We start from the raw sequence: 72089 nt of genomic DNA, 5'->3' as shown, positions 1-72089 counted from the left end.
TACTAAGTAGCACTTCTGCTATTCAATCATAGAATCGATTGCGACTTATAACCTAGCTGTCGTTGATCAAAAGTCGCAACAAAGTTTCATTTCAAAAAAAATTCACCAGAGATAAAGGTATCATTGAAAGGTTTAAAGGCTACTGAAGTAATGAAGCATTTGTTCACAACTGTCCCTTTCTCCTCATTATGAACAAGTATTATGCTTTGTAATATGTGGATTTATGAAATCTCTCATTAGATTAAAATAAAATAATTGCCTCTTCTATTTCCTCCACGAGTAACAGCTTCCTCAAATGCCTCTAGCAAATCTTGACAATCGCTCACCAATATCATGTGACTTTCTCCACTACTCTTCCAGATTCTAGAATCTACATCTTATAGCATCGCATCATCTCATTTGCCACGTCTTAATCACCCTGTAAAATTCTTTTATATAAATCTTCACCTTTTGTCTCTACAATATATGTCCTACAAATATTTGGAGTTCTCTTTCTGAATGGGTAAAACAATGTATTCTGATTTCTGAATATTCTAATTATAACGTGTAGTTTATTATAAGTCAATACTTCGGGAAGAGTAGGTAAAGCTAATTGGAAAGCTCCTTCCAATAAGACCATTTGAGATTGCTCAGCCATAGGTTGTTTAGATGAAAGAACAATACTTTTCAAATGTGATAAGAAATCAAGTCTATTTACAAAAGAGAAATTTTTGAATAAACTCAGTAAAACATAAGGCAATTACCTAATTTAAAACAAAAGGGAGGTGGAGAAATCCTCATAAAAATAACTATGCTTAGGAGGGAGAGAAAAAAGAACCAATGCAGCAAAGACTAACCTCCCTTAAAGTATACTCTAACAACCACGACTTCATATAAAGAGGAGGGAGTGTTGAATGATCCTCGGGGCTAACATTGAGGATTTTAGATGTTTTGTATTGTGCCTGCAACTAACACCGAGGATTTTGGGAGAAGAACGAATTTGGGAAATAGGAGTTTCGAATCACGTTCAAAACAAGGTGAACACCAACAAACTTCACAGTCTCACAAATCCTAAAGAATGTGTTTCATATTCATTTGAAAGTAATGCGAATGCAAAATAGCATGATATAATATTAGTATGGATTGAGCAATTTGAATGTAATATAGGTCAATGATGAATGGCCATTTCATAGATGAATTCACCACTTTATAGAGTCCAGTTTGACTGATCGATGACTATACATTTTATATTTCTTAGATTTTCTATATTAGTGAAATATCATGGCATCTCTACTTCAATTATTTGCTATAACTAGTGGAGCATTCCGTTGATATGATATATGTATAAAATGTATCATCTATGTTTCAAACAACATTTTTTATTATTTTGTAAATAGAAGGAACATTTCACCATTTTGCATCATATTGAAGAAAATGTTTGTGTTGTGACAAAAAATCACTATTGTCACAAATGAAATAGCAGTAGCTTGGAGAAGCTAATGCTGGCTGAAAAATCAATTGATGAAGCAGTGATAGATGTATGCGAGAAAGGAACTAAATTAAAACTAGCACTCTGTCTGCTCCTTCAACCTTGTTATTTTAAAATCCTTTACCCTTATTATTTTAAAAAAGGGATCTACTCGTTCACCCTTGTTATTATGCAAATATCCGTGTTCTTCCGTGGTTTGGTTCGATACACAGAGACATGCCCTGTATTGTACAAGTATTACTAAATATACGTATGTGAGCTTCGATGAAGTTGCTATATTTTTTTTATAATGCCCCTTGTGTTGTACATGTTGTACAAGTATTACTAAATATATGTATGTAAGCTTTGGTGGAGTGTTCTTCCGTGGTTTGGTTCGATACAAAGAGACATGCTTCTGTATTGTACAAGTATTACCAAATATATGTATGTGAGGTATTACTAATACCTAAACGACTTAGTTAAGGGGTTAACATCCGGTCATGCGCCCACCTAGGACCCGCAAGGGGCCCTAGATGAAGGGCCCAAGAATCGGACAAGACAACCAAGAACACTGCCCAAAAGACGAAGCAGTCTACTGAGCGTGGGCCCATCGACGCCCTGTCGACTGGGGCCGCCATTCATACTTGGTGAAAGGTACAGCCCTCCCTTGAACCAGCCTTGTTCCATCGATGCCCAGCAGCACGGACCGTGGAATCATCGACACCCAGTAGCTTGGGTCGTCGATTGGCCACTTCGAAAAGCTGTGAAAAGTTGCTGCCAACTTGGGGTGTTTTATGTAAATTCACCCCAAGTCTTTTTTAACCCTAGGTCAATACTTTTAGTGTTTTTAAGTTATATTAAGTTTGTTTTAAACCCTAGACCTAGACAAGACCCCTTACTTCAAATACTCAAACTCTCTCTCAAAAGAAAACTCTCCCAAAGTCACCATTGAAGCTAAGACTCAAGGAAGGCAAGGAGGGATGGTTTGGACATGTATCTTTACCAAAATTAGTGGGTTTCCTTCTCTTTGAGGTATGGTATCCATCCTTGAACCCTCTTCCATTCAAGGAGCCTTTTCCAAAGGATTTTAAAAAGGGTTTTCAAACTAAAATTCCTTCTATCTTTGATTTTAAGTTTGGGTCTTCTTTTAAAAGTATTCTAATAGTTTAAATGCGTTTATTCTTGTATGAATTGATTATTTTGATGTTAAAAACCTAAAAACTCATGTATATGCATATTTCAAACTTTTAGGTTAAGAGATGGGTTAAATGAGCATGTTTGGGTAAGATATGAACTTTGGTTTTCTTATGTTTCCATATTGGTTTAGCTACTGCCCTAAGGGACTTATTATAATGAAATTTTGAGAAATTGATTATAATTTATAATGGCTTTGTTAAATGGTGAATTTTTCATATTGCATAGTTCTTATTGTAAATTGCTCTTGATTGGTATAGTCCACATTCGTGGTGGCGATGTTTATTTGATGAAATTGATATTACTTACTATGTTTTGTGAGTATGGCTTTGAAGGCCTCGTATATGAAATGAAGTGATATTGAAGATAAGTCTTGTCTTGTGTTTTGTGAAGTTGAATCGCATGTTTGGTTTAGATTATGCCTAGGTAAAGTATATGACTTGTGAAGCATGTAAAGTGTGTAAATTGATGAATGTAGGACTAAAGCATGTATATAAGATAATGTTAATGAAATGATATTTGTATGCAAGATGTGCTCACGAGTACTCACACACATTTAAATGAATGTATGAAGTTAAATTTAGCAAATAGAGGAGTTTTGAGGTGGACACTCTTCATGAGTTAAGACGAAGTATTTAGTAGCAACCTCGTTACATCCTAAGAGCTTTCAAAGATAGGTCGGAGGATGAATGCCCTTTGTGGGTTGAGATGTGGTGTTCACTAGCAATCCTTAACGTATAGTTTAAAGTGTTTAGAATCTGTGGGGGTTATGTCTAGCACCGAGAGGATATGAAGAATGGGTGATTACACTTGGTGAGTTGAGATGTTTTATTCCAATGTACCTCTTGAGATGAGTACTCCTCGTGAGTAGAGAATGATTACTTAGTAGAAATCTCCTTATCCCTTAACTATGTGCCCGCATAGGTGTAGCCATTGGAAAATCCATGTAAAAGCTAAAAAGAATGACCTTACTCTACGCAAGGTTCCGATAGGGGTTAATGTCGGGATTCCATGCCTAACTATCATGGTCAATGTCGGTTAAGCTAACCCTCCACAAAAGAATTGATTGAACTAAGTCTTCTGAAAGAACGTACTACTTAGGGTGGGTGGTGGTATGTGACGCTATCTACTCATTGCACTAGGTAGGACCTTCCGAACGGGAAGACTTGGTGTCAAACCTTCGAAAAGAATGTACTACTTAGGGTAGTTGGTGGTATGGGATGCTATCTACTCATTGCACTAAGTAGTCATTCCGAAAGGGAAGACTTTTGTGGTTTGTTGGGTGTCTTTTAATGTCTTGCCATTGATTGAGGGGCTTGTTTCTCCCGAATTGAGTAACCCGAAAAGAGTAGTCCTTAGGGTTGCTTTGGTATGTATTGAAGGAGGCATATGCATACTTCCTTCATGTCTTACCTTAGTTTGTCTTAGGATAATCCCGAGGTAAGGAAACTCTTACGGAAAATGAGTTCACTTTCTCTTTCGCTTGGTTATGGAAGTTCACTCATTTAGGATAGGATAATTCATTTTGAGTACCTTAAATGATTCATTGTTAAAGTTCAAATTTGTTCACTGTAATATGGGTTGGAGTTTACTGTAAAGTTTTGAAAGTTACTGTAAATGGTCCCTTTTGGTTTTAAAATATGGAATCTCTTATCTAGGTGTTAAGTAATGGTTCTTATGATATTTTGCTTCTATATTCTTGAATATTTTACTTAAATTGCACGAAAAATTATTTTACTAAACTGTCCCTTTTCGCATGTTTTTGCATATGTCATACTAAGTACATTATTTGTACTAACCCCATACTTTTCTATACCTTATAAGTATAGGTTGAAGACTTTTTGGAAGATTCGAAGGTGAAGCTTGGGAAATTAACTCTCTCAAGAATTGGTAAGTCCTCATATATCCGAGGACATAGTCAATTGTTTTCTAGCTTTATTATTAAGACTTAATATGTATTTAATTTCAATGTAAAGGGTCGTGTCCCTAAGATATTATAAGTCGTGTCTTACGTTTGGCTTGTGACGATAAGATTTGTTAAGTATTTATGAAAGATTTCCTTTTTATTAATTTATTCGTGAAAAGTTTTTACTCCGCACTACTTTTCATGTTATATGTAATGAATGCTAGTTGAAGGTCTTTACAAGACCCCAAAAGGTCAAGTATGCGCAGACACGAAACGAGGGTTCCTCCTAACTTTTAGGGATGCTTTCGGATCGTGACACTTAATAAGTAAGAGATTGTCCCATTCAAGTAAAACACTTGTAGTAATAACTTATACATTGTCTCATCCGTCTCTGTTCAACATAGATTAACAAATTTTGCCCTTTAAATTTGGATATTGATTGTGAGGACAATCTTGATTGCCAAAAGACTCTATTTATTTTTCAAAAAAGAAAAATTTATTTATGTGGCCATAGCTCTTAGAGTTGTGTGCATCAGAAGGTGATAAATAGACAGAAGGGAAAGAAGTAGAGTATATCACGATAGCTGAGCATATTATTGGTGAAAATGGGGAGGTGTACCAAATGAAGTAAAACTGGACCTAGTTAGCAAGATTAAGCCTAAGTTTATAGAATGACCTTATTGTGAAAACAAACAAAATTCGGACAATCCTTGAATTTGCAACTTGAGTTTTTCAAATCTGATAAGTCCATTATATTCAGTTTATTGTATAGAAAAAATAGACAAGTATCTTAGACTTATTTTTTGCTTGAAATATGTCCTATGCTTGATTTTGAGGAAAACAATCAACTAAAAATTGAAATTTCTCTTATGAAATTGAAATTCACCCTCTCAAAGACTTTTGCTTAAGAGTTGTCACATCAACACCAAACAGTAAATACAAACTATAATCGACAAATATATTATATGGTAGACCTAGAATAGAGCAAATAACGTAGATTTAAGACAAACCAATGTAGTACTCTTTAAAATTTCTCGAAAATCATTCAATGGGGGACTTGGAAATGATGAAGCAGCAGAGAATACATCAAAATTATTCACCTTTATACCCATAAATTGTTTTTGTAAGACCAGTGGAGCTTCAACTGAAGTAAAAGATATCAATGCCCAAGAAGACAAACGAGCTTCACTAGAGAGATTTCTTCACCAGAAGTTCTACCTCAAATAAAATGATCATGATGACTAAGATAAAAGTGTGCTTTGGTTGAAAGAGGGTTTTATGGGAAATGGTTTTTTTCTTTTTTATTTTCTAATCAGATGAAAAATTTTGGCGCTTTGCACAATTACCGGAGGGAAATATAATTTAGGGTATATATATATATATATATATATACACTAGAAGGGAGGCCCTTGCATTGCACGGGGCACAAAGCCCAACAATTTATATATTTTGAAATCTTAAATATTATTTAAGGGGAAATGGTCAATAATTTAGTATACAAAATGGCTAAAAAATGCCCTTTTTCTGAATAAATGTATTTTTTTTAAAAAAAAGACAATCTTCCTCCTAATTAAAATATTATTAAGTAATACTATTCTTATTTTCCTTCTTTTGAAATTACATAATACCATGTTGGCTAACCCTATTTTTGCAAGATGGAGGACATTTGTAATATGGACCACACTCGTGAACAAAAAGTTTTGCTTTAAAAATAGAGCTTCTTGGGTTGAATGGAAACTCGCCTCCGTTCTTAGAAGCACAAGACCACTGTTCAATATTCGAGCATATTCTTGTGCAACAGCAACCTTGAGGCCTAATGATATAATACAAATCAGGATACTTCATGTTAGTAATGTATGTGAAAGGTGGGGGGTCTCCATCATCCATTGCATCGATAGAGAGGATTGATATATTTTGCTTCCCTTTCGAGACATCATACTCCATAACAAACTTTGTGTGCATAGTACATTTTGGTGCCTTGAAATAATTTTCACAAATATGATTGACATTGAATAACTGAGTTAGTTATGGTTGGCCAAGATACCTCTAATGTTCGAACATGAACATATATTTTACAATTAGACCTCTTTGTCTTCAACACTTAGTTACAACGTCCAACCCAAAGTAAATGTAATCGGTCTTTTCACCATTAATTCTTTGACGGCCAGAAATGACCATTACTAAATATCCCAAATCCATTGAGTTCATCAAGGAAAGAGTATCCCTTTTAAGCTTCTGATTACCACTCTTGCATTAACAGATACTCAAGAATTATCTTCATAAATGAACTTTTGAGAAGATATAGTCTTATTCTCGTATACACCAAAATCAACAATTTAAGTTGAAACATCTTTTCTATTAATATGCGCATATTCAATGCCCCTAAAAATTTTGTGATGTAGTCCGACCATATCAAGTTCTACCTTGAACCAAAATTGATCACCAATTTCAACTCAAGGTACATGGACAAAGGACCACTGAGAATTTAACTAGTTTCCTTCTTTTCTCAAAATCATTGCAACCTCTATTTTGATGTGTCTACCTTGTTTTTTCTTTCTTTCTTTTCTCGCAAAAGCTTAGTATATTCATCACCAAAAATCTTAAGAGTCTCTCTAACTTATTTTCATTTCTTAATATGTTCATATTCAAAAATATAGGGAAATTTAGCTTCATTTATAATACGTCCACTGTTTGAAAACCATTCACATCTTGAATAAATTGATGAAATTTTGGAAATATTAAACTTATGATTAATCAAGACATAATGTCATTTAACATTGTTTCCATTGTTTTGACGGACGGATGGAGGACAGTTATTAGGAAAATTATTGCTAATATCAACTCTTATGCTCTAACATAGCGAGAGAGATATTATCAATCATGTGATGAAGTTTCTTCCTCCGTAACTTCTTTGAGAAACTTGTTTTTACCGGCACAACTGATTATCAATCATAAACATTACATGATTATTAATACTGACACGACAAGGCATTATGAATGATTGAATCAAACTGGAAAAAAATGTTATATCAAAGCAGAAAAAAACACATCATGAAACAAAAAGAAATACGACCTAACAAGCAAATAAGAAGACTAGTTAAACTCATATTAGGGTTAAAGGAGAGCAAAATTTTGAAATAATTTGAATTGGGGGTGGGGTTGGGGGGATTAGTGTCATAGAAAGAGTCGAAATAGAAAGATTTAACACTCTACATTAAACTTATGATCCTTATAATTAAACTTTTGTCGCAAAATAGTCTTTTAAGACAGGAACAATTTTCTCTAATTAAAAAAAGAAAATGGGTTGATGTGGTTTGAGTAATTTAAAACAAATCTTCAAAATTTCATTATTTCCCAGCATTTCTCATAAGTGTTTCTCAAAGGTCTTACTAAGGGAAATCCACTATAGTTACATATTGAGGAAAAAGCTTAAGGCGTCATTTTTTTAAAAAAACTAGTATGTATGTAAAAATAATTAATTTAGAAGGCAAAAAAAAATTAATTAATGTTTATAAAATAAAAATTCATGACTTTGTGTTTTGCTTAACTTGAGACGGGTCCAACAAAATTCATCTAAGCATATGAAACAAAGTAAGGAAAACCAAAGGATTAACATTAAGAAACATGAGAGAAATAAAACTAACACTATGTTTGGATCATTGTTATCTATTGTATTGTATTGTATTGTTATTATACCTACAATGTTTATTTCGATTGTTACTCAAAATGTATTGTATTGTATTGTTAAATTTCATTATTACGTATAGGGATGTGCATCGGTCGGTTCGGTTCAGTTTTACATATAATCGGTTCGGTTTATCGATTTTCGGTTTTAAAATATGCTAACCCAATAACAAACCAATAAGAATTTTTTTATCGGTTTATCGATTTTGATGTTATCGGTTCTGTTACGGTTAAGCCAATAAAAAAATGTCGATCAAATAATATATAATAGTACGTATGTTATAATTACATGTTACCAACTTACCGCCAAAACATAATAGAAAACTTTGAATGTTGATCAAATTACTAACATTCACAAACTTGCAAAAGCTATCGCCTACAATACGAACTAGAATTAAAACTAAAATAAAATATTTCAACGAGACAAGCTTGAACAGTTGCTTGATCCACCACATAATCAACAAAGTTCTCACCAATTTCCTAATCAAAAAATCACATAGCCTGAAAAGCTAATATTGAATCTATTTATTTATTAAATTATGTATATTTAATATTGAGGAAGGGTAAAGTAGTAAATAACTATCGTCTTATTGGGTTATCGGTTTACCCAATAACCCAATAGGAAAAATCAAAACCGACCCAATAACCCAATAATTATTTTTTCTAAACCCATTAAAAACCCAATAACATTTTATCGGTTCGGTTTATTGGTCGGTTCGGTTTTTGCACAGTCCTAGTTACGTAACAATGAAAACCCATAATTTATGGAACAACCAATTTGGTGTGTTCCTATTGTTACTTAATTTCTTTTTTCAATTATATATTTACATAATATTTCAAAATACTATTTTACACTTTATCTTAATTATTTGAATCTAGTCAAACCTCATACAATAGAATAATTAGGATATTTCAGTAAATTTATAAATTACAATACAATACGATACGATCAAACCAAACAATTAAAATGTTATTAAACAACAACAAATAATACAGTCTAGCCAAACATTGTGTCTCTACCATACAATATAATACAATATATTATGAAACAGTGGGTAACAATGATCCAAACAAAGTGTAAATAACTTCAAAACACCAAGAAAAGAAATAACTTACTTTTAAGTATGAATCCATATGTTGACTTCTTGAGATCCAAAAAATTCTATCAACCCAAATTATCTAAAAAATATTAGAGGAAGATGGAACAAGGGTGTACCAATAACACAATACAAAACTATTGTTTATACTAATACTAGAAGGATGATGCCCGTGCATTGCACGGGCCTAACGTGTCATTGAAATAAATAAATTATTAAGAATTGTGTGTACAACATTCGTATGATATTTTTACAATATGTGCAAAAATAATGCTAAGTAAAATTTAATTGAGATTATTGCCAATCCTTCTATTTTGCAAAAATGAAATTCAAGTAAAAATTTTCAAAACATTTGCATAAAAAGAAAAAAGTTGCAAATCATATCATCGTTGACCACTTCCTTGTGGTTTCGTGGAGCCATCAATGTAGACATTACGGAAAACGTGGTACCATATGTCCCTGTAATCACAACTGAAAAGGCATACCAAGTGGTCAATGGCCTTATGCACCTAGAAGGAAATATTTCGAACGAGGCCCAATCAAAATTTCACAGTAAGCTACATAAATCTATTTGTCCTATATATGGTAAAATTTGATGAACTTGTAGTGTCTAATTAGTGTATTTTGACATTTCAAAACAACAACTACAACTATGGGCCATGTGGAAGAGCCATCGGAGTGGACCTTTTAAACAATCCTGATTTAGTAGCCACAGACCCAGTCATCTCATTCAAGACAACTATCTGGTTCTGGATGAACCCTCAATCACCAAAGCCTTCTTGCCACGATGTCATCATTGGAAGATGGAACCCATCTGCCGGTGATCGATCAGCCAATCATCTTCCTGGATTTGGTGTCATCACAAACATCATCAATGGTGGCCTAGAATGTGGTTGTGGTAATGACAACAGGGTACAAGATCGAATTGGGTTTTACAGGAGGTATTGCGGAATTCTTTGGGTTAGTACTGGTGACAATCTTGATTGCGGCAACCAAAGGTCTTTTGGCAGCTAATTCTATGTAATAACTTCATTATATGTTTTGTTGTATTCTCGCACAATGCAAGGATCAACGATAAAACGGAGTTATAATTATATGATTGTAGTTTGATTAGTACCATGGCTATATATATAGTTGTGTTCAATAATAAATAAAGATTTTTATCTTAAGATACATATATTTCAATAAAGTCCACAAGCATTAAGTTCCAACTTCAAAAACCAAATCAATGTGCACGTAGTTATAATTCATTTGGTAACCACTTGTGCAACTTCAAGAACCAAATCAGTGCTATATCATAACACAAAAGATTATATAAACCTTAGCCTCCAAGAAGGTTCCTCTCTAATGCTAGCTAGAAAATGACTCATTTTCAAGGTCAAACGAGCCCAGAGCAGGTAAACCCCCCATTATGTCGATTTTTGTGTGCTATAGTCCATAGGATTTTTTGTTATACGGAATTTTTTGCCAAAAATTTATAAGAATGTCCGTTAAGACCTTATCTATGGATCCAGATGGTCACCACGGCCAAAAAAGGATCATTTTCAAGGTAAAACGATCCTTAAAGCAGGTAAAACCCCTAATTTGATTATTTTCATGTGCTATAGTCCATATCATTTTTGATGATCCGGAATTCCGAGATCATTTTTGCCAAAAAATTGTATGGGCGTTTGTTAAGACCTTATCTATAGAGTAGATTGGTCACCACGGCTAAAATGGGCCATTTTAAATCTCAAATGACCCTAAAGCAAGTAAGAACCTCATTTTATCGATTTTTATGCACTATAGTCCACTATCTTTTTTAGTGATCCAAAATTTTGAGATTATTTTTGCCAAAAATTTACATGGATTTCTTCAAGACATTATCTATGGAGCTGGTTGGTCTCCACATCTAACACCGTCCATTTTCAAGGTCAAATGAACCCCAAAGCATTTAAATCCCCTAATTTGTTTATTTTCGTGTGCGATAAGTCCATGAGATTTTTAGTGATCCAAAATCCCAACGTCTTTTTTGATGAAAATTAACATGGACGTCTGTCAAGACCTTATCTATGGAGTCGGTTGGTCACCACGGTCAAAACGCTCCATTTTCAAGGTCAAACGAGCCCTAAAGCATGTAAACCCCCTATTTTGTAAATTTTCATGTGTTATAGTCGACAAGCTTTTTTGATGATCCAGATTTCCAAGATCATTTTTGCCAAAAATTTGCATGGACATTTTTAAGACCTTATCTATATATTCGGTTGGTCACCACTGCCAAAACAACTCATTTTCGAGGTCAAACGATTCCCAAAGCAAGTAAGCCCCCATTTTGCCAATTTTCCATTGCTATAGTCTACCATCTTTTTTTTGTGATCCAGAATTCGAATATCATTTCTACCAAATTGTAAAGAGATGTCTGTTAAGACCGTATATATGAAGTCAGTTGATCACAATGGCCAAAATAGCTCATTTTCAAGGTCAACGAGTCTAAAAGTAGGTTAGCCCCTCATTTTATCGATTTTCTTGTGTTATAGTTCATGAGAGTTTTGGTGATCCAAAATTCTGACGTTATTTTTGCCAAAAATTTACATGGATGTCCGTTAAGACCTTATCTATGGATTCAGTTGGTCACCGCGGCCAAAAGACAATTTCCAAGGTCAAATGAGCCCTAAAGCAAGTAAACCTGCAGCAGGATCTGTCATCTTGGTTGGAATTGCTTTAAATTTGGGAACCTACGGGTTTTTAAGATTTTCAATACCCATGTTTCCCGAAGCGGCACTTTGTTCCCCTATTTTGTTAATTTTCGTGTTCTATAGTCCACCATCTTTTTGGTGATTCGGAATTTCGAGATCATTTTTTTTAAAACATTGCATGGACGTCCATTAAGACCTTACTATAGAGTCGGTTCGTTACCACGATAAAAATGGCTCATTTTTAAGGAAAAACAAGCCCCTTAGCAGGTAAACCCCTCATTTTGTTGATTAACATATGCTATCATCAATGAGATTTTTGGTGATTCAGAATTTCGGTGTCATTTTCGCCAAAAAATAATTGAAATCCGTTAAGACCTTATGGATATAGGTGGTCACCACGGAGAAAACGACCCATTTTCAAGGTCAAACGACCCGAGAGCATGTAATCTCATTTTATTGATTTTTGTGTAGAGTCCATGGAATTTTTTGCGATCCGAAATTCAATGTCATTTTTGCTGAAAATTTACATGGACGTCTATTAAGACCTTATCTATGGAGACGGTTGGTCACCACGGCCCAAATGACTCATTTTAAATGTCAACGAGCCAAGAGTAGAAAAACACATATTTGACCAATTTTTGTGTGTTACAGACCGGAATTTTTGTGATCTTGAATTTTCAACAAAATGGACGAATTTTTTTGTGAATGTCCGTTAAGACATTGACAATGTATTCAGTTTGTCCCACGGGAAAACGGGCACATTTTCAAGTTCAAACGAGCCACAAAGCAGGTAAAAAAATGTAATTTTTCCAATTTTTGTGTGCTAGTCCATGAATTTTTGTAACAAGAATTCCCCAAACAAAATAAACAAAATTTTTTTGGACGTCATTAAGACATTGACAATGAATCAAGTTGTCCTAGGGAAAAACGGATGCATTTTCAAGTCCAAATGAGCCCAAAGCAAGTAAACACAGATTTTATCGATTTTCGTGTATTATAGTGCATTAAAATTTCGTGATCCAGAATTCTCAAAATAAATGACCAAAAATTTTTGGGGACGTCCTTAAGACATTGGCAATGTATCTGGTATATCCCGAGTGAAAAATGGGCAGATTTTCAAGTTCAAATAAGCTCCAACGCAGGTAAACGCAATTTTTTCCAATTTTCATGTGTTATAGTCAATAGCATTTTTATGGTCCGAAATTCGAGAAATAAAATGGCCAAAATTTTTCATAGACGCCTGTTAAGATATTGTCAATGTATCCAGTTCATTCTACATGGAAAACAGACTCATTTTTCAAGTTCAAACAAGCTCCAAAACAAGTGAATTTTAGAGTTCAAATGAGCCCCAAAGTAGATAAACATAGATCATTCCAATTTCGTGTGATATAGTCAATGAAATTTTTGTGATTCACAATTCTAAAAACAAAATGGTCAAAATTTTTAGTGAACATCCGTTAATACGTTGGAAATGTATCCAGTTCGTCCCGCGAGGAAAACGAGCGAATTTTCATGTTCAAACGAGTCTCAAAGCAGGTAAACACATATTTTCTTACTATACTCCATGCAATTTTTGTGATTTAGAATTCTTGAAATGAAATGGCTGAAATTTTTCATATATGTTTGTGAAGACGTTGACAATGTATATAGTTTGTCTCGCGGGGAAAACGAGTGCATTTTCAAGTTCAAACAAGTCTAATGTAGGTAGATGCATATTTAAATGATATGAATGTACTATGGTCCATGGAATTTTTGTGATTCGAAATTCCCGAAATGAAATGAAAAAAAATTATTGACGTCCATTAAGATGTTGGCAATGTATCCAATTCATCCTATAGGGAAAAAGCGAATTTTCAAGTTTAAACGAGCCCCAAAACAGGTAAACACAGATTTTCCTGACTTTGGTGTGTTATAATCCATGGAACTTTTGTGATCCGAAATTTTCGAAGGAAAACAACCAAAACTTTCCGTGAAAATACATTAAAACATTGGCAATGCATCTAGTTTATCCTACGGAGAAAGGGGGCGCATTTTCAAGATCAAACATACCTTTTCACTAAAAAAAAGTCATATAAGTCATTAATTAAAAAGCTCTCCTTTAATCCAAATACACAACCACTTCACAATATGCAAAAAAAATATGGATTGTTACATTTGCTTTTATTATTTCTAATTAATTATTTGATTTGGTGCATTAAAACTAACATGCATAATAATACACATGCATTAAAATACACAACTTGAAATACATGGATGTCCGTTAAAATCTTATCTATGGATTCGGTTGGTCACCATGGCCAAAACGACCCATTTTAAAGATCAAACGATCCCAAGAGCAGGTAAACACATATTTTTCTGAAATTCGTGTGCTATAATCATGAGATTTTTTTGTGATTTGGAATTCCAAAATCATTTTTAGCAAAAATTGTATGGACATCAGTTAAGAACTTATATATGGAGTCGGTTGATCACCACGGTCAAAATAGTCCAATTTCAAGGACAAACGAGCCCCAAAGCATGTAAATCCCCCAATTTAACAATTTTCGTATGCTACAATCTACCATCTTTTTATATTATCTAAAATCCCGATATAATTTTTGCAGAAAAATTACACAGATGCCCATTAAGATCTTATCAATGGAGTCGTTGGTCACCACGATCAAAACGGCTCATTTTCAAGGTCAAACGAGCCCAAAACACGCAAAACCCTCCATTTTGTTCAATTTGTGTAGTCCACCATCTTTTTTAGTGATCTCATATTCCCAGATAACTTTTACCAAAAATTTACACGGGCGTCTGTTAAGACATTTTCTATGGTGTCATTGTGTCAGCACGGCTACAATGACTCATTTACAAGGTCAAACGAGCCTAGAGCAGGTAAACCTCCATTTTGCTATTTTTTGTGCTATATAGTCCACCATATTGTTTGGTGATCTAGAGTTTCGAGATCCTTTTTGGAAAAATTTTACGCAGACGTTCATTAATAACTAATCTAATGAGGTTGATCACCATGACCAAAACGGCCCATTTCCAAGGTCAACTGAGCCCAACAGAAGGTAAACCCCTTATTTTATAAATTTTCGTGTGATATATAGTCCACCATCTTTTTTTTATTATCCAAATTTTTTGATATCATTTTTGCCAAAAATTTATATAGATATCCGTTAAGACCATATCTATGAATTCGTTTGGTCACCACGACCAAAACGGCCTATTTTTAAGGTAAATGGAGACCAAAAAGGTAAATCCCAATTTTGTCAATTTTTGTGTGCTATAGTCCATGAGATTTTTGGTGATTCGAAATTACAAGATTATTTCTGCAAAAAACTACACGAACATTCGTTAATACCTTATCTATGTAGGCAGTTATCATCATGGCCAAAACGATCCATTTTCAAGGTCAAACAAGCCCAGAGAAGGTAAACCCCCCATTTTGCAAATTTTCGTGTCTTATATAGTCCACATCTTTTTTGGTGATCTGAAATTATGAGATCATTTTTGCCAAAAATTTATGCGGATGTCCGTTAAGACCTTACCTATTGAGTCGGTTGGTCACCACGATCAAAACGGTCCAATTTAAAGCTCAAATGAGCCAAGAGTATGTAAGCCCCCCCCCCATTATACCGACTTTTGTATGCTATAGTCCATGGTATTTTTGTTGATCCAGAATTCCAAAATAATTTTTGCCAAAAATTTATACAAAGGGTCGTTAAGACCTCATCTATGGAATTTGTTGGTCACCATGGTAAAAACGATCAATTTTTAAGGTCAAACGAGCCCAGAGTAGGTAAACCCATATTTTTTCAATTTTCGTGTGCTATATATAGTCCACAATCTTTTTTGGTGATCCGGAATTCTAAGATTAGTTTTATCGAAAACTTACATGGATGTCCATTAAGACCTTATCAATAGAGACGGTTGGTCACCATGGCTAAAACGTTCTATTTTCAAGGTCAAACGAGCCCCACAAAAGGTAAACCCCCCATTTTGTTAATTTTCATGTGTTATATTCCACTATCATTTTTAGTGATAAAAAATTCTTACATCTTTTTTGCCAAAAGTTTGCATGGACGTTCATTATGACCTTATCGATGAAGCTGGTTGTTCACCACAGAGAAATGGCCCAATTTCAAGGTTAAACAAGCCTAGAGAAGGTAAACCTCCTATTTTGGTCGATTTTCGTTTGCTATAGTCCACCATTATTTTTTATGATCCCAAATTGTGGGATTATTTTCGCCAAAAACATGCATGGACATCAATTAAGACCTTATCTATACAGTCGGTGGGTCACGACAGCCAAAACGATCCATTTTCAAGGTCAAACGAGTCCAGAGCAGGTAAACCCCAAATATTACCGATTTTCGTGTGCTATAGTCTACCATCTTTTTTTATGATCTGGATTTTCGAAATCATTTTTATCAAAAATTTACACAGACGTACATTAAGGCCTTATCTATGGATTCGATTGGTCATCACGGCCTAACCGGCCTATTTCAAGGTCAAATCAGTTCCAGAGCAAGTAGACCCCATTTTACCAATTTTCATTTGATATAATCCACCATATTTTCTGGTGATGCATAATTTTGAGATTATTTCAGCCATAAAATTTCATAAACATTCTCTAAGACCTTATATATAGAATTGTTTGGTCACCACGGCTTAAGAGTCAAACGAATCCTAGAGCAGGTAAACAACCTATTTTGCCGATTTCGTGTCCTATAGTTCACCATCTTTTTTGGTGATCCAGAATTACGAGATAATTTTTACCAAACACTTACACGAACATCCATTAAGACCTTACCCGTGGAGTCGGTTGATCCCCATGGCCTAAACTTTTCATTTTCAAGGTCAAACGAACCTTATAGCAGGTAAATACCTCGTTTTTCCAATTTTCGTATGCTAAAGTCCACCGTCTTTTTTGTGATCAAGAATTATGAGATATTTTTTGACAAATTTATACAGATGTCCGTTAACACCTTATTTTCAAGGTCAAAAAAGCTTCAGGCCATGTAAACCCCATATTTTGCCGATTTTTGTGTGCTATAGCCTATAATATTTTTGGTGATTCACAATTCATAGATTATTTTGGTCAAAAGCTTACATGTACATCCGTTTAGACCTTATGTATGGATTGACCGCCGAATCAGAAAAACTGGGTGCTATCATAAAGCTTTGTATCGGCTAAGTTCACGAGTTGGAGGTAAGCGGACTCGAACCGCTGACATCCGCTGCCAGCTCCCATAGTGTGATGGGTGGTGTTTACAAGGACCGTGAACGAATTCACCGCCGTATGGCTGACCGGCGATTACTAGCGATTCTGGCTTCATGCAGGCGAGTTGCAGCCTGCAATCCAAATTGGGTTGGACACCACGACTAAAACAGCCCATATTCAAGGTCAAACGAGCCTAAATCAAGTAAGCACCCCATTTTGTCAATTTTCGTGTGCTATAGTCTAGTATCTTTTTAGTGATCCAGAATTTCGAGATTATTTTTGCTAAAAATTAACAGAGACGTCCATTAAGACCTTATCTATAGAACTGGTTGGTCACCACAGTCAAAACGGCTTATTTTCAAGGTAAAACGAGTACATAGCAGGTAAACCCCAATTTAGTCAATTTTCGTGTGCTATCGTTCAAGGGATTTTGGTGATCCAGAATTCTGAGATAATTTTTGCTAAAAAATTACACCGGCGTCCGTTAAAACCTTATTTATGCAATTGGTTAGTCAACATAGTCAAAACAACCCATTTTCAAAGTCAAACGAGCCCCAAAGCAGGCAAACCCTCAATTTAATCGATTTTCGTGTGCTATAGTCTACCATCTTTTAGTGATATGAAATTTCAAAATTATTTTTGCGAAAAACTCACAGGGACGTCCGTTAAGACCTTATCTATTGATTCGGTTGGTCATCACAGCCAAAACAACTTATTTTCAAGATCAAACGAGCCTAAGAGCAGGTAAATCCATAACTTTACCGATTTTTCACCATTTTTTTAGTGATCCAAAACTCTGAGATCATTTTTGCCAAAAATTTATACGGACATCCGTTAAGGCCTTATCAATGAAGTCGATTGGTCACCACGACCAAAACAATCTATTTTCAAGGTCAAACGAGTCCAGAGAAAGTAGACCCCCATTTTACCGATTTTCTTATGATATAGTCCACCATATTTTTCTTTGATCCAAAATTTTGAGATCAGTTTTGCCAAAAATTGAATGGATGTTCGTGAAGACCTTATTTATGGAGTGAGTTGGTCACCACGGCCAAAACGATCAATTTTCAAGGTCAAACGAGCCCTAAAGCTGGTAAACCCCATACATAGTCTATTTTCGTGTGCTATAAGTCTACCATCTTTTTTGGTGATCCAAAATTTCAAGATCATTTTTACCAAAAACATGCATGGACATCCGTTAATATGTTATTTATGGATCTAGTTTTTCACCACAGTCAAAATGACATATTATCAAGGTCAAATGAGCCCTAGAGCAGGTAACCCCCCTATTTTGTCGATTTTCGTGTGTCATAGTCTACCATTTGTTTTGGTGATCCAAAATTCTGACATCATTTTTGTCAAAATATTTCATGGACATCTGTTAGACCTTATCTATAGAGTCAGTCGGTCACCATGGTAAAAAGGTCCCATTTTCAAGGTCAAACGAGCCTAGAGTAGATAAACCTCCTATTTGCTGATTTTTGTGGGCTATAGTCCACCATCTTTTTTGGTTATCCGAAATTTTGAAATCATATTTGCCAAAAATTTGCATGGACGTCCAGTTAGACCTTATCTATGAAATCAGTTCGTCACCACGGCCAAAATATCCCATTTTTAGGTAAAACAAGCCCATAAGCAAGTAAACCCCCTATTTAGTTGATTATCGTGTGCTATATAGTCCAATATTTTTTTGGTATACCGGAATTCCAAAATAATTTTTGCCAAATATTTACACAGATGTCCATTAATACCTTAAATATGGATCTGTTTGGTTACCACAGCCAAAACGATCGATTTTAAAGGTCAAACCAGCCCACAGAAGGTAAACCCCCCATTTTACCGATTTGGTTGGTTATCACGGCCCAAACTGCCCATTTTAAAGGTTAAATGAGCCCCAAATTAGTAGGTAAAACCCCTATTTTGTAAATTTTTGTGTGCTATAGTCCACTATTTTTTTGGTGATCCGAAATTCTGTGATTGTTTTTGCCAAAATTTACAGGACGTCTGTTAAGGCGTTACCTATGGAGCTGGTTGGTAACCACGGCCGAAACAGCCCATTTTCAAGGCCAAACGAGCCTAGAGTAGGTAAACTACCTATTTTATTGATTTTCGTGTGCTTTAGTCCACCATCATTTTTGGTGATCTGAAATTCCAAGATCATTTTTGCTAAAAATTTATATGGACGTACATTAATACCTTATTTATGGAGCCGATTGGTCACCATGACCAAAATGGCTCATTATCAAAAAGGTCAAACGAGCCCTAGAATAGGTAAACCCTCCATTTTTTTGCGATTTTCGTGTGCTATTATTCCACCATTTTTTTGTGATCCATAATTCCAAGATCATTTTTGCCAAAATTTTACACAAAGGTTTGTTAAGACCTTATCTATAGATCTGGTTGATCACCTCTGCCATAACAATCCATTTTCAAGGTCAAACGAGCTCAAAGCAAGTAAACCCCCCATTTTGTCGATTTCCGTATTCTATGGTCAACCATCTTTTGTTAGTGATCCGAATTCCGAAATTATTTTTGCCAAAAATTTACACAGATGTTAGTTAATACCTAATTTATTGAGTCGACCTTTCACCACGGCCAAAAGACCCATTTTCAAGGTCTAACGAGCCCTAGAGCAGGTAAACCCCCAATTTTGCCAATTTTCATATGCTATAATCCACCATTATTTTTGATGATCAAAACTTCTGAGATCATTTTTGCCAAAAACTTACACGGACATCCGTTAAAACCTTATCTATGGAGTCGGTTGGTCCTAGAGTCAAAACGTCTCATTTTCAAGGTCAAACAGGCCCAAGAGCAGGTAAATAAAATATTTTACCAATTTTCGTGTGCTATAGTCCACCATCTTTAAAGGTGATCAAGAATTCCAATATCATTTTTTGCCAAAAATTTATACAGACATCGTTAAGGACTTATCTATGGATCCAGTTGGTCACCAAAGCCAAAATTATCCATTTTCAATGTCAAACGAGTCCAGACCATGTAAACCTTTCATTTTACCGATTTTCGTGTGCTATAGTCCTCATCTTTTTTTGTGATTCGAAATTATGAGATTATTTTTGCCAAAACATTACACGGACGTCCATTAAGACCTTATCTATGGAGCTGCCACATCCAAAATGACCAATTTTAATATATATATATATATATATATATATATATATATATATATATATATATACACACACACACACACACACACACACTGTCTTCTGAGACGAATTAACTAAGAATTCAAGGTGATTATGCTCTAATGTGCTACGTACTTTGACTTTGGAATAGATGAACTGATCATCAAATCTGAGAGAAGGAAATGTTGAATTGAGTCGTACCAATATTTGGACTTTTCAATGAACTGGAATAGACTAATAGTAACTTCTTTAATAATCTAATTTTTCATGCATCTCTAAATAGAAATGAAGAGATGCCATATAATATTTTAACATGCAAACGATTTCGGCCTATAATCTGTACTCATCATAGTTATGGAATGAAAAAGAAAAGTTTTTTTTCAAGTAAGTTTACTTTAATTAGATATAACTAAGAAAATTTATAATGTCATGACTAACGAATTAAATGCAAATGTTGGGCTTCTACTTCTATCTTTACGTAAATAAAACATGACCATTTAATTAGTTTTTAATTCAATATAGTATTAAATCTGTAATTCAACTTTGATAGCCAGGACCAAGTAGTATATATAATATGTGATATCATGATGATATCACGACAAGGACATATGGCATTCTTGAGGACATTCTTATGTGTTAGTAATATATCATATAAGTCAAATTTTTACTAGCCATAAATCATGGCACTAGTAAATATTTTACTTGAAAAGGTCATTTATTGTCTAACAAATCAAGCTATGCAAAGAAATATTTTGTGATAATTTTTTTGTTATAACTGAATCATAGATTGATTAGAGACAATTAAATATTTGTCACCAATTATTTATATTATCATGACGAAGTAAATGTTATAATTAAGTATAAATTTTCATAGCTAAAATTTATAATATTTAACTAAGAACTCTAATTTGTTGATATTCTAACAACATATCTTTTAGATGAAATTCTTTTGTGTCAAAATTGAATAAATCATAAAACAAAAAATATTTTTTTCATGAATTAGATAAATTATTAGTGACGGAATAATTTGTCACTGATAACTTTAAATTCGTGACGAACATTACTTAACAAATGGCGTCACTTAATTTTTTGGTGGAAAACTTTAGCGGACAAAACTTTGCTATGGATTTTTATGTTTCGTTACTAAAAGAATGTGTCTCATATATTTAAGCATGAAAAGTAAATTTTGTCACTATAAGCGAATAATTAGTGACAAATTTGATCTTGTAGTTTGTTATAAATTACATACACTATTAATGACGAAATAATGTGTCAACGGCAACTTTTAATTCGTGACTAATATTACTTAATAAAATGACGCCAAATAAATTTTTGGTGTAAAACTTTGCTAGGAATTTTTAAGTTTCGTCACTAAAAGTATGTGTCTCATATATTTAAGCATGAAAAGTAAATTTTGTCACTAAAAGTGAATAATTAGTGACGAATTTGATGTCATAGTTTGTTTTAAATTACATTCACTATTAGTGACGAAATATTGTGTCACAGATAAATTTAAATTTGTGACTAACACTACTTACCAAAATGACGCCAAATAATTTTTTAGTGGAAAACTTTAGTGGGCAAACGAATTCTTATGTTTGGTCACGAAAAGTATGTGTCTCATACATTTATGTACGAAAAGTAAATTTTTATCACTAAAAACGAATAATTATTGACAAATTAAATATCGTAACTAATAATTACGTAGTTATATATCATATTTGTTGTAATGAGGAGTGGGAGCTCCTAGGGAGGATTATATAGCTTAGTAGATTTCTTTCTCTTATATAACAGAAAACGTTTTCTCAAGTGGAAAGACTTATATTACTAATTAATGGACCAAAATCACTATTCAAACTTGATGTTAAAAAGAATCTGAACAAAGGATATTACAAGCAGAAGGATATGCATAGTAGATACAAATCATTATTAAGGACTAACTCGTAATCATATTATAACGAAAGAGATATTTAATGGCTATAATTACTTTTGCCAAAAAAAATATTTAGCCTTTAATGGTATTTATGGAGTGTTTGTTACAAGTACTCAAATGTTATATTGACGTAAAATATGGTATAGCGACAATTATAAGATTGCCGCTAAATAATTTGAGCAAATATTTTATTATTGTCGAGTGACGGATGCTTTTAATTATAGACCACTTATATCCGATAATAACTGTACAAAATATGACTTATACGCTGCAACTCCACAAACCAAAAAAAAACATAATAATATTATTAGTGTGAAACTTTTCAATTGATTGTCCAAAAAGATGTAAATATGGGAAAATGATGTAGAAAGTACAAAAGAGGTATACAACCACAAATTTTAAATTATTTTTATTTTCTTAAATAATAAAAATATTTTTATACCACTTTTTTTAACGAGGAATATATCCACTTTAATTGGTGAAATTGAAGGATATATTTATCTCTGTTCTCATTGTTATCGTTAGAGGCGATCACATTTTATGTTTATTATGATTTTTTTTTAACCAAGAGTGATAACTGATAAAATGAATTTACTACATTATTGACTATTTTTCCTTAGAAGACTAAGGTAGCATTTTATGTTTATTATGATGATTATTTTTACCAAGAGTGATAACAGATAAAATGAATTAACTACATTATTGACTATTTATTTCTTACAAGACTAACTTTTTCATTTGGAAAAAGAGTGACTTAGCATTTATAACTTCTGTTATAATTTTAAAATTTGTTCATGTAACGACTATCAGTTCTGACTTTTTCTCCAAAGTATTATGAGAGATGATCTAACATTAAATTTTAGTACACTATTTTGTTTATTTTAGTGATATGAGTTTGCTATAAATTTAGCAAAGAGATGAACAAGCCTATTCATTCTAAAGCATGGCAGAGGAACAATTAAGTTCCGAAATTGAGGTTTTAAACTTATCAGAAAAACATGAAGTATCTCATCAGAGCAACCCAACAATCCCTTTTGATCTGCCAATTGAAATTGTTATTGAAATTTTCTTAAAGCTTCCGGTAAAATCTCTCTTGGAAATCAGGTTTGTTTCAAAATCTTGGCATTCATTGATTACTAGTCCTAAATTTATCAAGTACCATCTTAATTTATCGGCTAATCATAACAAATACTTCACCAACCATAATGTTATTTTGAGTATAACCCAACCAGAACTCAAACCTAAGGATTGTTTCGTTATGGAGGAAACTGATTTGGATTATCATATGAAAAACTCAGGTATATCTTTTACGATTGAGGGTTTTATCAATGGATTGGTTTGTCTTGTGAATAAGGAAAATGAAGTATTTTTATGGAATCCAACAATAAGAAAGTGTAAGAAATTGCCTAATTTTAGAACTCAATTGAAGAATGAGGGTTATTGCACTTATGGCTTTGGATATGATGAGATCCATGATGATTACATGGTAGTGTGTATTTTTTCTATTGTTGGATGTCCACCTCATTTTCAAGAGATAGATATATATAGTTTAAAGAAAGATTCTTGGCAAATAATACATTGTTCACTAAATGTGATACGATTAATTGGTTCGGGTAAATTTGTGAATGGAAAATTTTATTGGACTACTACGATTAATATCCAAAGCGGTTGGAGCATAACCTCTTTCAATTTGATTAATGAGAAATGGAGTAAGGTGGAACGACCTTACAATGGAGAAGAGAGTGAAGCTCTTGTGTTGGGGGTGTTGGGAAATAATCTTTCCGCGATTTGTAATAATTCGACTACTCACGTAGATGTGTGGACTATGGAGGAGTACGAGGACAAAGAATCTTGGATAAAGATGTTTGCAATCGATTGTGCTCTAAATCCCGTGGATTATTTGTTTTCTCACTCATTTTGTTTGTCAAAAAGAGGTGAATTTTTTATTATGTTTGATGATAGTGTGATGATATACGATCCAAAGGATAACTCAATTAGATATTCAAAGACTAGGGAATTTGATTATAGTGTTTTGACAGAGTTCTTTCAAAGTCTAGTATGTCCGCTTTCACAAAGCGAATAGAAGGTACAAAAAGAATGAAGACATTGTGATAATTGCAACTATATAAGTGATGATTTTGCAAGAGTTCAATTCTATGAATTTTAAATTTTACAAGGAACATGTTTTAGGGGGAACTATAACCCACATCAATCCTCATGGAGAACTAATTTGTATTTTTCCTTTTAAGTATTTTCATGGTTGTTAGATAGCATATTAATTTCTTTGGCAATATCATTTCATTAAATTTATCTATTTTTCCAATTAAGGATTGTATCTTTTTTCGCTTTTACCAGTAAATTTGATATTAGTTAGAATGGATTGAATAGACGAAAGAAATGGAGAAAATATTTATTTGCTATGATTATAAAAGTAGATCGAAAAACTTTTATCTTAAGACGAAGCGTTCCTCCGATATTGACGCCTGGGAAGAGTGGAGTTGCCTACCATTAATGAATCTTGATGACGGAACATGATAGCGCCTTATTAATGATCATATCGAGATGTTAGTTTATTAAATAAAAGGGCACATATAGAAAAAAAATTATATATTTTTTTATATATTGGCAACCAAATATATAAGAACCTTATATATTTTATGTTTTAAATTTGTTAAAAGTATATTTATAATGCTTAACCTAATATTGATAAGAGTTTGAGTTCTTTACTTTCTTATAGGGAAAAGGTTAAAAAAGATTCTTGTAAATTTTACTTTTATTAAAAGTTTGACTCATATTTTTCATTATCATTCTTTGTTAAATTATAAATATAATTTTTTAAATAGTTTAATTAGTATGTCAAATTTTGTTAAAGAAAAATGGCACATATATAAAAAAATTCAAATACTAGAATATCAAAATTTGAGTGTGTATTTATATAATTATGCCAATTATTAAAGCTTCATCTATTTTTTTTTGTTTTTGTCTTGTTCTTTAATAATAACCCAATTTCAAGTTTAACTTCAATTCTATACGACAAACGAACTCCAAAATCATCATCTACATGCCTACAAAATCATTTGTTTCTACAAATCATTCAAGCTAGGACCTGAATACATAAATCCAATTAGAAGAGAAAACAAAGATATATATAGATATATACTAAAATGTGAAATGGTTTAAGTTTCAATTCTAACAATTTACTTTTCTCATGAGACGATCATACGCACTAAAATTGCTCTCAATATTGCAAACCACGAATAAAATTATCAATAACTTAATTTAACTTGTAAAAATGAAGAAATTTAAATAGTTACTAGTAAACGAGAAATAATGACCACCATTTTTTATTGTGGGAATGAGTAAAAATAGAATAATTGAATTTAGTAATTAGCTTTTAGTGCAAATTGTATTTTATTGCCACTGAAAAGAGAACTTTTTTTACAGCCACTGTGCAATTACCGCTATTTTTCATTTTAGAGAATAAGTTAGTGGCAATCATTTTATTATCGTTAAATAATTGCCACTAAAAATACATTTTCGATATAATGTAATGATGATAGGATCCATGATCGAATTGGATTTTACATGAAGTATTGTAGAATGTTTGGAGTTTAGCCCAGATGACAATCTTGATTGTGGCAACCAAATGCATTTCTAACTCTTAATTTGTTTTTAGGTAACCATACATCATCTGTTTGTTGTCTTGGATACATATATGGTAATGAAGTCGCCTTCATATCCACCTCGGATATTGCCACAAACATTATGTATGAAAAGTTGTTTTTGCACTTTAATCAAATAAAAAAATTTCAATAAATTTTATCAATTCTTCATAAATAAATAGAAAGAAAAAAATTAAAAGTGTAATGGAAATAATTTGGATGACTAATAAAATTGAAAAATGAGACAAGCTTGAATATTTTTTGAAGAAAAAAATATGGCGTACAAATTTTTTCTAATAATAAAAGTGTCTCGGAAAGAGTCTAAATGAGAATAAGGCATCACTTGTTTTCATTAAAATTTAGAGGTTTAAATGTGAATGCACATCTAAATATTAAGATAAGTATTAAAATTAAGATGTCAGAATTTGAACTTGTCTGAGTATTGTTGGGTTTAGCAAGTGTGAAGAAAAGAAAGAATATGAAAAGTGAGGAAACTATTTTGGAAGAAAAATGAAAAGTCATTTGCAAAGAGCAAATGAAAAGTCATTTCTCCAATATCGGCAAAAAAAAAAAGGAAATTGTTGTCCTTATACAAGGAAACACTTCCTTTACTTCTTAAAGAGCTAAGAAGATGGTGCCCCCTCGCGCCGTCGTCGCTTGCTCGGCTTCAGCAAATGATTTGATTGATAAATTTTTTGGACAAATTTTATGAAAAGTTGTTACTCTTTTCGAAAAAGCCGTTATTTTCCTAACAGACACAATTTTTAAAAAGTTGTTATTTTTTTCAAAAGACACAACTTTCTGGATAAAACGGGTTTGAACAGATTTTTCTGAACGGGTCATTTTTCGTTTTTTCAAACACTGAAATTTTCTTTCTCTGCATATATTTTTCTCTCAAAATCAAAGTGTCGATCAACTGAGTCTGTGTGACTTGTTGTTGTTCTTAAGTTCACTGACGTAAAAGAAGTTTGAGATACCGCTATTTCTTTAACAGGATTAATCCGTTTTATCTTGGGAGAAATTAAACCATAACCTCGGGTACAGTGAGGGGATTAAATTTCTTAAGGAGACAAAATAGTTTCTATGGACTCAGATTATTTAATACTTTTTCTGCTTCATCTTATTTTTGTTTATGTTTATTGGTTAACTTTATAAATACAGGTTGATAACAAATATTAAAATGCAGTTTCTAGGTCTGAACAATAAATTAATCATTAAGATTGTTTGTTTTCAAAATCTGAATGTGCATAATATTTTTTTTAAATTAGAAATTAAACATTATATCAATTAAAAAAAATTGCTTTGGTCAATAAAAGTTATAATCCACCCCAAGATACTTCTTCCAAACAGTTGTTTCAAGAATAAGATTATAACCCATCCTAGAAAAAAATGATTTATTTGTGTTTTCAAATAATTTTTTTTCTCAAGAAACAATGATAACTTCTTCCAAAGAAATTTTGACAACAAACAAATTGTGTGACAAGAAGAGTTCTTCATAAATATCAATGCACCCAAGAATATTTTATATATTAGAAATATTATATAAATACTTGTAAAAGATTATGAGAACTTATCTATTCGAAAGAAAAAAATGATACTTGATTGGAAAAGAAGAGGAAGAAACTTGAAACTTGTCCAGAAAAAAAGCAAGGAAGAAGAGAATTTGTTTATGAAAAGAATGTTTATTATTTTAATAGAGTTTGAATGATATTAAGACTTCATTTGTTTGCACTTAATGGGTGTCTGAATCTTAATCAATCAAATTCGCCTCATTCAGGTTGTTTGTTTTTTAGGACTAAATCTTAATTATTCAGATTTAGTTCATTAAGCTTTTTTGTTTTATTTTCTTATAAGCGTCTTAATGGATCTGACTACATCTGAATGAATCAGATTTGTAACACACTCTTAACACCATTCTGACTAAAAATAAGACTCCTACCTTAATTCAATTACATTACAACAACTCATAAAAGTTTTTTACTTGTTTAATTAATGTTAATAACACCTTTACCGTTATAAATTCATATATTCTTACTAACTTAATACACATTTTTTACTTTCATAAATTAACCAATATATTTGAATTGATAAGCACTTCATGATATAATATTTAGTAATAGGCCTGTGCAAAATCGAGTCAAACCATCAACTCGAATCAATTTTTGATTTATTGGTCTAACAGGTCAGCATATTAGGTAATTGGTTTGGGGCTCGGTTTAGTGTTTTTTTTTTATTGACTTGAAGGTTCCCTGGTCGGGTTGGGAAGGAAAAATATCGGGTGCCCGATACCCCGATAAGACCCGCTATTTTTTTCCTAATTTCTAATTTCACAAATCTAGTTATTAGGACTAAGGTTAGAAAACTCTTCGGTTCCAAACTCCTCTCGTTTAAGGACTTTTCGTTTCTCCAAATTCCAAAGTCTGGCGAGGCGAGGCGACGACTACGGACTACTCCAGTCACTCAGGCAAGGCAAGGCAACGACTACTCCAGTCACTCAGGCGAGGACGCAACTCGCAAGGTAACGACTAACGATTATACATCAAGCCTGCAATATTTTTATTCGTTCCATTAATCATTATGTATGTCTATTTTCATGATTCAATCGAAGGAACAAAATATTGGCTTGTTAGTCGAGTTTCAGTTACTCTAAAGAAGTGCATATTGATGCATACTTTGGTGTATCTTATTATAGTGTATCTTCTCTATGCTATACCAATTTGTTATCTAGTCGGATTGAGATATGAATTCAGTGCATTTGTGTACTATACTATGGTCTAATTGATTATTTTCGCGATGATGGAGTTCATTTTCAGCAACATGTTTTGCATTGGTGATAAAATTTCCTCCTTTAAATGTCATTTGTTGGTTGTCTGATAGGTGAGCAAGCTCAAATTTCAGAAGTTAGAAGTTTGACTGCTCGAGACTTTGAGTCTCACTCTTCTCAGTTCTCATGACTTCTGCACAGACCTACTCGGCTCTCCAGTCTCAGGTTCTCAGTCTGTCACTGCTCAAGCCTCACAAGTAATTCTCAAAATTTTAAATTCACTTAGTTTCAAGATTTCACTATGAAGTGTGATGTTTGAATTTGATTATGAGAAAATGATTCTGAATTTTTTATTTGGCCATAGAAAGAACAACCAGTGAATTATGTTGCTTGGCCTTCTCTTCATCTCATCTCGATCATGGGCACCAGTAGGAGATGATCAAAGAAGCTACTATCCATTTCAATTTGTACTTCATAATACATTAAAATCTAATTAATGTATCCCAAAATTCTTCTTCTGATTCTTTCTAAAAAAATCTCAATTTTTTAAATCAAATTATCGACAAATTGTACTTATAAAACTTGAACATGTCGATCTTGTAGAGACATATCGAAATATGAGAAAGTGAGGTGAGATATGAACGATACACAAGTGATGAAATTGTTGGTGGTCAAAATATTAGTTAGTGAATAAGAAATCTACCATTGCAGTTGAATTAAAGATCGATAAGCTGTTGAAAAATTTGGAGATCTAATACATCGTTGCGGTGGAGAAACAAGAGTTGGGATTTTCAATGTATTTGTTATGCATTGAAACAACAAATACAAATGCTAAAGAGATGCATAACTTTGATATATCATTCATACCTTTTGTAATGTTGTGTAATCGTTCTTTTGAATTTTGTTTTTGATATGAATAGATTTATAAATACATTACTATTTATGTATCTCGTTTAAATTGATTTGTGTTGTAATTCTACTAGATACATTAAGTAATTGTTTTCCATACAAATGTTAGGTTTGAGATTGATATATTACTTTGTGGTAGTTTCAACGTACCAGATACCATTAGTATAAATTCAAACTTACGTATCATGTCTAAAAAATTGTGTATTTTCTCATGCAAAAATAAAAAGTTGTGTATCTGATACAATATAGAGTATCATGTTGTATTCTATAAAATTGTACATCTAACACACAATTTGTACAGTTGTGTTTGATAAAAATATATTTGATATAGTACTGTTTAGATGACAAAATATTGTGTACATGATCTTCAAGGTCTTCACATATCTCCTCAAACTAAATAGACTTTTGATAATAACATTTACGTATCACAATTTATGAATCTGATACATGCTTGTGTGACACTTAAATTGATCATGTATTGTGTACGGATACATATCTTTCTAAATTTGAACAAGATAGAAGATACATAGAAACACCTAGATACATGATACATTTGGTAGAATTTTTTTTTCTAGTTTGAAAACTAATTAAATTTATATATCAAAACTAATATTTGAACACGATATATTGTGCATTATAAAATCGTAATGTATCGAAGTGTTGAAACAAAGACATTATACATTAATTTGAGAAACAAAGTTAACTAGATACATTAAAAAACAATCAATATATCACAAACTATAATCATAAGATAATTTAGTATTTAAACACGATACATTGTACATGATGAAATTGTAATGTATCATAATGTTGAAATTAAGGTATTATATATTAATTTAAGAAACAAAAACAACATTATACATCAAAAATCTGAACCCATATATATCAGAAAAAAATGAACAAGAAAATCAACAATTTGATCTATTTCGACTTCTCCATCTCAACATTCACTTAAGAAGATAAATGTAGTTTTTTTTCTATATTTACCCTTGTATGTTTTTTTGAACTATTAACATAGACATCATTCATGGATCTCGATCAAAAGTCCTTACTAAAGCCACTAGTAGATGAGTTTTTTCCGTCTTTTTTTCCGTTCTTTTCACAATCTATTTAGAAGTCCTAGATGCATCCTTTTTCGACTAGTTGAACAATTATAATACTAACATAAGAATCTTAATTCGTATGTATCAAGAAATAATAAGAAAAAAAATAAAATTGAAGAAGACGACTATGGAGGTGACACACTATATCAAGAAATATAGAAGAAAAAATAAAATTGAAGAAGACAACTATTGAGTAGTTTAAATTTGATTTAGTGGAGCGAGAATGCTCTTGTAAATCAAATTGATATGAAATTTGTAACTGATAAGATTATGGAATGAAATTAGGGAGAGATTTAAGGAGTGAAAAAGGAAGAAAATTGCGTGTTAAGGTTGTGATATGTAAGTAAGTGAGAGTAGTCTTCTACTAAGTTTTAAATCATAGTATAAAAGAAAACAATGAGAAAACATCAGAACCAAAGACTATAAACAACTAGATAATCCTTTTACATTAAGCTACTATCGGAATAAGAAAATGATCCATAAAGGTTTCATAGTCGAGGAAGAGTGAGATATATACACTAACAACTGACACTAAATTACTCTAAAACAGAATGTATACACAAGTAACACATGTACAAAGAAAGGATATTACTAGCTAATACTCATTTTACCCAAATACTAACTTTGGAGACTGAAACAAATCTAACACCTAAGTACAATACATACGCAACAAGGAACAACATTGATTTGAACCGGACCCTCTAAACAATTAAAACGAGCACTCCCGAATCATGCTAACATGCATTTAAAAGACTCAATCCGCAAGAAAAAGAGCACAACAATAACTAAAAAAAAACGCAAACAAAAGATAAGCTTTAGAGTGCATTGAACTCTTCCGGAAACAAAAACACCAACCATCTCGGAAAATAAGACAAAGGGAATAGTATCATACCAAACACTTCACATGAATTCGCTTTTAAATTCTACAAAAAGCTACATACTCAGTCAACACTAAAAGAAACAAAGGGATAATGAATTGTTTACCTTGTTCGGGGCAGCGACCTGAGACGAGAAACGAGTGGAAGACGACCTCACTGCTGCTACAATGAAACTTCGACGAGTTTTCGTGAGTGGAGAATGAAAATAAACATAAAACTCTAGGCCCCCAGTCACTGTAGTATCTCCTTTTTCTGTTTTGTATGTTTCTATGTATATATATATTTCTTCTGACCTTTCTTACTCTATTTCTTTTGCCCCTCTAATGTATAGTTTTTTTTTCAACTCTCTGTAATTACCCCCCCCCCCCAAAGATAATGCTGCCAAACAGCTTGAATTTGTACTAAATTGTACAATCTCTCAACGGTACATTGACAAGGTCGAGATGGGCTCACGATTTGGACTCGGGTCACAATTTTCCTATTGAGGCTGAAGTTAAACTTTTCACTCTCCACATCCATTTGTCAATTCATAGAATGTAATAAATAGATTAATATTGGTGGGGAAGGATTTTGTTATGTATTATATGGTGGAACCAACCCTAAATTTGATGATTGGAATCATGGTTTTGATCCAGGGTTCTAGAATTTCTAGTAATCTAGATAATTAGTTATTATTTATTGATTCCTGCATTATATTGATTGTTTGTAGACCAAGAACAAGATGAACATATCCGGAAAGGGGAGGATCAAGTTCTTAGGGTTTCAAGCTTGTTTCGAGGTAGGTGATGGTCGTTATTTCATGATTATGCCATGTATGCTTGTCCGTGCTTCATTATAATACTTGTATATGTATGAATGCTGCAATGTTGATCACATATGATCATGATGTTCTACTTGTGATTGTGATTGTGGTGTGTGAATTAGATCAGATAAAGGGAACAACTGAGCTACAAATAAGGGAACCAAATTTTTGCTCAGTGTCAACTTAAAATATCGGTAATGCAAACCTAAAGTTCCATCTGCAAAAGAGATTACAACTTTATTCCAGTATTGGTAATTTAATGTCATGTAGTGGTTCAAATTTGCATCAACTTAATAACAAAGCAGGAAACTAATTAACAAGCAATATTGTCCTCATACAAGGAAAATTAAGATATCCTTAAGAGGAGAGCCGACAATAAATGTTGTAACTGAGGAGAAGCTTAGATGAAAAAAAATATAACCTAACCTCTTCAGGCGGGGTTGTGTACATCCAATCCTCGATTCTTCGAACAAACTGAAAAAGTCGCTCAAATTGCTGTCGGAAGTACAGGTTTTAAAGTATATCATCAGAAAGACTTGGACCTTAAGAGGTACTAGTAACAATAAAAGCAACAAAGAAACCATTACAAAATAAAGAAGTAAGATATAGAGAAGCTTACATAGAATATAATCACATTATGTATGAAAAGTTGTTTTTGCACTTTAATCAAATAAAAAAATTGCAATAAATTTTATCAATTCTTCATAAATAAATAGAAAGAAAAAAATTAAAGTGTAATGGAAATAATTTGGATGACTAATAAAATTGAAAAACGAGACAAGCTTGAATATTTTTTGAAGAAAAAAATATGGCGTACAATTTTTTTCTAATAATAAAAGTGTCTCAGAAAGAGTCTAATGAGAATAAGGCGTCATTTGTTTTCATTAAAATTTAGAAGTTTACATGTGAATGCACATCTAAATATTAAGATAAGTATTAAAATTAAGATATCAGAATTTGAATACTTGTCTGAGTATTGTTGGGTCTAGCAAGTGTGAAGAAAAGAAAGAATATGAAAAGTGAGAAAACTATTTTGGAAGAAAAATGAAAAGTCATTTGCAAAGTGCAAATGAAAAGTCATTTCTCCCATATCGGTAAAAAAAAAGAAATTGTTGTCCTTATATAAGGAAACACTTCCTTTACTTCTTAAAGAGCTAAGAAGAAGGTGCCCCCTCGCGCCGTCGTCGCTCGCTCGGCTTCAACAAATGATTTGAGGCTGAAGTTAAGCTTTTCACTGCCCACATCCATTTGTCAATTCATAGAATGTAATAAATAGATTAATATTGGTGGGGAAGGATTTTGTTATATATTATATGGTGGAACCAACCCTAAATTTGACGGAATAGAATATGTTATAGAGCTCTGGAAGTAACACAAGCATCGTTTGACTGCAAAAGGTTTTAGTATATTATTGACACTTGGCAGATCTACAAAGGTATTTGGGCAAGACTCTCCGTATCTCACAAGTTTACATTTATGGAGAAGTATTTCATTCACGAGATATTTTATATGTATTTTATTACCAAGGGAAAGTGCAAAGTTGTGTTTCCTTCCTATAATAAAAATTTGTTGAATATGTGTTTTATGTCTACACCTCTAGCAGTAAAGTACCAAACTTCCTCCCTTCAGTTAATGAGAATCAATCATATTCATAGGAAGTTGTCAATGTGAAGTTGTGCTCAAAAGGGAACAATTTTCCCATTGTCCTTATGTGAAGGAAGATCAGCCATCGCAGTGCCAAAACTTTAGGCTTGTGCAAGAGAAAAGTTGATTCGGTCTCTCTTAGGTAGTTCCTTTATGTATTTTCCTTTTGAGAGGTAGATGTTGAGACATGTTCTAGGTATCATCTACACGAATGATATAACAGAAAGCTTATAACTCTGAACTTTATGAAAGATGATATATTGAGAGACTACCAGCTGATTTCCCCCATTTAGTTGTTGTAGTCATCTGCAAAATAAAACTACCTAGAGCAAACTAATCATTAAAAAACTGAAAACAAGCTATATGTGGGAGGAAATGACAATGCGATGATAGAACTCAATTAGGGTTCTAGAGTGAAGTGTTCAAAACAAGTTTCAAATAGCAATTTATACTTACCTCACCACAACTACTGACCCTGAGATAGAGAATTGCACATCGTTTTCTCAAGCTAAATATAGAAGAAACAGAATCTGTTAAATATACTCAATTTTTTCCAGTTATGTTTTCCTCAAAGCTATACGAAGCTAATGAAATCAAACTCAAGTTTATCTTGTTGTGCGCTTACCGGCAGAAATGAGGGATTGAGAGATCGAGAAAGAGAAATCAACCGGAAAGAAAGAGAAAGAGAGATTACCTCTTGTTGTGCGCTTACTGGCAGAAATGAGAGATTGAGAGATCGAGAAAGAGAAATCAAGCGGAAAGAAAGAGAAAGAGAGATTACCTCTTGTTATCCCTTGCATATTAAGCTACATTAAATTAGTATTAATTGTAGAACAAACAAAAAAATTATGTGTTTATCACCAATTACTCATTTTCCTGAAGTTGCAATTAATGTTCAACCGCTTGAGGGCCAAAGGTGTGCTTCTTGATTTTTGAAGGATCTTGATTTTGTACGATAGATGTGTTGTTGATAGATTGTCTATGCTATAATTCTATTACATATAGTTGGTTTTTGGAAATCATCCAACATTTACTGTGGTCTCTTTATTTTATGACTCGATTATGATCATTAGTTAAAGTTTCAATAGAAGTGTTTAAATAAAAAAAATTATATGAACCAGATTGTTATGTATCCTTCAGCTCATTTCTGCTTCCTGCATTTATGAGCACTTATTTTTTTTACCAGTGTCATGCATTGTTTTCTTCCCTATTGTCAGCATTTATGAAGAGAGCCAAATGCTTTGACACAGTTAGCACTTACAATACATATATTTTTTTATTTTTCTACTTATTTGGAAAAATATATTGTTATTGCCAGTAAACTGTAAGATTCGGAATTTTTTTCTTTGATCGAGATAACATATTTTATGAAGTATATGTTGGAAATTATTTCCGGGTAACTTTCACGCTCCGAGCTACCCCCGAGATGCGGACACGGGATCAAGGACAACAAGTGATCCAAAGCTAAACCTATTGGCATGATCATGAGCATACTAAAGATAATAAACTAATGCGAAAGCTAAATCATAATAAAGATAAAAAGATAGATAATACCCATATGCTAAAACTGAGATATATGAAAAACTTATGATTTTAATACAAAGAAGTTATTAACTCAATACTAAGTTGAAACTAACTATGTCTTAAAATAGACTCTAACTGACTAAAAATCTTGAGACAAGCCCAACTAAGTCTAGCAAAAACTGAAACAAAATGACTAAAAGACTTAAATTAACTCATGACTCTTGTCCCCGGACAATGAAGACTCACCACTGATTCTGCTGAACTGGAGATTAGAAATTGATCTAAGTGTGATATCAATGCTAAAAACCTGAACCTACATCACGAGAAGATGAAACGCACGTAGCGTCAGTACTTGAAAGATATTTAGCATGTAGGATAGAGTAAAGCTGAAATAAAGAAAAATTCAACAAGTATAAAAGCAAGTATAATGTTATGAACATGATATACTGAATTCTGAGCTAACTGGATGCAATGACCAAATATATAAAATATTGAGACTAAATACTAACCGAACTGTAAATATGGTCAATACAATAGAGTCTGACTGAACTGTGATGGCTACTAATAACCAATAATAAAACCACATGAGTTAAGTGTGGAGTCTGATATATACGCCCCATCGTGAGGACCCAATATACCTTGTAAGAGGTGTAAAGCCATGGTGGTGTGATCACTAAGTTGATGCCCACGTAGGGGACTTACAACCTACTTGGGTAGTAGTTTTGGGACTATTTGGGTACGCTGAACCCTAGTCCAACTCAATATTATGCTACTCCCAATGAATTAAATATTAAGAAATTATGACTGAATTTTTATAAATACTGGATATCTCAAAACTGAACATGCAAACTGAGAATGAAATAATTTATCTGATAATTATGCATTAATAACTGAGGCATGTATATCTGAAGTAATTGAAATATCTGACCTAGCATGTGTAATTCAAGAACTAAAGAAATACATAGCAAGGGTTCTGAAATTAATGCGATAAAATGAATAATAACTTTACAATCTAATTTGGAACATATATCTAACTAAGTCGTGATGATCTACTGTAATTATAGGAACCCTAAGTTTAATCATGATAAAAGAATCAAGAACTGACTGAAAACTAAGGATCTAATGGGTGAAAGAGATTCACTGGGGAAATCCCACATACCTGGTGATGAACTCCACAGAGAAATATTTAGATTTCGGGGCTGGAACTGATGAAACATTGTTGTGTTCTTGAACTAGGGTTTTTGACCTTTTTCTGCTTTCTTGCTTCTAATTTTCTAAGTTTTTATTTTTGATTTTGAATTAGGTAAGTTCTTGTTATGTTTCTAGGCTTAAGCTGACTAAAATCTGTTGATTTAGGACTTAAACGACGTATCTTAGGGGTTAAATGAACTAGGAAAAGACCAAAAGACCCCCTGGAAATTTTGCTGTCGGACCAAACAACGACCTGGACTGACGGTCCGTCGTTTGGGTATGCTCGACAGGCCTTCACTAAAAAGGGCATAACTTTTTACTCAGAGGTTAGATTTTCGCAAAATAGGTGTCTACGAAAAGATAATTCAATTATATATCATTTCATAGGTCATATGGCACCTGATTCATTTTGTGCTAAAAATTATGACAATTTTAAGTTGACCCAACATCATTTCCCCCCATAACTGACTTCTCACTTTCACCTACGCTCAGACCTATGGACCGTAGATTGAACGACGGTTCGTGCTGGTCATTCGTATTTCATGTCACGGGTTGGGTAACTTGAGTCTCAATCCAATAACATAGACCACAGACCGTAGTCTAACTTAAGGACCATAGATCTGTCTGTGGATCGACACTTAGTCCATTTTCTGGTCTGACTTTTTGGGAGAGTTTCAGTGGCAAACAACGGATGCACAGTTGGGTCGTAGATTAGACTATGGTTCGTCGATAGTGATCATCGATTGCATCTGCCGATTTCTTAAAAGCTTATTTTTATCTGTTTTTAATACGGGATATTACAGTAACTAGCCCTTTGAGTTTACAGGTATGCTACTTATTTCATTCATGTAACATGATTTTTAGTGAATCCATCAATACAGTTGTTAGTTACAGAAACTCCTAGTAAAGTAAAGAGAGTGTGTGTGTGTGTTTGTGTGTGTGTGTGTGTATGTGTATGTGTGTGTGTATATATATATATATATATATATATATATATATATATAAGAAAATCTACAACCAACCCAGTGACATGGCGCCACCACAAGCCAACATTCATATATTTCCTTTATTTTTTCCATTTATGCCCTTGATTCATTGAAAAACAAAAGCTTAAGTGGCTTCCTCTACTGCGATTTAACGACCCGCAAGTACACCCTAGAAGTTAGAGCATCCTTGAGTCGCCACATGGCAAATGAGACTTCAAGAAGTCTCATTAAAGCCACTCGTATCATTCATTGCATAATAAAACATTGTAAAATGAGTAAGAATTGAAAACTTTCTTCACACACGAAGAAATCTTTCCATAATCATTACGCAAGCGGAAGACTTTCATTTTAAACATTAAACCTTTACAACATCTCATTGAACCATCTAAACTTTGGAGTATACAACACTTGGGACTAAGCCCATACAAGCCATAAAATAAAGACTAAGACATAAAGGAACATGGGATATTGTCCTCGAATCGATGAGGACTCACCAATACTTCATCTTCAACACATAGAAACTTATCCATCCTCCATGGCATATTAAGACTTCCAATTCCCTAGACTTAAGTCAAAAACGGAAAGAAAGGGGTTAGCACATTAGATGCATTAAGTATGTAAGCATGCAAAAACAATGAAAAAGGGACATTTAATAAATAACATGCTTTTCATGAATTTTTGATTAAAACATCATACTATAAGCATAATAACAACAATCAACATCTTAGAAACACATAAGAAATTATTTCAGAAATTTATCACATTTTTAGAACAACTTTACAGTAAGAATATTCATTAATACAGTAAACTCCTTCATTGTTACAGTGAAGCCTATCAACTTCACATAGAGCACTTCCTAATCATGCAATCCTCTCACTAAAAGCTATCCTAAGACTCACTTAAGTAAGATAAAGAGAGACCGCCCATACACCCTCTCTAGGCACACCTAAATGATCCTTAAGACCACTTATAATGAGATATACACACTTACAATGCACCAACATATGAACATGAAATTATCCTACCTATGGTGATTCTAAGTCTCGCTTGAGTGAGTTGTGAAGCGACCGCCCATACAATTCCTCACACACACACTTAAGAGATCCTATAGACTATCTAAGATAGAATCAATCTCACCTAATACAACAACATACATTTAACATGACATTCTCCCTTCCAAAAGTTATCGAAGACTTACTCAAGTAAATCAAGAAGATAACATCCATGATTGGCATCTTCAAGATTACCTAAGTAATCCTTAAGACTACCTTAGTTTGGATCATGTTTACATAATCAACCAACTTCCCTAACTAAAGTCATTCTTAAGACTTATCTAGGTAAAATACGAAGTGACCATTCCTATAACCCCTTCACACCTCAACTAGAAAACCCTTAACTACTCAACACAAGTACTTATTCATTTAATATACTTTCTGAACTTAAGTCATTATATTCCTTACTTCATTTAAGACTCATTCATCACCTAAGGACATTCAAGTAAGTATGGTCTTGGACAAGACCTAGAAACTCTAACTAGCATTATTAAAGTCTATTATGCAATGTCTAGATAGTGTCCCATACCACCACCTAAACTTCATAGAACTTCTCTAATGCTAGTAGGTTTCCCATATGACGAGACTAGGCAATTACCGACATAGACCATGATAGCTAAACATGGAATTCAGAGTTCTAACCTACTCCGATGAGGGTGTTTTACTTTCCAAGGGTAGAAAAAGGACACATCCCATGTAGACACATGGTTAAGGAATATGAAGGGCTTTTATGCACTATAGACTCATTCTCAAGTAGAGATATATTGTACTCTAGTTTCCTTCTCAAGTAGAGCTACTTCCTGTAACATATTCACTCGGTGCTAGCCTTTGTTCTCATAGATTCATTTACGTTAAAGGTTCATATAAAGGTATTCTATATCAAGTTCATAACCCAATTATATTTACCCAACTAAAGAGATCCTCTAGGGCTACCTTACAATGGCGACACAGGTAACTCATAATGAATTTCCTAAGGATAATATGATGTCGTTCCAGCCTATCAAACTTAAGTCCATCATTCATTACATGAAGGATACCATTACTAATTTCGACTTCAATGTTCATAAACTTATCACTAGGTTTAAGGTTCCACGTACATGACCTTCTTAACATCATTTAAGGTCTCACATGTCATTCATTCATACATTAGAAAGGTGCAGTAAGCTTACCTAGTCAAGACATCTCATATTCATATATCTCCATAAATGTATCAAGTAAGGGACACAAGTTTACCAAAACAAGACACAACATACTTTACTTTCTTTCATATAGCATATAATTCTTTGAAGCACTTAGGAATGACCCTTATAATCTTTATGTCATCCTATACATTACTATAACACCATCAATATAACCATCATTGACTCATATAGTCAAGTAGGAATAATCATGTATCAACTCTAACACTACACATATAAAGACATAGTCATAGTCTAACATGATCACCTAATATCAATAGAAGAACACATACTTTCACATTGATCACATGTAGATTAATATGCTTATACTTCACATAAATCAACTACACAAATCATCTTAGTACTTCAAGTTGTGCTGACAAGGTCATGATCATCACAATACATAAAGTAACAATGACAAGGTCATATCATTCACATACCACCGCCACCATAAGTGGACCATACTAATCATTATTATAACAAAAAAGCTATGCATAATATTAATAGATTTAGTGCAGCATACCACCCATTCAATCTCACCACTTCAATCCAAAGCTAAATCATCCAACTCAATACCATAAGACCCTTACCCATGGTCATGAACATCAATTCAATACATAAACTATAATACTCAATGAATCTAGGTCAATTCAATATAGATTAATCAATCTAAGATCAATTAGACATCAATTGAATACAATTCTTATATCATTCAATAGGCCATAGAAAACTACACTAGAATTCATAAGCACTAAGTCAATATCAATTCAATAAGCTTAATATTCAATGGATCTAAGAATATAGAATACTCAGTTGATCAAATTGAAACAGCCTATAAACCATACAATCATAATCTATACATAAATCAAGAGTCCATAACAATCTACACATGAATTCAATAATATCAAAGCATGATCACATAACCCATATTTTAGTCAAATTGAGAGATTTGAGAAGTTCAAGGGTTCATGGAGAATTTCATTGGAAAAATAAATTATACATCAATAATATCATATCCTAAGGTTACAAAACGTTTTATGCAAGAACCCAAGAATTAGAGTAGAAATTCAACTTTTTCATCTTTTCGATATCTTTGCAAATCATCTTTAAAATTGGCTCTAATGTGATAGAAAGCCTTAGATGAAGAACTACTATACCTTTTTAGAAGAATCCAATTATAATTGAAGAAGAAACTCCATTGAAGATCCATCTTCAAGCTCTATCTTCACTTTGAGCTCTCATGGAGGTTTTTGAAGAAACTTTGGGAGGGAATGAGTTTTGATCTAGGTGCTAGGGTTTAAATGAGATTTTAATGACTTATATACTCTTAAAATAATCATAAACACCTAAAATAACCGTCCTCCAATTTTATAAGACTTGGGGTGAATTTTCCAAAACCCCCCAAGTCCTAAAAGAAAGCTGGAAGATTTTTCAGCACCATTGAGGCCCTAACATCCACGGTCCGTGGGAGAGACCATGCCCCGTCGATGGGTTTACTTGGTTTCTTCTACAGATCCTCAACCTTCAGAAAACATGGATCCATCAATGCCACCCATTGATGGGAAGTTGTCTGGTCGATTGACCATCGTTCGAGGCAGTCGCTTGCCACTGCCTGGCAATGTTGAGCTCCAAGCTGGGGTCCTCCTTCTAAGGCCCCTTGTGGGTCCTAGGTGAAGTCGAAACCGGACGTTAAAACTCTAAACACGTACGTATAGGTATTAGGAATATCTCCAAACAAGACAACATCAAATAAGCCAAGCAACATGCTAAAACACATCTAAAATAACAAAGACGTCTAAAGGCTATCTTTCGAACGTCACCAAACATTCTTGGACGTTTGACCTCCAAACCTTACCAAACTCAACATTATGACTCTAAACACTATTACAAATCATTTACTGACCTCATAAACTCATTACTTACTTATAAGAACATGAAAACACATAAGACACATAGGTGACTAGTCGTCGAATGTCTTGATCGTCCCTTGATGTTTGACTTCTAACTTCACCAAAATCTTGCGAAATTTCCTCAAACATCATTTTAAATCATCTTATGACTTCAAGACTTCATATCACACACATTAGGCCCTAGTTTCACCTGATTCATTTTTGAAGGTGTTATGTGTTGTCCCCCTTCTTCCTTCTCCGGGTAAACCTTTTCAGCACTTGGCATTATTTGGTCTCTCTACATAGTTTAATTCTTTTCCCGTTCTTTCTTTATACTATTTTTCTAAATCTTGTTCTTGCTTGCTTTAGGTTTGTAAGGTTACTTGATTGTCTACTTTGTTTCCTTATTGCAATCTTCATCTTCTCTGCTACACTTAGTTATATGCATTGATTTTAAATGAGGAAAAAACAAACAGAAAATTATTATTTTCCAGAAATTTACGATGTTTGTCCTTTTGTGGGACAATTATACAAAGAGGATACATATTCTTGTTGGCACAAATCCTGCATAATTTGGACTCTTAGTAATTATGCTTTAAATATCTAACTTACATACACTACTATAATATAAGAATTTTAAATTTTAAATCAGTAGTTTTTTTAATTTTTTTAGTTTTATTCATGGTGATTAATTTGTAGTTATCATTTATCCGACCTAATAGTATAATTTTCTTTTAAAATTATGCATAAGTTATCAAACAAGAATATATTGTGTTACTTAGCACATATTTTATCGAAAAATTATATTATTTATATAGAAAATTCTACGAAGTATAAAAATTAAGAAATATTATTCACACACACAGATATATATATATATATATATATAAGATCTCGAGATTTTTATTTCGCTACTTACTCTCGAGTTCGAGCCTTAAATATGAAAACGAATCTCGATAATGAATGATTAATCCTGTTTAATCTCTATAAAGAAACCTAGTTAGCGTAAATTTGAATTAGTCGAGCGTCCTATTACTGATACCGAGCACCTAGTAGGAAACCAAATAAAAAGGTTTTGTGTTAAAGGATATACTCTATATTCTTCTTTTTCATTTATACGTCTTACAAAGTAGCTAACTTTCCGAGCTTCAATTTTGGGATGTTAATTTTCTATAAATGAAATTTACTTTTTCTTTCTGTATTACTCAAATATTAAATTTAATTTGTTTAATTTTTTTTTAATTCTATAATCCTACTCACTTACCATATCTTTTATGTCTCTTATACTCCCTTACTCTTTTACTAACCATTTTGTCTTCCCTTTTTCTTTTAGGGTTTCATTGCTTTTCTCTCCTTTTCTTGATTTTAGCTCTTATTTTCTTGATTTCTCAACTCCACAAAAATGGAAGCTGAAGATGATCAAGAAAATAATGGATCTTGTGAAAAAGGTTTATCTTCAAGTAATTTTAAGGTGAAGATAAATATTAAGCTCAAGAAAGATAAAGATGAAAGTCGCGGAGATGATGAAAAGAACATGTTGTTGATGAAGCAAAAGAAAGATCATACATGTTGTGAGTGTGGAAAAGAGTTTAGCTCAGGAAAAGCTTTAGGTGGACATATGAGTAGTGCACATGTTCAAGCAAATCAAAGATTAGAAGAATCTTTGAAGAAGAAAAAATCTTTGATAAAAAGATCAAAAATTGATGATTATGTTGATGACGACAAAGAAGTTGTTCTCGAAGAAGAAGAAGAGATGGGAGATGTGGTTGTAAGTTGTGAATTTTTTCATAAGAATTTTTCATCTAAGAAATCTTTATTTGGACATATGAGATGTCTTCCTGATAGAGAATGGAGAGGTATGAAACCCCCTAGTAAAAAAAAATCGAAAAGTAAGGGTTTTGATGAAGCTAGTTTTGAGGATGTGAATGAGGGTTTTGAGGATCGTTTTGCTAGTCTTCGAGATGAAGAAGAAGAAGATGGAGGAGGAGGAGGAGGAGGAGGAGTTCATTTAAATGTGGTTGAACTACCTCCTTTGAAGGATTGGGGTGCGAAGGATAGACGAGGTAGATCCCCTCAAAAGAGATGTGTAAGTAGTACTATAATGAATGATGATAAGGAGCTACATGACGCGGTTCAACAGCTTATAAATTTAGTCAATGGAGACGTGAACAATAACAACAACAACAATAATAGGTCAGAGGTCATGATGAGTAGTAGCACTTCAGTTGGTAGTGCTCCTAAAGAAGTTGCTTTTCGCGATTTGAAGGATAAATCTAAGAAAAAGAGGGTTGTTGCTGATGATACTAAAGAAAAGAATCGCGAAGAAACCAAGAAGAGGAAGAGGGAGAAGGAGCTAGTCAAATTGGAACCGAGCCAGGATTTGGTCCCCAGCCTGGTTCTCAAGAAATCAGTGGAGGTCAAATACAAATGTAATGTGTGTGGAAAGATGTTTGCGACTTATCAAGCACTAGGTGGACACAGATCGAGTCATAACAAGTTCAAGATTAGTATTGAGAACACGATCGATGAAATTAAGGGTAGAAATCATGAAGAGAATAATAATAATACTCAAGATCATGGTCAATTGGGAAATCAAGAAATCAATAATTATGGCAACATTATTATTAATGATCGATATGGATCTAATAATAATAATGTTCATAAGTGCAAATTTTGTGACAAGATTTTTCCTACTGGACAAGCACTTGGAGGTCATCAAAGGAGCCATTTTACAAATAATCAAGAAGAATCATCAAGTCAAAATGCAAGTAAAGTTCTTGATTTTGATCTTAATGAATTGCCTCATTTAGATGATGATACATTATTATAATAGATAATAATAATAATAATAATCCAAAAGTATGATTAAATTAGGTTTTATATTTGGGAATTTTATTATATGGTTTTATTGGATCTTTTGATTAGGATGTTTACTTTTCCATAGGTAGTAGGAGTTTATTTCTCATTGATATATGTTATATGTAATATCCTTTAATCATAGTAGTTGATTTTGTTTTGATTTTCTTTCGTTTTTATGTTCCTTATATACATGTTAAGTCTGTTAAAACTTATTTATTACAATGACTTTACTTATTTGGCTTTGTATATTGTTTTTTTTAAAAAAAAACATGTTTTGAATTGGATAATTTAAGGTTGTTATATTGTTAAATTGGTTAGAAATTTTGTTGGATTGATAAAATATCGATTTGGATTTAATCTTTCATTCTACTATACTATTTTTTCTGTTCCAAAGTCTTGTCATATTTACATAATCACAATTTAATTATATGTTAAATGATTCACAAGTCTTACCACATTTACGTACACTTGATTGCAAGTTATGTAGGTCGTATGATTTTAGTACGATCCTTATTCTACCTATTTTTGTTATTATCTATAAGTTTTACGGCTTGACGATACTAATTGCTTGTCAGGGAGCGCTTTACCCCCCTAATGTGGGACATTTCTATGCGAATTCGGATTTAGTCGAATTCTAATGCAGATACCGAACATCGAGTGAAAACAAAAAAAATCTTTTATCTATATATATTTTTAATTGTTCATATGTTTTTATTTTGGAATTTTATTATATGGTTCTATATTATATCTTAAGGATGTTTACTTTTCCTATAGTAGAAGTTTATTTCTTATTGATATAAGTTTCAAAGTTAATTACATGTAATTTCCTTAAATTAGTTGATTTTCTTCCCTTTTTTAGTTCCTTGTATTAAGTCTTTTAAATTTTGCATTGTTCACAAATTATATCGACTTCATTAAACTTTATAGGTCATATAAATTTGACACATTCTTCATTCAACCTATCTTGTTAAATTTCTCAAAAATCTTACACAATTTGCAAAACTTCCCCTCGTTCAAAATTTATGTCACATGGCTTGTATTTTTAACATAATTTTTCATTCTACCTATCTTATTAAATTTCGATGTTATACCCATGATAGAATCTCCAAAAATATACTATTTTTAGCAAATCCGACACAAACTCTTGATATTTTTTGAAGAATCCGAACAACATAGTTGTTAAGAACAAAATAAGTGCATAACTGTAAAGACTGTCAACAAAAGCTACACTAAACAAGATATCAAAAGAGTCCTACATAAAAACAAATAGACCAAGTCATATTTTACTTGCAATTATTCAAAACAACTTGATGTTCGTCAAGAAAATTTATAAATAGGAGCATGATACTTCACACCGTAAACCCACTGGAAAGAGAATGTTGAAATTTTATTCCCTTTCAAGTAATAGAATTATTTGTTGTTTATCGGAAATATCTATAACCGGAGCGCTAGACTAATCCATAACATGTAAATCAGATTGGATTGATTGACCAAAAGCTTAGACCTTCATTGACAGGAGCGGAAAAGGCTAGACCAAAATCTACCCTAGCTAAATCTATACTATCTAAATTTGTTCCAAGATTCTAGGACTAGCTAAATCTGTACTACCTAGGATCACGATGCATGCTGTATCAGTAGAAAATCTGCACTAGCAAAATCTATTCAAAGTGTGCCGAAACACCCCCTGTATAGAATAGCAAAAGAAAAGTATAATTCAGCAATCCTTCTGCTAGCCCAAGATTGTTAACTAAGATCGGAAGATTCAACTTAGGAAGAGGAAGATAGAAGGGAGAAAAAGTATTTTGGATAGAAGAACTTTGGTATAGAAGAAGACTATTGATTTGGGTTGATTACAAATGTACAAGACAACCCATATTTATACTTGTTCATGGATGGTTCTAGAAATTCTTCTAGATACTTCTATAAAGAAAATTCTAGTGATCTTTATCTTCTACCCTATAATATCTAGATATTTTTTGAAGATAACTATTCTAGATTCAACACTAGACTATTCTAGAAACTATACTAGAATAATCTATGATATTCCAAAAATCAATTTTATCATTTTTCACTCCCCCTTAAAGTGACTTTTGGAAACTACCCCACACTTGTTGTGGAAGAACTCAAACGAAGATTGAGCCATGTCTTAGCGAAAATCTCAACATTTTCTTCCGTACTCCTTTTCCTTCTTCAAATGATAAATATTTTTTATCATCGAAGGAGCCATGTGAATTATCTCGTCGCTGAGTTCCTAGACTCCCCCTTTTTCTTAACTTCCTTACATTTGTACTATCTAGAGAGACATCTATGTTGTACAAGTTTGGAACTCCGATGCTCAAAATTTTGGAACATGTTTCTTCCAATGCAACTCCATAATATTGAGAGATTTCATTAGTATTAGCCCCTTCATCTGAGTCAGGATGATATTGTCATCTATTTCTTGTGAAGCCTCAACACCATAGTAGGATGCACCATCAAATTTCCTTTCTAGCTCTTCAATTACTTGTTTATCATGTTTAGAAGTTTCTAAAGTTATATCATCTATCGCTTCGCCTGAAATTTGGCCGTCAAGGTCGGCTACTCCATCTATTTGATCAACGTTTTCTCCATTTACTTCTAATATTTGATCTAAGCCAATGACTAACCATGATATGGCTGACGATTGATCAGAGACTTCAACTTCCCATACATCTTCCTCAGTACTTTCTCCATAAAGGTCACCATCAACATACATAGCTCCAGACATTTGTTCAGAATCTATTTCCTTGATTTATTTGATAAAAGTTACCATATCCCCAGTATGAACATCTTCAAGATTTCGTTGCTTCATATCGATGACATCATTGTCTTGCTTCTCCATGTAATCGACTGTATTACGTTCTGAATCCTCGATCAGGTTTTCTTCAAGGTTGATGGAAACCATAGCATCTATTGCTCGAGCCCAGTCTTCTTCTTCTTCAACAACTTTTTGAGCCATATTGCTCTCTTTGGCTAAATAATATCTTTTTGTATGCCCTATTTCTCCACAACGATAACATCTGAGAGGCTTCTTACCATAATAGTTAGAAGACTTCCTTCTAACTAGGTGAGAGTGATCCATCTGAGGATCGAGAGTGTACAATATTTCTTGTTTTTCCTTTAAAGTTCCTCTTGTTGGCTACCAGAGCATTTTCTTCTCCTTTGACAAATATACTAGCCAACTGCTTGGCTAGTAATTCCTGTGACGATAATAAATTTTCAAATTCCTCCAAGGTTGGTTGTTAAGCCCATCCTTGAATCGACGTCACAAATGGAATGTATTCACGTTTAATTCATGAATTAGTATTCTTCTTATTCGTGCTTCCGGAATAGCCTCTTTCGGATTCAACAAAGATATCTCAGAGCATAAGTTCTTAATCTTCAAAAAATACTCGAAAATAGAAAGATTACGTTGAGTGGTGTTGGCCAATTCATTCTCCAATATCTGCAGTCGAGCTTCAATCTTTTTGTTGAACAAGTGATCGAGGGTCCTCCATATCTTGTGAGCTGATTTATACTTTACAATGTGATCAAATAAATTGGAGGAGATTGTCCTCTTTAGAATGAACTCCTCCTTCGCATTAACGTGCTTCCACTTCTTGTATACACTGTTATTTTTTGGTCCGTCAGCAGGAGGACTTGTGTCATTCCCGTTAACAATATCCCACAAATCCTCTCCTACAATGTATGATTTCATACATGTTTTTCATACTTTGTAATTTGACTAATTCAACAACTCCATCCCCAATCCATTAACATGGCCTCTAAAATCCATATAGACAAACTAGTTGAATCTACACCAATCCGATCTTGAAATAAATCCCACTAGCCAATCTATGACTATGTCTCTGATACCATGTAGTGAATAACAGAAGAAAAGTATAATTTGGGAAGCCTTCTGCTAACCCAAGATCGTTAACTAAGATCGAAAGATTCAACTAAGGAAGAGGAAGCTAGAAGGGAGAGAGTATATTGGATAGAAGAACTTTGGTATCGAAGAAGACTATTTGGTTGATTACAAATGTACAAGACCACCCATATTTATACTTGTTCATGGATGGTTTTAGATATTCTTCTAGATACTTCTACAAAGAAAATTTTAGTGATCTTTATCTTCTACTCTAGAATATCTAGATATAACTTGAAGATAACAATTCTAGATTCTACACTAGACTATTCTAGAAAATATACTAGAATAATCCCGAGGTAAGGAAACTCTTACGGAAAATGAGTAGTCCTTAGGGTTGCTTTGGTATGTATTGAAGGAGGCATATGCATACTTCCTTCATGTCTTACCTTAGTTTGTCTTAGGATAATCCCGAGGTAAGGAAACTCTTACGGAAAATGAGTTCACTTTCTCTTTCGCTTGGTCATGGAAGTTCACTCATTTAGGATAGGATAATTCATTTTGAGTGCCTTAAATGATTCATTGTTAAAGTTCAAATTTGTTCACTGTAATATGGGTTGGAGTTTACTGTAAAGTTTTGAAAGTTACTGTAAATGGTCCCTTTTGGTTTTAAATTATGGAATCTCTTATCTAGGTGTTAAGTAATGGTTCTTATTATGTTTTGCTTCTATATTCTTGAATATTTTACTTAAATTGCATGAAAAATTATTTTACTAAACTGTCCCTTTTCGCATGTTTTTGCATATGTCATACTAAGTACATTATTTGTACTAACCCCATACTTTTCTATACCTTATAAGTATAGGTTGAAGACTTTTTGGAAGATTCGAAGGCGAAGCTTGGGAAATTCACTCTCTCAAGAATTGGTAAGTCCTCATATATCCGAGGACATAGTCAATTGTTTTCTAGCTTTATTATTAAGACTCAATATGTATTTAATTTCAATGTAAAGGGTCGTGTCCCTAAGATATTATAAGTCGTGTCTTACGTTTGGCTTGTGACGATAAGATTTGTTAAGTATTTATGAAAGATTTCCTTTTTATTAATTTATTCGTGAAAAGTTTTTACTCCGCACTACTTTTCATGTTATATGTAATGAATGCTAGTTGAAGGTCTTTACAAGACCCCAAAAGGTCAAGTATGGGCAGACACGAAACGAGGGTTCCTCCTAACTTTTAGGGATGCTTTCGGATCGTGACACTTAATAAGTAAGAGATTGTCCCATTCAAGTAAAACACTTGTAGTAATAACTTATACATTATCTCATCCGTCTCTGTTCAACATAGATTAATAAATTTTGCCCTTTAAATTTGGATATTGATTGTGAGGAAAATCTCGATTGCCAAAAGACTATTTATTTTTCAAAAAAGAAAAATTTATTTATATGGCCATAGCTCTTAGAGTTTTGTGCATCAGAAGGTGATAAATAGACAGAAGGGAAAGAAGTAGAGTATATCACGATAGCTGAGCATATTATTGGTGAAAATGGGGAGGTGTACCAAATGAAGTAAAACTGGACCTAGTTAGCGAGATTAAGCCTAAGTTTATAGAATGACCTGATTGTGAAAACAAACAAAATTCGGACAATCCGTGAATTTGCAACTTGAGTTTTTCAAATCTGATAAGTCCATTATATTCAGTTTATTGTATAGAAAAAATAGACAAGTATCTTAGACTTATTTTTTGCTTGAAATATGTCCTATGCTTGATTTTGAGGAAAATAATCAACTAAAAATTGAAATTTCTCTTATGAAATTGAAATTCACCCTCTCAAAGACTTTTGCTTAAGAGTTGTCACATCAACACCAAACAGTAAATACAAACTATAATCGACAAATATATTATATGGTAGACCTAGAATAGAGCAAATAACGTAGATTTAAGACAAACCAATGTAGTACTCTTTAAAATTTCTCGAAAATCATTCAATGGGGGACTTGGAAATCATGAAGCAGCAGAGAATACATCAAAATTATTCACCTTTATACCCATAAATTGTTTTTGTAAGACCAGTGGAGCTTCAACTGAAGTAAAAGATATCAATGCCCAAGAAGACAAACGAGCTTCACTAGAGAGATTTCTTCACCAGAAGTTCTACCTCAAATAAAATGATCATGATGACTAAGATAAAAGTCTGCTTTGGTTGAAAGAGGGTTTTATGGGAAATGGTTTTTTTCTTTTTTATTTTCTAATCAGATGAAAAATTTTGGCGCTTTACACAATTACGGGAGGGAAATATAATTTAGGGTATATATATATATATATATATATATATATATACACACACTAGAAGGAAGGCCCTTGCATTGCACGGGGCACAAAGCCCAACAATTTATATATTTTGAAATCTTAAATATTATTTAAGGGGAAATGGTCAATAATTTAGTATACAAAATGGCTAAAAAATGCCCTTTTTCTAAATAAATGTATTTTTTTTTAAAAAAAAAAGACAATCTTCCTCCTAATTAAAATATTATTAAGTAATACTATTCTTATTTTCTTTCTTTTGAAATTACATAATACCATGTTGGCTAACCCTATTTTTGCAAGATGGAGGACATTTGTAATATGGACCACACTCGTGAACAAAAAGTTTTGCTTTAAAAATAGAGCTTCTTGGGTTGAATGGAAACTCGCCTCCGTTCTTAGAAGCACAAGACCACTGTTCAATATTCGAGCATATTCTTGTGCAACAGCAACCTTGAGGCCTAATGATATAATACAAATCAGGATACTTCATGTTAGTAATGTATGTGAAAGGTGGGGGGTCTCCATCATCCATTGCATCGATAGAGAGGATTGATATATTTTGCTTCCCTTTCGAGACATCATACTCCATAACAAACTTTGTGTGCATAGTAGATTTTGGTGCCTTGAAATAATTTTCACAAATATGATTGACATTGAATAACTGAGTTAGTTATGGTTGGCCAAGATACCTCTAATGTTCGAACATGAACATATATTTTACAATTAGACCTCTTTGTCTCCAACACTTAGTTACAACGTCCAACCCAAAGTAAATGTAATCGGTCTTTTCACCATTAATTCTTTGACGGCCAGAAATGACCATTACTAAATATCCCAAATCCATTGAGTTCATCAAGGAAAGAGTATCCCTTTTAAGCTTCTGATTACCACTCTTGCATTAACAGATACTCAAGAATTATCTTCATAAATGAACTTTTGAGAAGATATAGTCTTATTCTCGTATACACCAAAATCAACAATTTAAGTTGAAACATCTTTTCTATTAATATGCGCATATTCAATGCCCCTAAAAATTTTGTGATGTAGTCCGACCATATCATGTTCTACCTTGAACCAAAATTGATCACCAATTTCAACTCAAGGTACATGGACAAAGGACCACTGAGAATTTAACTAGTTTCCTTCTTTTCTCAAAATCATTGCAACCTCTATTTTGATGTGTCTACCTTGTTTTTTCTTTCTTCCTTTTCTCGCAAAAGCTTAGTATATTCATCACCAAAAATCTTGAGAGTCTCTCTAACTTATTTTCATTTCTTAATATGTTCATATTCCAAAATATAGGGAAATTTAGCTTCATTTATAATACGTCCACTGTTTGAAAACCATTCACATCTTGAATAAATTGATGAAATTTTGGAAATATTAAACTTATGATTAATCAAGACATAATGTCATTTAACATTGTTTCCATTGTTTTGACAGACGGATGGAGGAGAGTTATTAGGAAAATTATTGCTAATATCAACTCTTATGCTCTAACATAGCGAGAGAGATATTATCAATCATGTGATGAAGTTTCTTCCTCCGTAACTTCTTTGAGAAACTTGTTTTTACCGGCACAACTGATTATCAATCATAAACATTACATGATTATTAACACTGACACGACAAGGCATTATGAATGATTGAATCAAACTGGAAAAAAATGTTATATCAAAGCAGAAAAAAACACATCATGAAACAAAAAGAAATACGACCTAACAAGAAAATAAGAAGACTAGTGAAACTCATATTAGGGTTAAAGGAGAGCAAAATTTTGAAATAATTTAAATTGGGGGTGGGGTTGGGGGGATTAGTGTCATAGAAAGAGTCGAAATAGAAAGATTTAACACTCTACATTAAACTTATGATCCTTATAATTAAACTTTTGTCGCAAAATAGTCTTTTAAGACAGGAACAATTTTCTCTAATTAAAAAAAGAAAATGGGTTGATGTGGTTTGAGTAATTTAAAACAAATCTTCAAAATTTCATTATTTCCCAGCATTTCTCATAAGTGTTTCTCAAAGGTCTTACTAAGGGAAATCCACTATAGTTACATATTGAGGAAAAAGCTTAAGGCGTCATTTTTTTAAAAAAACTAGTATGTATGTAAAAATAATTAATTTAGAAGGCAAAAAAAAAATTTAATTAATGTTTATATAATAAAAATTCATGACTTTGTGTTTTGCTTAACTTGAGACGGGTCCAACAAAATTCATCTAAGCATATGAAACAAAGTAAGGAAAACCAAAGGATTAACATTAAGAAACATGAGAGAAATAAAACTAACACTATGTTTGGATCATTGTTATCTATTATATTGTATTGTATTGTTATTATATCTACAATGTTTATTTCGATTGTTACTCAAAATGTATTGTATTGTATTGTTAAATTTCATTGTTACGTATAGGGATGTGCATCGGTCGGTTCGGTTCAGTTTTACATATAATCGGTTCGGTTTATCGATTTTCGGTTTTAAAATATGCTAACCCAATAACAAACCAATAAAAAAAAATTTATCAGTTTATTGATTTTGATGTTATCGGTTCTGTTACGGTTAAGCCAATAAAAAAAAGTCGATCAAATAATATATAATAGTACGTATGTTATAATTACATGTTACCAACTTACCGCCAAAACATAATAGAAAACTTTGAATGTTGATCAAATTACTAACATTCACAAACTTGCAAAAGCTATCGCCTACAATACGAACTAGAATTAAAACTAAAATAAAATATTTCAGCGAGACAAGCTTGAACAGTTGCTTGATCCACCACATAATCAACAAAGTTCTCACCAATTTCCTAATCAAAAAATCACATAGCCTGAAAAGCTAATATTGAATCTATTTATTTATTAAATTATGTATATTTAATATTGAGGAAGGGTAAAGTAGTAAATAACTATCGTCTTATTGGGTTATCGGTTTACCCAATAACCCAATAGGAAAAATCAAAACCGACCCAATAACCCAATAATTATTTTTCTAAACCCATTAAAAACCCAATAACATTTTATCGGTTCGGTTTATTGGTCGGTTCGGTTTTTGCACAGTCCTAGTTACGTAACAATGAAAACCCATAATTTATGGAACAACCAATTTGGTGTGTTCCTATTGTTACTTAATTTCTTTTTTCAATTATATATTTACATAATATTTCAAAATACTATTTTACACTTTATCTTAATTATTTGAATCTAGTCAAACCTCATACAATAGAATAATTAGGATATTTTAGTAAATTTATAAATTACAATACAATACGATACGATCAAACCAAACAATTAAAATGTTATTAAACAACAACAAATAATACAGTCTAGCCAAACATTGTGTCTCTACCATACAATATAGTACAATATAATACAATAGATTATGAAACAGTGGGTAACAATGATCCAAACAAAGTGTAAATAACTTCAAAACACCAAGAAAAGAAATAACTTACTTTTAAGTATGAATCCATATGTTGACTTCTTGAGATCCAAAAAATTCTATCAACCCAAATTATCTAAAAAATATTAGAGGAAGATGGAACAAGGGTGTACCAATAACACAATACAAAACTCTTGTTTATACTAATACTAGAAGGATGATGCCCGTGCATTGCACGGGCCTAACGTGTCATTGAAATAAATAAATTATTAAGAATTATGTGTACAACATTCGTATGATATTTTTACAATATGTGCAAAAATAATGCTAAGTAAAATTTAATTGAGATTATTGCCAATCCTTCTATTTTGCAAAAATGAAATTCAAGTAAAATTTTTCAAAACATTTGCATAAAAAGAAAAAAGTTGCAAATCATATCATCGTTGACCACTTCCTTGTGGTTTCGTGGAGCCATCAATGTAGACATTACGGAAAACGTGGTACCATATGTCCCTGTAATCACAACTGAAAAGGCATACCAAGTGGTCAATGGCCTTGTGCACCTGGAAGGAAATATTTTGGACGAGGCCCAATCCAAATTTCACAGTAAGCTACATAAATCTATTTGTCCTATATATGGTAAAATTTGATGAACTTGTAGTGTCTAATTAGTATATTTTGACATTTCAAAACAACAACTACAACTATGGGCCATGTGGACGAGCCATCGGAGTGGACCTTTTAAACAATCCTGATTTAGTAGCCACAGACCCAGTCATCGCATTCAAGACAACTATCTGGTTCAGGATGAACCCTCAATCACCAAAGCCTTCTTGCCACGATGTCATCATTGGAAGATGGAACCCATCTGCCGGTGATCGATCAGCCAATCATCTTCCTTGATTTGGTGTCATAACAAACATCATCAATGGTGGCCTAGAATGTGGTTGTGGTAATGACAACAGGGTACAAGATCGAATTGGGTTTTACAGGAGGTATTGCGGAATTCTTGGGGTTAGTACTGGTGACAATCTTGATTGCGGCAACCAAAGGTCTTTTGGCAGCTAATTCTATGTAATAACTTCATTATATGTTTTGTTGTATTCTCGCACAATGCAAGGATCAACGATAAAATGAAGTTATAATAATATGATTGTAGTTTGATTAGTACCATGGCTATATATATAGTTGTGTTCAATAATAAATAAAGATTTTTATCTTAAGATACATATATTTCAATAAAGTCCACAAGCATTAAGTTCCAACTTCAAAAACCAAATCAATGTGCACGTAGTTATAATTCATTTGGTAACCACTTGTACAACTTCAAGAACCAAATCAGTGCTATATCATAACACAAAAGATTATATAAACCTTAGCCTCCAAGAAGGTTCCTCTCTAATGCTAGCTAGTTTATCAGTAACAAAGCTAGCTTCTCTATAGAAGTGATTAATATATATATATATATATATATATATATATTAATATATATATATATTAATATATATATATATTAATATATATATATATTAATATATATATATATATTAATATATATATATATATATTAATATATATATATATTAATATATATATATATATATATTTTGCTGATTCGGAATTTTGAGATTATTTTTGCCAAAAATTACCATGGACGTTCGTTAAGCCCTAATCTATGGAGACGATTGGTCACCACTATGGACAAAACGGGTCATTTTCAAGGTCAAACAAGTCCCGGGGCAAGTAACACCCCCCCCCCCCATTTTGATGATTTTCGTGTGCTATAGTCCACCATTTTTTTTTGGTGATCTTGAATTCGAAGATCATTTTTCCTAAATATTTACATGAACGTCAATTAAAACCTTATCTATGGAGCTGGTTGGTCAGCACAAAAATGACTCATTTTCAAGGTCAAACGAGCCCACAGCAGGTAAACCCCCCATTATGTCGATTTTTGTGTGCTATAGTCCATAGGATTTTTTGTTATACGGAATTTTTTGCCAAAAATTTATAAGAATGTCCGTTAAGACCTTATCTATGGATCCAGATGGTCACCACGGCCAAAAAAGGATCATTTTCAAGGTCAAATGATCCTTAGAGCAGGTAAAACCCCTAATTTGATGATTTTCATGTGCTATAGTCCATATCATTTTTGATGATCCGGAATTCCGAGATCATTTTTGCCAAAAAATTGCATGGGCGTTTGTTAAGACCTTATCTATAGACTAGATTGGTCACCACGGCTAAAATGGGCCATTTTAAATCTCAAATGACCCTAAAGCAAGTAAGAACCTCATTTTATCGATTTTTATGCACTATAGTCCACTATCTTTTTTAGTGATCCAAAATTTTGAGATTATTTTTGCCAAAAATTTACATGGATTTCTTCAAGACATTATCTATGGAGCTGGTTGGTCTCCACATCTAACACAGTCTATTTTCAAGGTCAAATGAGCCCCAAAGCATTTAAATCCCCTAATTTGTTTATTTTCGTGTGCGATAAGTCCATGAGATTTTTAGTGATCCAAAATCCCAACGTCTTTTTTGATGAAAATTTACATGGACGTCTGTCAAGACCTTATCTATGGAGTCGGTTGGTCACCACGGTCAAAACGCTCCATTTTCAAGGTCAAACGAGCCCTAAAGCATGTAAACCCCCTATTTTGTAAATTTTCATGTGTTATAGTCGACAAGCTTTTATGATGATCCAGATTTCCAAGATCATTTTTGCCAAAAATTTGCATGGACATTTTTAAGACCTTATCTATATATTCGTTTGGTCACCACTGCCAAAACAACTCATTTTCGAGGTCAAACGATTCCCAAAGAAAGTAAGCCCCCATTTTGCCAATTTTCCATTGCTATAGTCTACCATCTTTTTTTGTGATCCAGAATTCGAATATCATTTCTACCAAATTGTAAAGAGATGTCTGTTAAGACCGTATATATGAAGTCAGTTGATCACAATGGCCAAAATAGCTCATTTTCAAGGTCAACGAGTCTAAAAGTAGGTTAGCCCCTCATTTTATCGATTTTCTTGTGTTATAGTTCATGAGAGTTTTGGTGATCCAAAATTCTGACGTTATTTTTGCCAAAAATTTACATGGATGTCCGTTAAGACCTTATCTATGGATTCAGTTGGTAACCGCGGCCAAAAGACAATTTCCAAGGTCAAATGAGCCCTAAAGCAAGTAAACCTGCGGCAGGATCTGTCATGTTGGTTGGAATTGCTTTAAATTTGGGAACCTACGGGTTTTTAAGATTTTCAATACCCATGTTTCCCGAAGCGGCACTTTGTTCCCCTATTTTGTTAATTTTCGTGTTCTATAGTCCACCATCTTTTTGGTGATTCGGAATTTCGAGATCATTTTTTTTAAAAACATTGCATGGACGTCCATTAAGACCTTACTATAGAGTCGGTTCGTCACCACGATAAAAATGGCTCATTTTTAAGGAAAAACAAGCCCCTTAGCAGGTAAACCCCTCATTTTGTTGATTAACATATGCTATCATCAATGAGATTTTGGTGATTCAGAATTTCGGTGTCATTTTCGCCAAAAAATAATTGAAATCCGTTAAGACCTTATGGATATAGGTGGTCACCACGGAGAAAACGACCCATTTTCAAGGTCAAACGACCCGAGAGCATGTAATCTCATTTTATTGATTTTTGTGTAGAGTCCATGGAATTTTTTGCGATCCGAAATTCAATGTCATTTTTGCTGAAAATTTACATGGACGTCTATTAAGACCTTATCTATGGAGACGGTTGGTCACCACGGCCCAAATGACTCATTTTAAATGTCAACGAGCCAAGAGTAGAAAAACACATATTTGACCAATTTTTGTGTGTTACAGACCATGGAATTTTTGTGATCTTGAATTTTCAACAAAATGGACGAATTTTTTTGTGAATGTCCGTTAAGACATTGACAATGTATTCAGTTTGTCCCACGGGAAAACGGGCACATTTTCAAGTTCAAACGAGCCACAATGCAGGTAAAAAAATGTAATTTTTCCAATTTTTGTGTGCTAGTCCATGAATTTTTGTAACCAGAATTCCCCAAACAAAATAATCAAAAAGTTTTTGGACGTCATTAAGACATTGACAATGAATCAAGTTGTCCTAGGGAAAAACGGATGCATTTTCAAGTCCAAATGAGCCCAAAGCAAGTAAACACAGATTTTACCGATTTTCGTGTATTATAGTGCATTAAAATTTCGTGATCCAGAATTCTCAAAATAAATGACCAAAAATTTTTGGGGACGTCCTTAAGACGTTGGCAATGTATCTGGTATATCCCGAGTGAAAAATGGGCAGATTTTCAAGTTCAAATAAGCTCCAACGCAGGTAAACGCAATTTTTTCCAATTTTCATGTGTTATAGTCAATAGCATTTTTATGGTCCGAAATTCGAGAAATAAAATGGCCAAAATTTTTCATAGACGCCTGTTAAGATATTGTCAATGTATCCAGTTCGTTCTACAGGGAAAACAGACTCATTTTTCAAGTTCAAACAAGCTCCAAAACAAGTGAATTTTAGAGTTCAAATGAGCCCCAAAGTAGATAAACATAGATCATTCCAATTTCGTGTGATATAGTCAATGAAATTTTTGTGATTCACAATTCCAAAAACAAAATGGTCAAATTTTTTAGTGAACATCCGTTAATACGTTGGCAATGTATCCAGTTCGTCCCGCGAGGAAAACGAGCGAATTTTCATGTTCAAACGAGTCTCAAAGCAGGTAAACACATATTTTCTGATTTTTGTGTGCTATACTCCATGCAATTTTTGTGATTTAGAATTCTTGAAACGAAATGGCTGAAATTTTTCATATATGTTTGTGAAGACGTTGACAATGTATATAGTTTGTCTCGTGGGGAAAACGAGTGCATTTTCAAGTTCAAACAAGTCTAATGTAGGTAGATGCATATTTAAATGATTTGAATGTACTATGGTCCATGGAATTTTTGTGATTCGAAATTCCCGAAATGAAATGAAAAAAAATTATTGACGTCCATTAAGATGTTGGCAATGTATCCAATTCATCCTATAGGGAAAAAGCGAATTTTCAAGTTTAAACGAGCCCCAAAACAGGTAAACACAGATTTTCCTGACTTTGGTGTGTTATAATCTATGGAACTTTTGTGATCCGAAATTTTCGAAGGAAAACAACCAAAACTTTCCGTGAAAATACATTAAAACATTGGCAATGTATCTAGTTTATCCTACGGAGAAAGGGGGCACATTTTAAAGATAAAACATACCTTTTCACTAAAAAAAAGTCATATAAGTCATTAATTAAAAAGCTCTCCTTTAATCCAAATACACAACCACTTCACAAAATGCAAAAAAAATATGGATTGTTACATTTGCTTTTATTATTTCTAATTAATTATTTGATTTGGTGCATTAAAACTAACATGCATAATAATACACATGCATTAAAATACACAACTTGAAATACATGGATGTCCGTTAAAACCTTATCTATGGATTTGGTTGGTCACCATGGCCAAAACGACCCATTTTAAAGATCAAACGATCCCAAGAGCAGGTAAACACATATTTCTCTGAAATTCGTGTGCTATAATCATGTGATTTTTTTGTGATTTGGAATTCCAAAATCATTTTTAGCAAAAATTGTATGGACGTCATTTATGAACTTATCTATGGAGTTGGTTGATCACCACGGTCAAAATAGTCCAATTTCAAGGACAAACGAGCCCCAAAGCATGTAAATCCCCCAATTTAACAATTTTCGTATGCTACAATCTACCATCTTTTTATATTATCTAAAATCCCAATATAATTTTTGCAGAAAAATTACACAGATGCCCATTAAGATCTTATCAATGGAGTCGTTGGTCACCACGATCAAAACGGCTCATTTTCAAGGTCAAACGAGCCCAAAACACGCAAAACCCTCCATTTTGTTCAATTTGTGTAGTCCACCATCTTTTTTAGTGATCTCATATTCCCAGATAACTTTTACCAAAAATTTACACGGGCGTCTGTTAAGACATTTTCTATGGTGTCATTTTGTCAGCACGGCTACAATGACTCATTTACAAGGTCAAACGAGCCTAGAGCAGGTAAACCTCCATTTTGCTATTTTTTGTGCTATATAGTCCACCATATTGTTTGGTGATCTAGAGTTTCGAGATCCTTTTTGGAAAAATTTTACACAGATGTTCATTAATAACTAATCTAATGAGGTTGATCACCATGACCAAAACGGCCCATTTTCAAGGTCAACTGAGCCCAACAGAAGGTAAACCCCTTATTTTATCAATTTTCGTGTGATATATAGTCCACCATCTTTTTTTTATTATCCAAATTTTTTGATATCATTTTTGCCAAAAATTTATATAGATATCCGTTAAGACCATATCTATGAATTTGGTTGGTCACCACGACCAAAACGGCCTATTTTTAAGGTAAATGGAGACCAAAAAGGTAAATCCCAATTTTGTCAATTTTTGTGTGCTATAGTCCATGAGATTTTTGGTGATCCGAAATTACAAGATTATTTCTGCAAAAAACTACACGAACATTCGTTAATACCTTATCTATGTAGGCAGTTATCATCATGGCCAAAACGATCCATTTTCAAGGTAAAAACAAGCCCAGAGAAGGTAAACCCCCCATTTTGCCAATTTTCGTGTCTTATATAGTCCACATCTTTTTTGGTGATCTGAAATTATGAGATCATTTTTGCCAAAAATTTATGCGGATGTCCGTTGAGACCTTACCTATTGAGTCGGTTGGTCACCACGATCAAAACGGTCCAATTTAAAGCTCAAATGAGCCAAGAGTATGTAAGCCCCCCCCCCCCCCCCCCATTATACCGACTTTTGTATACTATAGTCCATGGTATTTTTGTTAATCCAGAATTCCAAAATAATTTTTGCCAAAAATTTATACAAAGGGTCGTTAAGACCTCATCTATGGAATTTGTTGGTCACCATGGTAAAAACGATCAATTTTTAAGGTCAAACGAGCCCAGAGTAGGTAAACCCATATTTTTTCAATTTTTGTGTGCTATATATAGTCCACAATCTTTTTTGGTGATCCGGAATTCTAAGATTAATTTTATCGAAAACTTACATGGATGTCCATTAAGACCTTATCTATAGAGACGGTTGGTCACCATGGCTAAAACGTTCTATTTTCAAGGTCAAACGAGCCCCACAAAAGGTAAACCCCCCATTTTGTTAATTTTCATGTGTTATATTCCACTATCATTTTTAGTGATAAAAAATTCTTACATCTTTTTTGCCAAAAGTTTGCATGGACGTTCATTATGACCTTATCGATGAAGCTGGTTGTTCACCAAAGAGAAATGGCCCAATTTCAAGGTTAAACAAGCCTAGAGAAGGTAAACCTCCTATTTTGGTCGATTTTCGTTTGCTATAGTCCACCATTATTTTTTATGATCCCAAATTGTGGGATCATTTTCGCCAAAAACATGCATGGACATCAATTAAGACCTTATCTATACAGTCGGTGGGTCACGACAACCAAAACGATCCATTTTCAAGGTCAAACGAGTCCAGAGCAGGTAAACCCCAAATATTGCCGATTTTTGTGTGCTATAGTCTACCATCTTTTTTTATGATCTGGATTTTCGAAATCATTTTTATCAAAAATTTACACAGACGTACATTAAGGCCTTATCTATGGAGTTGATTGGTCATCACGGCCTAACCGGCCTATTTCAAGGTCAAATCAGTTCCAGAGCAAGTAGACCCCATTTTACCAATTTTCATTTGATATAATCCACCATCTTTTCTGGTGATGCATAATTTTGAGATTATTTCAACCATAAAATTTCATAAACATTCTCTAAGACCTTATATATAGAATTGTTTGGTCACCACGGCTTAAGAGTCAAACGAATCCTAGAGCAGGTAAACAACCTATTTTGCCGATTTCGTGTCCTATAGTTCACCATCTTTTTTGGTGATCCAGAATTACGAGATAATTTTTGCCAAACACTTACACGAACATCCATTAAGACCTTACCCGTGGATTCGGTTGATCCCCATGGCCTAAACTTTTCATTTTCAAGGTCAAACGAACCTTATAGCAGGTAAATACCTCGTTTTTCCAATTTTCGTATGCTAAAGTCCACCGTCTTTTTTGTGATCCAGAATTATGAGATATTTTTTGACAAATTTATACAGATGTCCATTAACACCTTATTTTCAAGGTCAAATAAGCTTCAGGCCATGTAAACCCCATATTTTGCCATTTTTGTGTGCTATAGCCTATAATATTTTTGGTGATTCACAATTCATAGATTATTTTGGTCAAAAGCTTACATGTACATCCGTTTAGACCTTATGTATGGATTGACCGCCGAATCAGAAAAACTGGGTGCTATCATAAAGCTTTGTATCGGCTAAGTTCACGAGTTGGAGGTAAGCGGACTCGAACCGCTGACATCCGCCGCCAGCTCCCATAGTGTGACGGGCGGTGTTTACAATGCCCGTGAACGAATTCACTGCCGTATGGCTGACCGGCGATTACTAGCGATTCTGGCTTCATGCAGGCGAGTTGCAGCCTGCAATCCAAATTGGGTTGGACACCACGACTAAAACAGCCCATATTCAAGGTCAAACGAGCCTAAATCAAGTAAGCACCCCATTTTGTCAATTTTCGTGTCCTATAGTCTACTATCTATTTAGTGATCCAGAATTTCGAGATTATTTTTGCTAAAAATTAACAGAGACGTCCATTAAGACCTTATCTATAGAACTGGTTGGTCACCACAGTCAAAACGGCTTATTTTCAAGGTCAAACGAGTACATAGCAGGTAAACCCCAATTTAGTCAATTTTCGTATGCTATCGTTCAAGGGATTTTGGTGATCCAGAATTCTGAGATAATTTTTGCTAAAAAATTACACCGGCGTCCGTTAAAACCTTATTTATGCAATTGGTTAGTCAACATAGTCAAAACAACCCATTTTCAAAGTCAAACGAGCCCCAAAGCAAGCAAACCCTCAATTTAATTGATTTTCGTGTGCTATAGTCTACCATCTTTTGGTGATATGAAATTTCAAAATTATTTTTGCGAAAAACTCGCAGGGACGTCCGTTAAGACCTTATCTATTGATTCGGTTGGTCATCACAGCCAAAAGAACTTATTTTCAAGATCAAACGAGCCTAAGAGTAGGTAAATCCATAACTTTACCGATTTTTCACCATTTTTTTAGTGATCCAAAACTCTGAGATCATTTTTGCCAAAAATTTATACGGACATCCGTTAAGGCCTTATCAATGAAGTCGATTGGTCACCACGACCAAAACAATCTATTTTCAAGGTCAAACGAGTCCAGAGAAAGTAGACCCCCATTTTACCGATTTTCTTATGATATAGTCCACCATATTTTTCGTTGATCCAAAATTTTGAGATCAGTTTTGCCAAAAATTGAATGGATGTTCGTGAAGACCTTATTTATGGAGTGAGTTGGTCACCACGGCCAAAACGATCAATTTTCAAGGTCAAACTAGCCCTAAAGCTGGTAAACCCCATACATAGTCTATTTTCGTGTGCTATAAGTCTACCATCTTTTTTGGTGATCCAAAATTTCAAGATCATTTTTACCAAAAACATGCATGGACATCCGTTAATATGTTATTTATGGATCTAGTTTTTCACCACAGTCAAAATGACATATTATCAAGGTCAAATGAGCCTTAGAGCAGGTAACCCCCCTATTTTGTCGATTTTCGTGTGTCATAGTCTACCATTTGTTTTGGTGATCCAAAATTCCGACATCATTTTTGTCAAAATATTTCATGGACGTCTGTTAGACCTTATCTATAGAGTCAGTCGGTCACCATGGTCAAAAGGTCCCATTTTCAAGGTCAAACGAGCCTAGAGTAGATAAACCTCCTATTTGCTGATTTTTGTGGGCTATAGTCCACCATCTTTTTTGGTTATCCGAAATTTTGAAATCATATTTGCCAAAAATTTGCATGGACGTCCAGTTAGACCTTATCTATGAAATCAGTTCGTCACCACGGCCAAAATATCCCATTTTTAGGTAAAACAAGCCCATAAGCAAGTAAACCCCCTATTTAGTTGATTTTCGTGTGCTATATAGTCCAATATTTTTTTGGTATACCGGAATTCCAAAATAATTTTTGCCAAAAATTTACACAGATGTCCATTAATACCTTAAATATTGATCTGTTTGGTTACCACAGCCAAAACGATCGATTTTAAAGGTCAAACTAGCCCACAGAAGGTAAACCCCCCATTTTACCGATTTTATATGTTATAGTCCACCATCTTTTTTGGTAATTCAAAATTCCAAGATCATTTTTTTCAAAAACATGCATAGACGTTAGCTAAGACCTTATCTATAGATCTGGTTGGTTATCACGACCCAAACTGCCCATTTTAAAGGTTAAATGAGCCCCAAATTAGTAGGTAAAACCCCTATTTTGTAAATTTTTGTGTGCTATAGTCCACTATTTTTTTGGTGATCCGAAATTCTGTGATTGTTTTTGCCAAAATTTACAGGACGTCTGTTAAGGCGTTACCTATGGAGCTGGTTGGTAACCACGGCCGAAACAGCCCATTTTCAAGGCCAAACGAGCCTAGAGTAGGTAAACTACCTATTTTATTGATTTTCGTGTGCTTTAGTCCACCATCATTTTTGGTGATCTGAAATTCCAAGATCATTTTTGCTAAAAATTTGTATGGACGTACATTAATACCTTATTTATGGAGCCGATTGGTCACCATGACCAAAATGGCTCATTATCAAAAAGGTCAAATGAGCCCTAGAATAGGTAAACCCTCCATTTTTTTGCGATTTTCGTGTGCTATTATTCCACCATTTTTTGGTGATCCATAATTCCAAGATCATTTTTGCCAAAAATTTACACAAAGGTTTGTTAAGACCTTATCTATAGATCTGGTTGATCACCTCTGCCATAACAATCCATTTTCAAGGTCAAACGAGCTCAAAGCAAGTAAACCCCCCATTTTGTCGATTTCCGTATGCTATGGTTAACCATCTTTTGTTAGTGATCCGAATTCCGAAATTATTTTTGCCAAAAATTTACACATATGTTAGTTAATACCTAATTTATTGAGTCGACCTTTCACCACGGCCAAAAGACCCATTTTCAAGGTCTAACGAGTCCTAGAGTAGGTAAACCCCCAATTTTGCCAATTTTCATATGCTATAATCCACCATTATTTTTGATGATCAAAACTTCTGAGATCATTTTTGCCAAAAACTTACACGGACATCCGTTAAAACCTTATCTATGGAGTCGGTTGGTCCTAGAGTTAAAACGTCTCATTTTCAAGGTCAAACAAGCCCAAGAGCAGATAAATAAAATATTTTACCAATTTTCGTGTGTTATAGTCCACCATCTTTAAAGGTGATCAAGAATTCCAATATCATTTTTTGCCAAAAATTTATACAGACATCGTTAAGGATTTATCTATGGATCCAGTTGGTCACCAAAGCCAAAATTATCCATTTTCAATGTCAAACGAGTCCAGACCATGTAAACCTTTCATTTTACCGATTTTCGTGTGCTATAGTCCTCATCTTTTTTTGTGATTCGAAATTATGAGATTATTTTTGCCAAAACTTTACACGGACGTCCATTAAGACCTTATCTATGGAGCTAGTTGATCACCACATCCAAAATGACCAATTTTAATATATATATATATATATATATATATATATATATATACACACACACACACACTGTCTTCTGAGACGAATTAACTAAGAATTCAAGGTGATTATGCTCTAATGTGCTACGTACTTTGACTTTGGAATAGATGAACTGATCATCAAATCTGAGAGAAGGAAATGTTGAATTGAGTCGTACCAATATTTGGACTTTTCAATGAACTGGAATAGACTAATAGTAACTTCTTTAATAATCTAATTTTTCATGCATCTCTAAATAGAAATGAAGAGATGCCATATAATATTTTAACATGCAAACGATTTCGGCCTATAATCTGTACTCATCATAGTTATGGAATGAAAAAGAAATGTTTTTTTTCAAGTAAGTTTACTTTAATTAGATATAACTAAGAAAATTTATAATGTCATAACTAACGAATTAAATGCAAATGTTGGGCTTCTACTTCTATCTTTACGTAAATAAAACATGACCATTTAATTAGTTTTTAATTCAATATAGTATTAAATCTGTAATTCAACTTTGATAGCCAGGACCAAGTAGTATATATAATATGTGATATCATGATGATATCACGACAAGGACATATGGCTATGCTTGAGCACATTCTTATGTGTTAGTAATATATCATATAAGTCAAATTTTGACTAGCCATAAATCATGGTACTAGTAAATATTTTACTTGAAAAGGTCATTTATTGTCTAACAAATCAAGCTATGGAAAGAAATATGACTTTTATGGCATGAAAATTTAAAGTGAGATTTAATATAATTAATATTTAGTGATTTTCGTCAAGTGAATGCAGTATAAATATAGCAAGAGAGAAAGAACCATCTCTTCATTTTTAGTAACATTTTCATAAATAATAACATGTTAAAAATGATACCTTCATACCAAAATCAATAATCTGAAGTTTGATCACCTATTTTCTCTCCTCCACATGATAACTTCAACAACGGTCTACAAAATGTAGAATCAGTCATCTTTGAATTTGCAAAAGTTAAAGTTGACAAAAAAAAAATTCCCAAAAAATTGACCTGTATGAAATGAAGTGTGTATGTCCAAAAATTGAAGAAAAAGAAAGTCTCCCGTACCTGAATTTTATGAATTGAAGTCCATGAATAATCATAAATTTTCCAATCTTATACTGGGAATAACGATTGAAATTAAGTTGAAAAAAGAAGATAATTATGATTATCATCAGGATGTAACTATTGGGGTGATTCCAAATGTGATATTTTTTTTTAATGTGATACTATAATTACTTTTTTCTTTATCAGCTCCAAAATTTTCTTTATATTTGCTTTCTTTGTTTATGAGTTCCAACATTTCCTCAAAGAATCACCATATCACAATGCTACTTGGTAAATAACTCAATGGAGAGAATAGTGAAGGAATGAAAGAAAATTCAGAATCTGATGAACAAATAATCTTGATTTGCTTTGATCTCATTATTGAAATCCTCTTAAGGCTTCCGGTGAAATTTTGTTTGGAAAACTTGGCTTGCTTTGATCTGTAGCCCTAACTTTATCAAGTCTCATATGATTTGAATGTATTCTAATTAAATCTGAAATCTCTCATCAATGTCATTTACATTTTAATATAGAAGTAAGGAGGTTATATTGTAGGAAAAGACCTTTCAAAAGCGAGGTGTTTATGAATAAACAAAGTAAGAAAAATTACACATATTGAATCCTATATAATATACAATATATGTTGCTTTGATAATAATGTTTACACCATTCTCCAATATAATTGGTATTCTTGAAACCTAGTCTTGTATATGTACCAAAGGTGAATAGAATGAGGAGAGGATATAAAGAGGCAAACTTTGTACAATTAGAAAATGGTACAAAAAGTAGTACTCATAGAAGACAGATTTTCCCCAATAGAATTATTAAATATCTTAAACTAAATCCACCTGACCACTTAGAGGTATAACAAAGAATGTGATCCTACCCTTCCCATTTCAAAGATAGAAAAAGAAAACATAAATAACGAATCCATTGGCAAACACCATTGTAGGTCACATTAATACTAAACACCTGATACGTCAACTCAAATTATCTACTTCTTATCTACAGTGAAAGTTTAACTTGTCCCCTTTCATAAGATGAACCAAGAACACTACAAGAAAGAAGGCGGCAGAAGCTTTGATAATTATGATTGTACAAGTAATTATTTGAAATTGTTCCATCTTTGCAAAGGGTTGTTATATTTTCTTTTTTTTTAGTCGAATAATCATCATATATTTAAGGAGATATTTAACTTCTTCATGGAGATCTTGTTTTTATTAAAAAAAAAAAAATCTTTTCTTTTTGCATATTTCAATGATAAAAAGAACTTTTTTTTCATTATTTCTAATAGCTTATTAGAATTTTTTGGTGCTGCTTTCCATTAACTTAGTTGTTTGGTCAATCAAAGATTGAATTATTCTTTTTAACTTTAGTAGTAAGATTGATATTAGCGAGTTATGACGAGAGAGAGGGAGTGTGCGGATGGTAAGCACCCTTCATTTTCAATTTGGAGGTTGTGAGTTCAATCGCCAAGGGAGCAAAAGGCATTACAACAAATTTGATTATCAAGGACAAATAATTTCGTTATTAATAAATCAGATTTTGTCACTAAAAATCTTATGGGACGAAAAATAATTTATCATTCAGTCGTCATTAAAAGTGTGTCTCTAAATATATAAAATGACAATTTAATGCTTCGTCGCTAAAAGTATTCCATTAACTACAAAAATAAAAATCGTTCCAAAATGCTTAAACATTTGTGACAAATTTATTTGTTGTAAAAAAATATATTTTTTGTAGTTAATAGTATGTTTTGTCACTAAAAATGTTATAACTATCGACAAATTTATATCGTCGCTAATTATTTTACTTCAATCAGTGACGAAATCAATTGTCTCTAAAGTTATATATACGTAGTTGAACAAAATCTAATTTTGTCACTAATGATTATATTTTATACTCCCTCCGTCCAGTATTGTTTGTCATGATTTCATCATATTAATATGCAAAAAAAATGTAATTTATAGTAATTTTCATATAGTTTTAGGATATCTAATTTTTTTGTTGAAAATATCGAATTAATGTGATCTAATTTATCTTTAGAAATTAGTCAAATGGACTTTTAATAAGCGCAGCATGACAAACATTTTCGGACGGAGGGAATATAAAAAAATTATTTTTTTCTTAAATGTATATATTATAAATTTATCATCATAAAAATGGGGTTTTTTTATATTATATGTTTGAATTAAATTGTGTATTTTTAAAAAATATGTTTAAATATATTCATTACAATTTTGTCTTTTTTTTATTTATTTTTATAAGTTTTTAAAATTATTCACTACAATAATAAATTTATTTTAAATTAAACTTTTGAATTTATTCAAAAAAATGAATAGTTGGTTCAAGTTGAACATCGATATCAGTAACTATAGTACTTCATCATAATATATTTGAAATCCTCGTTAGATCATTTCTTTTATTTATGTTTTTATTTTTAGTTTATTTCATTTTTACACTGATGGAAAAAGTTAATGAAAATTAATGAGATATATTGCACCTTTGCAAAGTCTAATTCTGTCGATGTTATCTTTGCATAGTTATTCTACGTACATATGTGCAATTACTATTAGATATGCACATATTTATATACAAAAGCAAATAGATTGACTTAATCTATGTAGTTTACCAATCACAAATCAATAGACATGCACAAAACTTAGCACAAAGACTTGACAAATTATTATTTTTTTATCGTGCTTAGCAATGAAAGTGTATCAAATAAAAAATAAAAATGCTAAACAAATAAATATTAGTCATCTAGTAGTAGAACTGTGCCCACTCACAATACCTATAACCCGGATTGTATTTTTCAAATGATGCATTTTATAATTGCGTAATTTAAGAAAATTGATATATTTAACTTTTTCATTTTTACAAAATCAATCGAATTCATTGGTTTTAATATTTTCACTTGTCGATTAACGAATGGACTCTGTCTACTTATTATAAAGCACTTGTACTATTCTTTTTGTAAGTCGTCACTTGTTATTATGAACAATTGCAGAAAAAAAATTGGTTTTAGCTATGATTTTTTTTGTAGCTAATAGTTTAATTAGTCACAACAAATTTTAGGTCGTCGCTATCTAACACCTTACATATTTTGTGATAATTTTTTTGTTATAACTGAATCATAGATTGATTAGAGACAATTAAATATTTGTCACCAATTATTTATATTATCATGACGAAGTAAATGTTATAATTAAGTATAAATTTTCATAGCTAAAATTTATAATATTTAACTAAGAACTCTAATTTGTTGATATTCTAACAACATATCTTTTAGATGAAATTCTTTTGTGTCAAAATTGAATAAATCATAAAACAAAAAATATTTTTTTCATGAATTAGATACATTATTAGTGACGGAATAATTTGTCACTGATAACTTTAAATTCGTGACGAACATTACTTAACAAATCGCGTCACTTAATTTTTTGGTGGAAAATTTTAGCGGATAAAACTTTGCTACGGCTTTTTATGTTTCGTCACTAAAAGAATGTGTCTCATATATTTAAGCATAAAAAGTAAATTTTGTCACTATTAGCGAATAATTAGTGACAAATTTGATGTTGTGTTTGTTATAAATTACATACACTATTAGTGACGAAATAATGTGTCACCGACAACTTTTAATTCGTGACTAATATTACTTAACAAAATGACGCCAAATAAATTTTTGGTGTAAAACTTTGCTAGGAATTTTTATGTTTCGTCACTAAAACTATGTGTCTCATATATTTAAGCACGAAAAGTAAATTTTGTCACTAAAAGTGAATAATCAGTGACGAATTTGATGTCATAGTTTGTTTTAAATTACATTCACTATTAGTGACGACGTACTGTGTCACAGATAAATTTAAATTTGTGACTAACACTACTTAACAAAATGATGCCAAATAATTTTTTGATGGAAAACTTTAGTGGGCAAACGAATTCTTATGTTTGGTCACTTAAAGTATGTGTCTGATACATTTAAGTACAACAAGTAAATTTTTGTCACTAAAAACAAATAATTAATGACAAATTTGATATCGTAACTAATAATTTTGTAGTTATATATCATATTTGTTGTAGTGAGGAGTGGGAGCTCCTAGGAAGGGTTATATAGCTTAGTAGATTTCTTTCTCTTATATAACAGAAAACGTTTTCTCAAGTAAAAAGACTTATATTACTAATTAATGGACTAAAATCACTATTCAAACTTGATGTCAAAAAGAATCTGATACAAAGGATATTACAAGTTAGGACAGAAGGATATGCATAGTAGATACAAATCATTATTAAGGACTAACACGTAATCGTATTTTAACAAAAGAGATATTTAGTGGCTATAATTACTTTTGTCGAAAAAATATTTACCCTTTAATGGTACTTATGGAGTGTTTGTTACAAGTACTTAAACGTTATATTGACGTAAAATATGATATAGCAACAATTATATGATTGCCGCTAAATAATTTGAGCAAATATTTTATTATTGTTAAAGTGTTGGATGCTTTTAATTATGGTTCACTTATATCCGATAATAACTGTACAAATATGACCTATACGCTGCAACTCCACAAACCAATTGCTTGTCCAAAAAGATGCAAATATAGGAAAATGATGTAGAAAGAACAAAAGAGGTATACAACCACAAATTTTAAATTATTTTTATTTTCTTAAATAACAAAAATATTTTTATACCACTTTTTTAACGAGGAATATATCCACTTTAATGGTGAAATTGAAGGATATATTTGTCTATGTTCTCATTGTTATCGTTAGAGGTGATCACATTTTATGTTTATTATGATTTTTTTTTAACCAAGAGTGATAACTGATAAAATAAATTTACTACATTATTGACTATTTTTCCTTACAAGACTAAGGTAGCATTTTATGTTTATTATGATGATTATTTTTACCAAGAGTGATAACTGAATTTACTACATTATTGACTATTTTTCCATACAAGACTAACTTTTTCATTTTGAAAAAAGAGTGACTTCGCATTTATAACTTTTGTTATAAT

At 32.6% G+C, this 72089-nt stretch overlaps 1 protein-coding gene across 1 annotated transcript; it reads left to right on the top strand.

Moving 5' to 3' along the window:
- The first annotated feature begins 43281 nt into the window (after positions 1–43281).
- Positions 43282–44709, top strand: LOC138339048 (uncharacterized). The gene has a single exon (XM_069290355.1). It carries the CDS (start codon positions 43282–43284, stop codon positions 44707–44709), a length of 1428 nt encoding a protein of 475 aa, XP_069146456.1.
- The last annotated feature ends 27380 nt before the right edge of the window (positions 44710–72089 follow it).

The sequence above is a fragment of the Solanum lycopersicum genome, chromosome 10 (assembly GCF_036512215.1).
Source record: "Solanum lycopersicum chromosome 10, SLM_r2.1".
NCBI lineage: Eukaryota > Viridiplantae > Streptophyta > Magnoliopsida > Solanales > Solanaceae > Solanum > Solanum lycopersicum.
This window is presented reverse-complemented; position numbering and strand designations above follow the sequence as displayed.

Coding starts and splice junctions, on each gene's coding strand:
- LOC138339048 (XM_069290355.1), top strand. CDS start 43,282: ATGGAAGCTGAAGATGATCAAGAAAATAATGGATCTTGTGAAAAAGGT.